This window comes from Molothrus aeneus, chromosome 11 (assembly GCF_037042795.1).
Source record: "Molothrus aeneus isolate 106 chromosome 11, BPBGC_Maene_1.0, whole genome shotgun sequence".
Lineage (NCBI taxonomy): Eukaryota > Metazoa > Chordata > Aves > Passeriformes > Icteridae > Molothrus > Molothrus aeneus.
The window spans coordinates 18,980,469-19,048,953 of record NC_089656.1 but is presented as its reverse complement, the minus strand read 5'-3'; the positions used below and the strand labels follow the sequence as shown (position 1 = coordinate 19,048,953).

General features: G+C 50.5%; 4 protein-coding genes across 4 annotated transcripts in view; 3 read left to right on the top strand and 1 right to left on the bottom strand.

Moving 5' to 3' along the window:
* The window catches only part of EMC8 (ER membrane protein complex subunit 8), a 7,921-nt gene extending 1,956 nt beyond the window's left edge, over positions 1–5,965 (bottom strand). Inside the window, exons 1-3 of the mRNA XM_066557663.1 lie at positions 5,700–5,965; positions 1,828–1,904; positions 349–418 (exon numbers count right to left, since the gene is read on the bottom strand). Coding sequence (XP_066413760.1) covers positions 349–418; positions 1,828–1,904; positions 5,700–5,897 — 345 coding nt within the window. The 5' untranslated portion in view covers positions 5,898–5,965. The remainder of the gene's footprint in view (positions 1–348; positions 419–1,827; positions 1,905–5,699) is intronic.
* A 2,158-nt stretch (positions 5,966–8,123) lies between these two features.
* COX4I1 (cytochrome c oxidase subunit 4I1) lies at positions 8,124–13,169 on the top strand. The gene is made up of 5 exons (XM_066557235.1): positions 8,124–8,183; positions 8,899–8,978; positions 10,136–10,300; positions 11,941–12,072; positions 12,904–13,169. Exons 2-5 carry the CDS (start codon positions 8,900–8,902, stop codon positions 13,038–13,040), a joined length of 513 nt encoding a protein of 170 aa, XP_066413332.1. The 5' UTR covers positions 8,124–8,183; position 8,899; the 3' UTR covers positions 13,041–13,169.
* Positions 13,170–14,257: 1,088 nt separating this feature from the next.
* On the top strand, positions 14,258–30,870 carry LOC136561339 (dual specificity protein phosphatase 22-A-like). Its single transcript, XM_066557608.1, has 7 exons — positions 14,258–14,278; positions 15,594–15,627; positions 16,493–16,575; positions 19,558–19,607; positions 22,878–22,952; positions 24,011–24,182; positions 30,676–30,870. The coding sequence occupies exons 1-7, from the start codon at positions 14,258–14,260 to the stop codon at positions 30,868–30,870; spliced, it is 630 nt and encodes a 209-aa protein (XP_066413705.1).
* A 6,668-nt stretch (positions 30,871–37,538) lies between these two features.
* Positions 37,539–44,226, top strand: IRF8 (interferon regulatory factor 8). The gene is made up of 8 exons (XM_066557606.1): positions 37,539–37,712; positions 39,409–39,592; positions 40,543–40,631; positions 41,018–41,129; positions 41,402–41,449; positions 42,087–42,473; positions 43,039–43,154; positions 44,056–44,226. Exons 1-8 carry the CDS (start codon positions 37,539–37,541, stop codon positions 44,224–44,226), a joined length of 1,281 nt encoding a protein of 426 aa, XP_066413703.1.
* The last annotated feature ends 24,259 nt before the right edge of the window (positions 44,227–68,485 follow it).

Below are 68,485 nucleotides of genomic sequence, written 5' to 3'. Positions count from 1 at the left end.
CAACTGCCAAATGTAAGCTGCCAATGTCCTTTGTCACAGCAGTGAGGAGGCAAAGCTTGGTTTGTGACATTAAATATAAGAATTTAAGTTGCAGGAGGTGGGCTGGAGCCAGAAATTGCTGCCTGAACATGTAGAGAAAGCCTCCAGTTCTTCTGAGGTGACAGAGAGCTCACCACAGTCTCTCTGTGGATTTACACTGAACTTCACTGCTCATTGCATCTCCTCCCCAGAGCATTTTGGAGAGGAAGAGAAACTGAATTCCTCATGAAAGCAGCCAGAGAACAGCATTTCCCTGGTCCAGCAGCAGGGTCAGAACACACAGGGGGTGAGGGGGAGGAAGCTCTTTACCATGATGAGCGCAGTGTCTGTGAAACCCTCGGCAATCCGGGAGGCCACTTTCTCTGCAACCTGGTTTGGGCTGGAGCAGAAAGGAAAAGGAACTGAGTGATGGGAGCCACCAGTTTCAGCTGAAAGCAGCAGGAAATGAGCTCAGAGAGATGTGAGAGTGACTCTGGGTGCTTGCAAACAAGAACAAGATAAAGGAGCTGATGCCCAGCTGATAGAAGGCAGCTCAGCTGGGGTTAGGGACGGCTTTGGAATGACATGGAATCAACATTTGGTGGCCTCCTGTCTTCTTCCCCCTGATCAATGACTGCCCTGGCAGGCATTTAAAAAAGAAACTGAGTTTTCTCCCCAGTCTGCACTGAAAACTTGTCCAAAATCAGATAACCTGTGACAACCTTTACCACGTTTCAAAGGTGACAATCTCTGTGTGGTGCTACTTAATGTGGTGCCATCGACAATCTCTGTGTGGTGCCAGTTACCTCCAGAAATCAAACTGAACTCTCAAAAAACCATCAAACCTGTGACATTCAAACCTCAAAGAGAAAAAACTGTAACTTCTTAAAAATGTGTGCATCAGATTTATAAGGAAAGGACAAATAATACTTTTATCCCTGATAGACACCTTAGAAGTCACAGGTGTTCCTTCAAAACCATAACTGAGTCTGAATATACATTAACAAATAACTGGAATCAGAGCATCATGGAATGGTTGGGAGAGACCTTAAAGATCCTCTGATCCCATCCCCTGCCATGGGTGGGACACTCTCCACTATCCCAGGTTGCTCCAAGCCTCATCCAACCTTGGACACTTCCAGGGATGGGGCATAATACTTTAAACAAGTTGCTCTTATTCTAGCTGATCAGTCCCAATCCTGGATTTGTCCAACAGATAGAGGGGAAAATATGGAATGCACAGATCTAAAATTAAACTGTGGCTCCACAGGAAGGTTCCTTATTGTTTAGTGAGTAATCTGAGTCAGCCAGCAGGGAAAAAAATGACTAATCCTGAGGAAAAGAAGTGATAAATAAGAGCTATCACTGACATCATTTTCCACTTCTTTACCATGTAAAAAACTGCTCTGAAAAAACTCAGCGACGATGAAGAAATTTAGAAAGAATCAGGTCACACCTGACTTTCCATAAGAACCTGGGAGTTGTCAGACTTTCCAAGATCCATACTGCACGAGCAAACACTCTGCAGATTTTGGCTTTTTCCCTGACAACTGCAATTCAAGAAGCTGGCACTGGTTCAAAGAGTGGCCTTTTATAGCAGCCATGGGAGGAGAGCAGGGATTCTGCAAAGCCAGGACTTTCTGCACCTGACCAAAGGCCACATCCCGCAGCCCCACGGAGACAATGTGGAAGCAGCTGACAGTTGTCAGAGTGAATCACACACGCCTGATTTATGGGGATGATTGCTGCTGGCAGAGTCCAAGGTACGAGCTAAAAGAGCAAACAGAAGGAAATATTGGCCCAACACACCTGGCATCTTTCACGCGTTCGTTCGCCTGGTAATATCCAGCTATCACGTAGCTGTTCTCCTTGCACCAGGAATCAATCTGGAAAAGCAATGGCAACAATGAATCCTAGGGAAAAAAAAACCTTCAGGATCAAGGAAAAAAAAAATAAAACAACCCAGGATGAAGAAAATCTCATGGCTGTCCTGTAAATAAAGCAGTGTTGCTCCATCTCTGCCACGGGGTTCTTGAAATAAATCCATATTTCTGTCTGCTTGTGGGAGTGCTCACAGTTGGGCTGATTGAGCTGGGATGGAGAAACCCAACAGAGCATTTGGAGGATGATGGGAAGCATTAACCAAATGGAGCAAAAGAGCAAGGAGCTGTCTCAGTCAAAGCCTGGCCTAAATCCCAGTGACAGGACAATTAAACTCAGCCTGGAGAGGCTTTGGGGCTCACCCACCAAGGGCTGGGACAATTTTCTGTCAGTGCTCACCTGCCAAGGCACTTCAGGGAATGCTGCCCTGTCCTTGCAGAAAGGTTTTATTTCTAATGTCCCATTTCTGGGGGATAATGCCACCATTTGGGGCCTTTATTAGAAAATCAAAGCTGGATGTGAAAGGTGAATGTGAGGCAGAAATTTGTCCCATTTAGCAGCTTTTCAAATGAAATAAAATTGTTTTCTGTTGAGAGTTCTCCCTTATTTACCATTTCTATGTAAATGCTTAACCAGATGTGCTTCTGGCATATAATTTAGACAAATTTTGATTTGTACTTAGGTAGTTTTGTTGGTTCTTGCTATTTAATTAAATGGGTTTAAACACTGCTGTTCTTGCTGCTTTAAACTGGAGCTGAATTCCTCCCGCTGAGTCTGACTTTGAAAATATCTATCTATATATATATACATGGTATCTATATATATATATGATGCTTTTTATTAGAATGGAGGGTATCAAGTCAGCAAAATACAAAGACAGAAGGGGAGGAAGCAGCTCGAATTTTCCTTTGCAGTCCCTAGAGAGCACGGCCTCAAAAAACCCTCCCCAGCTCTATTAAAAAGGCCTCCAAAAATACATCTGGTGCTGACCTGTGGCATCCTGGGAGTCAAATCAATCTCATTTTCAGCAATAATTATTGTATTAGACTGCAGAACCAACCAAACAAAGCAGCCATGTGAATAATCCAAGGGATGACACGGATTTAAGTGATAAAAAAAAAAAAGCTTTGCAGCCCCGCAAGAGCTGCTGTTTCAATTCCAAACCCATTTTGAGGGCTTAGGACTCTGGTTTTAATTGTTAGTGGTTTGAAAGCTTGGCATTAGAGCCAGCAGACCAGGCAGTAAAATTAATAATAATTATTAAAAAAAAACCCCCAACTCCATCTATTTAAAAATTAAAAACTGCAGTCCTAAATCCATTTTTGCTCCCTACCAAAAATTGTCTTAAAAAGAAAGAAGAGAATGATTTTAAGTTCTCACTTTCCTAACTGGTAATTAAAAATTGCTTCTGCATAAAACAAAGGGGGCAGAAAAAAAATCTCATTTTGGAATGAAAGCTGTTTCCAGCTGTAATTTCCAAACCCAGCACTGTTCCCACAGGTATCCTACAGCAATTAGCTCCTGTTAGAAAAATTAGAAATATTTTTAGTGTTAAAAATATTTTTAATGGTAGAAATATTTTCAATGTTAGAAATATTTTTAGTACTAGGAATATTTTCAATGTTGGAAATATTTTTAATGTTATAAATATTTTAATGGTAGAAATATTTTTAACGGTAGAGATATTTTTAATGGCAGAAATATTTTCAATATTAGAAATATTTTTGGTCACATCCAGTCTTGCCAAGGAAAAATCCAAAGTGGCTTTGGTTTGCTGCAGCCACCAGGGCTGGAAAACGCTGGGAGGAGGAGGAGGAGGAGGAAAAGGAGGAGGAAGATGAGGAGGAGGAGCTGAGTGCCGTTCCAGGAGAGGGAAGTGCTCCTCAGTTTCTCCTTTTTGGAGCTGTGGTTGTAAAACCGCATCAATTAGCAGAGAAATTCAGAGGCTCGAGTGCAACTTAATTCACTTTTTCTTCACGCCCCTGGCTTGGGAAAGGATCTCAGAGTGCAAATGAAACACAGGAGCTGCTGCTCTGCCCTCTGGAGCTCCCAGTCTCGGGGAAATCAGAGGATCCTGGAATGTGCTGGGAGGACCCTTAAGGATCATCAATCCAACACCCCAGAATCCCTCCCCGTGCCTGGCAGCGCTGTCCCAACACTCCCGGAGCTCTGGGACCTCGGGAATGAGAACATTCCCTGGGGAATTCAGTGCCCAAGCACCCTCTGGAGGTGCCGTTTGGGGTTTTTGCATTCCTTGGACCCCCTGAAAGTTTTAGGAGGCAAAGCCTTGAAGTTTGGAAGTCCCTCCTCTATTTTCTGTATTTTTGCTCCCATCCCATTCTGGGATGACTCAGGGCAGGGAAGAGGAGGTGGAACTTGTGGGGTTGGTTGTAAAACCCCTCCCACAGGGCCACCCTACACCAAGAATCAGCAATAATTGAGGCTGGAAAGAAGCAGATCCCACTAAATACTGCCACAGCTCTGAAATCCTTTAGAAGTGAAGCTGCTTTGCTACAAAAATGGAGTTTAAGCACCCTGATCTCCCTGATTTATTCTGGATCCAAAGGCAAGCTCATACAGAAGATGTAGAATCACCTCCTTCCAACCTTTTCCATGAGAAAATCCAATTTTCACAGCTGCTCTGACAGAATTACTGACACCTTTGCCTTTGTTTAAACCCAGAACAGCAGCAAAAGGCCCTGGGCTCTTGTAAAATTCTGTTTTTTAAAGGATCACAGCAGTGGCTGTGAACCACATAGAGCCCTAATTATTGTGGGAAACACCAGGAGTTTCCAACCTTTACCCTTCTGTACCAAAAACTGGGAGTAAATAAGTCAAATCCTGCCATTGCTTTGGCTCTGGGATAATTTTCTTCCTGCAGATGTTGCAAGAAACAGGATTTATTTCCTAATAATCTGATCCTGCTGCAAGATCTACACTAAAAAGCTGCACTGAAAGCCTAAAGTTTACCAAATTCAGTGCCACAAACCCTGTGGAAAGACATTTAATCCTGATTTTATGAAAACACACAGTGCTCTGCTACTCCCACACTGATGTAAATATATTTAAAATGATAATTTTGGGTGTTTAATGGTAAAACTAACTGGTCAGGGCTCAGGCTCAGCTCCTGTCCTGTGCCTCTGGCTGCATTTCATCATTTCCAGGCTCCACAAAGATGTCAACATTGCCACGGCATCATCTCAGCTGGAGGGACAGGAGTTACTGGAATTTGTTTCCAAATGAAATCTTTACTGGGATGAAAAACACTGAGTGAAACATTAAAGATGACTCTGGAGGAGCCAGAAATTTCTTCTTTTTAATGGCATAAAGAAGGGATGGATCTTTTTTTGCTCACAATCATGGGACAGTTTGGGTTGGAGGGGCTCATCCTATTCCACCTTCCACCATCCCAGGGTGCTCCAAACCCTGTCCAGCCTGGCCTTGGGCACTGCCAGGGATCCAGGGGCAGCCCCAGCTGCTCTGGGCACCTGTGCCAGGGCCTGCCCACCCTCACAGGGAACAATTCCTGCCCAAAATCCCACCTAAACCCACTCTCTGGCAGTGGGAGCCATTCCCTGTGTCCTGTCCCTCCATCCCTTGTCCCCAGTCCCTCTCCAGCTCTCCTGGAGCCCCTTTAGGGGGGGACCCTTCTCCTCTCCACGACAGCACCCCCAGCTCTCCCACCACAATTCCCCCAATTTTTGCACCATTCCCCCCCTCCCTGCCCTGCACCCCCAGCACCCCCCAACCCCCTTCCAGCACCCCATCCCTCACCCCACACCCCTGCAGGATCACCTCACCAGGGTCAGGGCCACCTCCAGCATGGGGGCGAGGGCCAGCGTGCCGTGGAAGAGCGGGATGCAATCCACGAACAGCGCGGGCTGCGCCGGCCGCGGCGCCGGCGGCCGCTCGGCCACCAGCAGCCCGTTGACGGCGCAGTGCGGGTACTTGGCGCCGTGCAGCACCATCTTGCAGTAAGCCTGGGTGGTCAGCTTCATGGTGCCGAGCCCCGGCCCCGGTGCGGCCCGGTGCGGCCCGGTGCGGCCCCGCTCCCCGCCCTGCGTCGCGCCCCGTCCGCCGCACAGCGCCGCCGGCTGTCGGCAAGCGCCGCCAAGCGCGGCCGGCTTTGCGACAGCGATTTGGGGGGATTTGGGGGGGATTTAGGGGAATTTGGGGTGTGGGGAGGATGCTGAATATGCGGGAGGGTCCCAAAAGTTTGTGGGATGGGGGGTGTGGGGTGAACGGAGTGAGGGGCGGCGGAGAGCGGGGAGGGATGGGGGAAAAGCTCTGGGATCCTCGTGGGGTGGAAATGATCTCTGGGATCATCGTGTGGGAAAAGATCTCTGGGAAATGATCTCTGGGATCATCGGGTGGGAACAACCTCTGGGAAAAGATCTTTGGGATCATCGTGTGGGAAAAGATCTCTGGGAAAAGATCTCTCGGATCATCGGATTGGAAAAGATCTTCAGGATCATCGTGTGGGAAAAACCTCTGGGAAAAGATGTCTGGGATCATTGGATGGTGGGAAAAGATCTCTGGGATGATCAGGTTGGAAAAGATCTCTGGGAAAAACCCGTGACATCATCATGTGGGAAAAGATCTCTGGGACTGTTGGGTTGGAAAGGATCTCCAGGATGATCCAGTCTAGCCTGTGGCCCATCACCATGAATCACAGATGGTTTGGGTTGGAAGGGCCTTAAAGATCCTCCATTCCCACCCCTGACACCTTTCCCTGTCCCAGGCTGCTCCAAGCCTGGCCTTGGGCACTTCAGGGATGGGGTATCCCAAATAATAAAGGAAAAGGGGTTTCTATATAAAAGATTACTTTAGTGATGCCTTGGCCATGTTTGTCCCTGGCTGGCACACGAATCCCCCTCAGGGCTTTTCCATCCTGGGCTCCAAACCTTGAACCCTGTGCCAAATTCTGGGCTCTTCACAGGACCTTGAGGGGCTGGAGCATGTCCAGGGTAGGGAACGGAGCTGGGAAAGGGCTGGAGAATCCTGAGGGAGCTGGGAAAGGGAATGGAGAATCCTGAGGGACCTGGGAAGGGAATGGAGAATCCTGAGGGAGCTGGGAAGGGGCTCAGGAGAATCCTGAGGGAGCTGGGAAGGGGCTGGAGAATCCTGAGGGAGCTGGGAAGGGGCTCAGGAGGATCCTGAAGGAGCTGAGGAGGCTCAGCCTGGAGCAAAGGAGGCTCAGGGGGGCCCTCCTGGCTCTGCACAGCTCCTGCCAGGAGGGAACAGGGAACAGGAACAGGGACAGGAGCAGAGGGAACGGCCTCAGGCTGGGCCAGGGCAAACTCAGGTCGGACATCAGCAGGAATTTCCCCATGGAAAGGGGGGTCAGGGATTGGAACTGCCCAGGCAGGGTTGCAGTGCCCATCCCTGGAGGTGTCCCAGCAATTCCTGAGGTGGCACTCGGTGCTCTGGGCTGGGGACAAGGTGGGGATGGGGCACAGCTGGGCTCGATGCCGGATGTGAAAAATGCGTATTCTATGATTGGCTTTTCACAAATATTAAACTGAATATTATATGTGTTGTGTTAGAAAGTAATGCTGTATTAATTCACTTAAGTAGTGTGTTAAATATAGTTTTATGTTATAAAAAAATGTTAAAATAGAAACTGTGCTATGTAGGATACTTTTTTTAAAGAAAGGACTCCCAGCGAGATAGCAGCCACAGGACACCTGAATCTTTCAGAGAAAAAAGATTTATTGCCCTCTTATCAGAAGAAACGAACTTCTTCCTGCCTCGAAGGTGCTGTTAGGATTCAGAGGAAGAAGTTGACGATGACCAGACAGAATCCTGTGTTTGAATGGAATTTATGAATCATGTATGAGATGTATGAATATGCAACAGGCTATTGCTTTTAAGGGTTAATCCTTTGTTAACGGGTGTCCTTATTCGGGCTTGTGCTGCACAGAAAAAAGTACCCGGACTGTCCATAACTCTTTGTATTTATTGTCTCATATTGTCCTAATTCAATTTGTCCAAATTATTATTACTCTGACTATATTACTATTTTTATAACCATTTTATTACTATTAAACTTTTAAAAATTTAAAAACAAGTGATTGGCGTGTTTCACACCCATCCTCAGACATCCTCCCGCTGGGATTTTGGGAATCCGGGCTAAACCTCCAGCGGCGGTCCGCCCGCATCCCATCAGCCCCCGCGCGGGGCCGCTCCGGCCCGGCCCGCTCGCTGCCCCGCGCTCCCGGCGTGCCCCGCGCTTCCGGCCGCGGCTCCTTCCGGTCCCGCCAGCCGTAGAGGACGGTCGCCAGGTCGTGGGGCCGGGCCGGGCCGGGCGGAGCGCGGGGACGGGCGGGGAGCGGGCTGGGAGCGAGAACGGAGCTCTCCCCGCCATCCCTATCCACGGCCGGGCTGGCGGGGCAGCGCGGGTTGGGGGTTGCGGGGAGGGCTGTGAGGGGGCAGCGCTGCGGCCCCTCCCGCCGGGTCCGTGAGGGGTTCTGACTCCGGTGTCGCGACGTGTCGGGCGGGGCTGAGGTGACGGGCAGGGAGGGCAAGGTCAGGGCAGACAGCGGCTCCGGGTGGGAGCTTGGGCGGCTTTGGGCTGGGCTGGGGTCAGCGGAGGATCCAGAATCCCGTGTGGGTGCGAATCCCTTGTGGGGATCCCGCCCTTCCCTGGGACGCTCCCTGCGCAGGGGTCTCTGCAGTGGTTCTGGGATGTGCTTGAGGCGCCAGGAATGGTTTAGTTTGGAATTACAGCGTCCTAGAAGGGTGGTTTAAATATGGCAATGTCCTTTGCTTCCAGTGCAGGAGGCTCGGGTTAAAAACAGGGAGAGAAAGGCTCATCCAGATCGGTTTAGTGGGAGAATATCCCACTAAATCTCCTCTCTAGCATGGAGTGGTGTGCTGCCCTCTGGAGAAGGAGCAGGAAATCTTTAGACTATAAATATTTATATATATATATGTATAAACTCGTGGGAAATGTTCTATGTCACCGTGGGCACTGACTGTTGCTGCCTGCCCCTGCAGGATGTTGGCTTCCAGAGTGTTCAGCCTGGTCGGGAGAAGATCCATCTCCACCTCCCTGTGCCTCAGGGCACATGGACACGGTGGGTCAGGGGGGAATAAAGCTGAGGGGGGGAGCACAAATCTGCCCTGGGTGAGGGGAGGGTGGGGATGGAGGGAGCCTGGGGAGGTGGCAGGAGTGACAATCATGGCATCATCCAGGTGGGAGAAAGCTGCAAGGTCACTGAGTCCCAGCTGTGCTCCATCCCCACCTTGTCCCCAGCCCAGAGCACCGAGTGCCACCTCAGGAATTGCTGGGACACCTCCAGGGATGGGCACTGCAACCCTGCCTGGGCAGTTCCAATCCCTGACCCCCCTTTCCATGGGGAAATTCCTGCTGATGTCCGACCCGAGCCTGCCCTGGCCCAGCCTGAGGCCGTTCCCTCTGCTCCTGTCTCTGTTCCCTGGCAGGAGCTGTGCAGAGCCAGGAGGGCCCCCTGAGCCTCCTTTCCTTCCCTCAGCTGCCCCAGGATCCCTGGCAGTGCCCAAGGCCAGGCTTGGAGTCCCGGGACAGTGGGAGCTGTCCCTGCCTATGGCAGGGCCTGCAGTGGGATGGGCTTTAGGACCCTTCCCAGTCCATCCTAGACCCTCCTGTAATTCCATGTTTGTGCTGGTAGAACATAAAAGTTCTCAGGTTCAGCATTGCTCCTGAGCCCTTGCACCTCCTCCCTGCACTGCTGCACTTGTGCACTGCTGGGCTGTGACCTGGGACCAGTCAGAGCTGCTTGTGACCAATGGCCCTGTGTGTGTCCCTGTGTCCCCCTGGGTGTCCTCGTGTGTGTCCCTGTGTTCCTCTGTGTGTGTGTGTGTGTCCCTGTGTGTCAACCATGTCCCTGTGTGTGTCCCCCTGTGTTTCCCTGTGTCCCCATGTCTCTGTGTGTCCCTGTGTGTGTTACCCATGTGTGTCCCTGTGTGTGTCCCTTGTGTCCCCCTGTGTGTGTCCCTGTGTGTGTCCTTATGTTCCCATGTCCCTGTGTGTGTCCCTGTGTGTGTCACCCATGTCCCCATGTGTGTCACCCATGTGTGTCCCTGTGTGTGTCACCCATGTGTGTCCCTGTGTGTGTCCTTGTGTGTGTCACCCATGACCCCTGTGTGTCCCTGTGTGTGTCCCCCATGACCCATGTGTGTCACCCGTGTATGTCACCCGTGTGTGTCACCCATGTCCCCGTGCGTGTCCCCGTGCGTGTCCCTGTCCCCGCAGGCGTGGTCAAGGCAGAGGATTACACCCTTCCCGTGTACGTGGACCGCCGGGACGTGCCCCTGCCCGAGGTGGCCTTTGTGCGGGACCTGTCAGCGCAGCAGCGCGCGCTCAAGGAGAAGGAGAAGGCGTCCTGGAGCGCCCTGTCTGCCGAGGAGAAGGTGGAATGTAGGTGTGGGGGCTCTGAGGGACCTCCAGGCAGCCACGGCACAGCTCCCATCTCTGAGCATGCCGTGGGTTGGGTGGGGAGGGAGCTTGAGGATCACCTCCTTCCAGCACCGGAGAAGCTGAAGAAATGGGCCAGTGGGGATCTCCTGGAGTTCAGGAAAGGAAAATGCCAAAATGCTTGGAGCAGAAAGGAGTAACTCCATGTGCCAGTACGGACTGGGGATTGCTGGGAAAGCAGCTTGGAGGGAAAACACAGGGGGATCCTGGTGATTCTATCAAACTTGCAGATGATGATTCTTTAATTTTACCTTGACCACTTTTTAACCAAAATCTGAACAGAATTTTGAATAGAAATTTGTTATTCTATGTATTATGAATATTACTATTCTATTATTAATATATTCTATTCTTATGCTCCAAGCCCTGTCCAGCCTGGCCTTGGGCACTGCCAGGGATCCAGGGATCTCTTGGCATCTGTGCCAGGGCCTGCCCACCCTCACAGGGAGGAATTCCTTCCCAAAATCCCACCTAAACACGCTCAGCTCAAAGCCATTCCCCTTGTCCTGGCACTCCAGGCCCTTGTCAAGTCTTTTGACAGCTTTTTGTTCCATGCCATGCTTGGAACAGCTCTTAATCCTTGTTTTTCCCTGTGTCTGTGAGCAGAGCTGATCCCTGAAGAAATTTTCTGAATTTTGTGTGCTCCATGGTTTTTATTCCCAAGATCTTTGGTGCTGTTACAGAACATGCAATGCCCCTGCTGTGGCTTCTGTTCCAAATCTGAGGTCACATTCAGCCCTTCCTTCCTCTTCCAGAAACAAACAAAAAAACACCAAAAAAATCACAATAACAACAACAACAACAACAACAACAACAACAACAACAACAACAATAATAATAATAATAATAATAATAATAATAATAATAATAATAATAATAATAATAATAATAATAATAATAATAATAATTTATTTCTTTATTCCCATCTGCTTTCAACCAGCCAGGAAAAAAATCTCTTCAGTACAACACCATGCCATTGTTAGTCCAGCTGGGTGAAGTGAGCCCCAAACACAAACAAGGATTTGAATGTTAATAACCACTGACCTTGGCATGAACCAAATTCCAGCTAATGAAGGCTCCCCCTGGGTGTTTTGACTTGCAAATAAAATTCCTTCATCTTTTCTAACTGCTCTCGTGGTGTGAAGGGAGAACCTGGTCTGGGAAAGGTTTAAAACTTTGAGGAATTGCTCCAAATTTTCTGTTGCTTTGGATTTTAAATTCCTGTGGATTTCAGTGGCAGCTGAGCTTGAAACATTCCTGTTGGCATTATTTGTGCTGGGAAGCTTTGGGGTCAATAACCACACTTTGGGGTCAATAACCACACACTGGGGAATTGGAGGGGAGGAAGGAGAACTCCCAGTTTTCCTTCTTTCAGGTCTACACTGTAACTTGTGCCCAACTTTAGGATAATCTGTAAAATGGAGACTAAAATTGATGTGGGGGTGAAAGAACTGATTGGCCTTGGTGTGTGCCAAACCTGATTTAACATCCTCAGGCTTCGTTCACCTCCCTCTGCAGACTTCTGCTCACCTTCAGACCCAGGAAAAGTTAAAAGAGAGGATTTGATGCTTTTTTCCCCCCAGTGTATCGGATAAAATTCAACGAGACCTACGCAGAGATGAAGAAAGGGACAAACGAGTGGAAAACCGTCCTGGGGGGAGTTCTGTTCTTCCTTGGTCTCACTGGAATCATCCTCATCTGGCAGAAGCACTTCAGTAAGTGACTCTTCCATGGAGGGTAGGATCAGGAGATGCCTGATGGGAATTCTGTGGGGCCAGGATGGTTTGTGGAACAGCCAGAACAGGGACTTGCAGCAGGATCTGTCTGTTAGTCCCTGAAAACTCCATCCTGGAGCTGCCTCTTGTGGGGATGTAGCAGAAATAATCAGGAAGCTGACTCAGAGAAATCTGGGAGGACAGGAAATGGAAGGGAATGAGTGGTGAGATTCCTGATCCCAGAGCTTCCCCTCTTTTGCTGCCTTGGGTAGTGAACATTTGGGTTTCTGCCACGTTTGGCTGCCTTCCCAGCTAAGGATTCAGCCTTCAGGGAGCCTCCAGCTGCCAGGAGGCAGAGCAGCAGTTAAAGGAGCTGCTCCCTGCCTTGAGGCTCCCAAAAATAGGAGAGCAGCAAGCTGTTATCTTGGTGAGGGAGGAAACCACTGGAGAATCCATGTGGGAGTGTGGTTTGAGCTGGATGCTGCAGATGCTGCATGCAGGGAGTGGGGGTTTGAACAGATCATAGAATCACAGGTTTGGCTTGGCAGGGATCCTGAAGATGATCCCATTTCACCTCCATCCATGGCCAGGGACACTTCCCACTGTCCCAGGTTTCCCCAAACCCCATCCAACCTGGCCTTGGACACTTCCAGGGCTGGGGCCGCCACAGCTTCTCTGGGCAACCTGCTCCAGTGGGATGACTCCAGGGGGAAAAAAAACCCCTTTTATTAGCAAAATTTAGCCCAAAATTCCCAACTTGCTGACATGGCATGAGGACATAGCTCCATAACTCCACAATTCCATAATTCCATGATTCCCTCTGTCCTGCAGTGTACGGCCCTGTCCCTCACACCTTCTCTGACGAGTGGCTGTCAGCTCAGACCAAGAGGATGTTGGACATGAGGGTTAACCCCGTGCAGGGCATCACAGCCCAGTGGGATTTTGACAAGAACGAATGGAAGAAATAAAGCAACTCAGTGGAACCTGCTCTGCTTGAATATGAAATGATTCCATCACCCGTGTGTGACCTCGTTGCTTGTTGTACTGGAACACCCTCTCCACCTCCAGAAATGCTAATAAATGTCTGGTTAACTTGACAGCTGCCTCTTGATGGTCTCTGGATGGGTTTCTTGGGGTGGGACATTGGGTTCCTGAACAAGATTTCCTGCCTGGCTTAATGTTTTCAGGGCTAAGAAAGCTGCTGCCAAATTTCTCTCTTAGCTGAGCTGGTGTCTCCTAGACCCTGCAGGTTTTTAACAGCTCTTAATCCCTGTTTTTCCCAGTGTCTCTGTGAGCAGAGCTGATCCATGAAGAAAGTTTCTGAATTATGATGGAGCTCCTTGTGTGCCCACACATGGGCATCCATGGTTTATATTCCCAAGATCTTTGGTCCCTCTGATCCCTGCCCCTCTGAAACCTAAACCAAGCTTGGACTTAAGTTTGCTCTTTTCCTGGTGGGACAGGAAACCATCAGGAAATTGATGTTGTGCTTTAGGAGCTGTGCTGAGCTGTTGCTGGCCCCTCTTTCCCTTCCACTCAGAAATTTGGGAAGGTTTTTAAGGTGAGGTAACCTGGTGGGAATGAAGCGGTGAGTTCCCATTCCTACAGCTGAAAAATCCCTTAAGTGATAAATTTATCTCTGGGATGCTGAGAAGGATGAGGGTGACAATCCCAGGCTGGTGATGGCTGGAATTCTGCTTTTCCCTGCTTTTTGCACAGCCCCTGCTGTGGTACTGACCTGGGTGAGGGACATGGAGCTGCCAGGGTTTTGTGCCTGTAAAATTGATTAATTTTGGAGCAAATACTGGAGTTTCAGTGCTGCTGGGATAAGGCAGTTGTTCCTCCTGGCTCTGTCCTTCCCAAAAAGCTGTAGAACCCCAGGGAGGCCAGGAGAGAAACCTGAGCCTTGCCATGATCCCAGATCCTTATTTCATCCTCCTCTGCCTGGCCCCAGCCACTCTCTGCTCCCTTCCCTCCAGAGCAGCAGCAGGACCCGCTGGAGCAGCCTCAGGTGAGCTGAGTTTGCCAGGGCTCTGCTTGCTCCCTTCCTGGTGTGTTTCCCTTCCTCCTGCTCTGGGAGGGGGTCACACCTCACCATCCTCCCTGGGAATTTGGGGTGTTTCTTTGCAGGTAGCCTTGGAGACTGAGAAACCACCCAAATCCTGATCCTGGGGAGAGAAAACCCATGGGGACTGGAATGAGCAAGGTACAGGGGACAGTGGGATGGTGGCCAGGACATTCTCTGCTTCTGCAGCCCATGGATGCACTTCCCAGGTCCCTAAATACAGCTCTCTGCACCTTCCCCTTTCCCAGAGCCCTTTGGAATTCCAAGCACTTCAAGAGAATTAAGAAAACAAACAGGGATTTAAATCCAAGGTTTATATCGGGGTGAAGAGCTCGGTGTCTGCAGGTGTCAGAAAAGTGACAGCTGGCATTAAATGCTCATCCCTGGGGTGCTAAAACCTTGGCATTTTCATCCTCAGGGATAACAGGGGTCCCTGCAGGGAAATTCCCTCCTTCCCACCCTCGGGGTGTGCCCCAGCAATGGGGGAAATGTGGTTTCAGTGCTGCTTTTTCCTCCAGGGCTGGAGGAGGGGATCAATTTCTGTTGCTGTCCTTAAATAACCACTTGGAATGTGAATCCTTCAGTTTAAAATTAGACTCTGGGACAACAACAGAGAGGTCAGATCGGGCAAACTCCCTCTGCATGGCTCTGATGTGGTTTAACACCGGGGATTCACCCCTGTGAACTCAGCCTGACAGGCAAAGTGCCTTTTACAGCCCCCAAAGTGCCTTTTATGGTGCACTTTTGGGGAGCCCAGGCTGTTGTTGCCAAGGGCTGGATTGGTGCAGAGCCTTTTGTAGGATCCAATTTTGGACTCCCATGACATGCAGGGCTCTGCATTCCCCTTCACACTTTGAGCTGTGCTCAATCCAGGTGTTTGCACAGGGATGGGCTGGGGTTCAGCTGGATGTGACCCAGTGCTGCTGAAAACCCTAAAACTCCTCAAACCAGGGCTCTTCTGCCAGATGGGCACCCAGCAAGTCCAGCTGATAATCAGCTCTGTCTTTCTGTGCCTCTGGAAACGCTCTGGCAGGTTCTCACACCCCTTAAACACCCTCAGCTGTCCCTCTTCTCCTTCATAACCCTGCAGCAGCGAGTTGGAGACCAAATTTGCAGCATTGACATCTCTTAACTGCAATAAATAGAAATCCTGCTGTAAATAGCATCCATCCATCCCCAGGTGGCAGATGCAACATTTGGAACTCCAGAGGATCACATCCAAACTCCTCCCATTCCTGTGCTGGGTTGTTCCTGAGCTCTGCTCTCCTGAGGGGTTTGGGCTCAGCCTCTCCTGGTTGTTTATGGATATGATCCATGGATTTGGGTGCTTGGCTTGGCATGGCCTGGGGAGTTTGGTGCCAGGTGTCCTGGTCCTGCTGGAGCTCATTCCCACCACATCAGATGTACCTTGTTCCTGGTGCCATCTGAATTCTCTCTCCTTTTTGTCACCTCCCAGATTGTCACCGGCCTCTACCTGGGGAATATTCGTGGTGAGTGAATTCCCTGCCCCTCCCTGGTGCTGTGGGGTCCTTGGGCAGCTGGCAGGGCTGGAGGATTCCTCTCCTTGGCAACTCCATGTGCTGGGAATCTCAGCATCTTCCAGAGCTGCCCCAAATCCCCAATTTCCAGTGATCCCAGTCCAGCCCAGGAGGGGGATGTCCCCTGGGAGCTGTGTGTGACCGCGTTCACAGGGGTCTGAGGGTGAGGGAAGAGATGAGGATCTGACTCCATGTTTCAGAAGGCTTGATTTATTATTTTATGATATCTATTACATTAAAACTATACTAAAAGAATAGAAGAAAAGCTTTCATCAGAAAGCTGGCTAAGAATAGAATAAGAAAGAATGAATAAAAAAAGTTTGTGGCTCGGGCTCTGTGTCCGAGCCAGCTGACTGTGATTGGCCATTAATTACAAATATCTAACATGGACCAATCCCAGATGCACCTGTTGCATTCCACAGCAGCAGATAATCCATGTTTACATTTTGTTCCTGAGGCCTCTCAGCTTCTCAGGAGGAAAAATCCTAAAGGAAAGGCTTTTCCATAAAAGATGTGTGCACCAGCTGCGCTCACCAGCCATGCTGGAACCCCAGGAAATTCATGGCATATCTGGAAACCTCCCCAACAGCAAGGACACAGCAGCCTTGTCTCAGTTCTCAGGGTAATTCCTGACTTTAGGGACGGCTTTAGGAACCTGCTGAGCACCCAGTGCATCCCAGGGAGATTTTGCCTGGATGGGGGTGTCCAACCTCCTCCCTGCACCGCGTGGGACGAGAGGCAGGGCTGGAATGGGGGTCAGGGGCTGGGGGGGGGGTCGCAGCAGGGCAGGAAATTCCCACGTGGCTCCCGTTTCCAGACTCTGAGGACCACGAGAAGCTGCTGAGCAAGGGGGTGACCCACATCCTGTCCGTGCACAGCGGCGCCAAGCCCGTGCTGGAGGTGAGTGCCTGGCTGGGGGGGCTGGGGACAGCCGGGGCAGCAGCAGGAGCTGGGAAGGGACAGCCAGGGAAGGGACAGCCAGGGAAGGGCACTCAGGGAAGGGACACCCAGGCAAGGGACAGCCAGGGAAGGGACAGCCAGGGAAGGGACACCCAGGGAAGGGACACTCAGGGAAGGGACAGCCAGGGAAGGGACACCCTGGGAAGGGACACCCAGGGAAGGGACACTCAGGGAAGGGACACCCTGGGAAGGGACAGCCAGGGAAAGGACAGCCAGGGAAAGGACACCCAGGGAAAGGACACCCAGGGAAGGGACACTCAGGGAAGGCACAGCCTGGGAAGCGACACCCAGGGAAGGGACACCCAGGGAAGGGACAGCCAGGGAAAGGACACCCTGGGAAGGGACACTCAGGGAAGGGACACTCAGGGAAGGGACACCCAGGGAAGGGACACTCAGGGAAGGGACAGCCAGGGAAGGGACACCCTGGGAAGGGACACCCTGGGAAGGGACACTCAGGGAAGGGACAGCCTGGGAAGGGACAGCCAGGGAAGGGACACTCAGGGAAGGGACACCCAGGGAAGGGACACCCAGGGAAGGGCACTCAGGGAAGGGACACCCAGGCAAGGGACACCCAGGGAAGGGACAGCCAGGAAAGGGACAGCCAGGGAAGGGACACTCAGGGAAGGGACAGCCAGGGAAGGGACACCCTGGGAAGGGACACCCTGGGAAGGGACAGCCAGGGAAGGGACACCCTGGGCCTTCTCCTGGCCTGGGGAGAAACAATGCTGGGTTTGCAACGATTTACACTGATTTACACCAATTTATACTGGTTTGCAATGATTTACAGTGATTTACACCGATTTACAGAGATTTACACCAATTTATACTGATTTACACCGATTTACACCAATTTATAGTGATTTACACTGATTTTCACCAATTTAAACTGATTTACACTGATTTACACCGATTTACAGTGATTTACACTGATTTATACTGATTTACACCAATTTACACCGATTCACACCGATTTACACAGATTTACACTGATGTACACTGTTTTACACCATTTTACACTGATTTACACTGAGTTGCACCAGGAGATGCTGCCCAAAGGGGCTCAGTGATGGATTTGGGGAAGGGGCAGCGGGGTGCTAGGGTGGTTTTTGGGGGGCTGTGGGGTGTTTGGGTGGGTTTTGGGGAGCATTGGGGTTTTTGGGGGGCTGTGGGGTGTTTGGGTGGTTTTTGGGGAGCAGCGGGGTGTTTGGGTGGGTTTTGGGGAGCATTGGGGTTTTTGGGGGGCTGTGGGGTGTTTGGGTGGATTTTGGGGTGCAGCGGGGTGTTTGGGTGGTTTTTGGGGGGCAGTTGGGACCCGCAGCGCTGCGGGGCCGTGCCCGGAGGGTGCCCGGCGCTGCCGGGGGGTCCCCACGAGAGGGCGGCGGCGCCCCGCGAACGGAGCCCCGGCGGGGAGGGGTGCTTACACCAGGGAGCAGAGAGCACACAGCCCTTACACCAGGGAGCAGAGAGCACACAGCCCTTACACCAGGGAGCAGGGCATACACAGCCCTTACACCAGGGAGCAGAGCACACACAGCCCTTACACCAGGGAGCAGAGAGCACACAGCCCTTACACCATGGAGCAGAGAGCACACAGCCCTTACACCAGGGAGCAGAGTGCACAGCCCTTACACCAGGGAGCAGCCCTTAACACCATGGAGCAAAGTGCACACAGCCCTTACACCAGGGAGCAGAGCACACACAGCCCTTACACCAGGGAGCAGAGCGCACACAGCCCTTACACCAGGGAGCAGAGAGCACACAGCCCTTACACCAGGGAGCAGAGAGCACAGCCCTTACACCATGGAGCAGAGCGCACACAGCCCTTACACCATGGAGCAGAGCGCACACAGCCCTTACACCAGGGAGCAGAGAGCACACAGCCCTTACACCAGGGAGCAGAGCCCGCGGAGGGGAAGCGGAAGGCCCGGGGGGTTTTGCAATGTGTCAATCACGGCCCCAGCGGTGACCACAAACCCCAGCGCCGCTGCCATGGTGGGATGGGGACAGGGACACCCGGGGCAGGGACAGGGACACCCGGGGCAGGGACAGGGACACCCAGCCCCAGCACAGGAACACCCGGCCCTGTGAGCAGCCCTGGGGTTCATCCCGGCCTGGGGGGTGTGGGTTGAGCTTTGGGGTGGGTCAAAGACCTTTTGGCTTCTCCAGGGTGGATTTGGTGCCTCTTGCCAGCCTGGGGACACGTTGGGATGCACCAGGCGTGGAGCTGTGGGGTGAGGTGATGTGTGGAAAGCCTGTGGGTCGCCCCAGCACAGAATTAACCCAGTGCCCATCCTGCTCTGCCCCTTCCTTCCTTAAATAATCCAATTTTTCAGCCTCCCGGGCTGGAGGGTGGTCCAGGGGCTTGGGCTGCCTGAACCTGATGGAGATGGGGCAATCCCTGGCGCTCTGGCTGCAGGATTTCCCCCCATATTTTGCTAAGAAAGGATTAAAAAAAAAAAAAACAAACCCCAACCCCCTGATAAAAAGGATCTAAATTTAGCTCTGAGCAGGGAGGATCGAGGAAGCGATGTTTTAAGGAGAGGAAAGTAATCTGACCTAGGCCAGCAGGCAGCAGATGATTTATGGGGTATTAAAAGGACAGGGAGGAAATAACTCATTGATGACAGTGGCTTTGTCAGTGCACGTCTTCCTGGTGGAGTCTGGGGCTCCCTGGCTCTGTTTTGGGGGGCTCCTGAATGTTTGAGTTGCCCCCACAGCCTGGCCCGTCCTGTGGGATTGAGGGGAAATCAGTGGGGAGGGATGGATGCACTCATCCATTGCAGTGGAGCAAACCCCACTGGTTTGGTGGTTTTCAGATTTCTTCTCCCCTCAAGGTCAACTGAGGAAGGAAAAAAAGAGAGAGAAATGGAGGATTTTGTGATTCTTGGAGGTATTTAGTGACTGTTTTATTCTGTGTTGCAGGACATGACCTATCTGTGTATCTCAGCCTCGGATTCATCCAGTCAAAACCTGTAAGTGATTTCCCATCCTTTTTTCCTGTCAGCAGTTGGTCAATAAAAGATCAGGTTGTGCAGGATGAAGGTTCAGTCCATCCATGCTGTGAAATTTCACGTAACCCCTGAGCTTCCCAGAAGCTGGGGTTCATTTTTATGCGGTAAATAAGATTTTAGGGCTTAAAATCTATTTTTAATATGTGTTTGCAGTCAGGAAATGTGATTTTTTTGTCAAGTTTCAGAGTTATTCCACTGGGCAGGACTGAAAACTGGAGTGTTAGAAAGATGATTTGTGTCAGTCCTCAAGGCATTTTTTTTTAAGAGAAATTTATTAAAATATGAATTATTTTTGCCATATAAAGCAATGACCCATGCTCATAACTCTTGGAATGCTGTTTTGGAGATGAAGCTGCTGAGAGGAGCTGGGAGGAATTCCCAGGATTTTGTGGGATGCTGCTGCTTTGGGTGACGAGCACCAATAAATCATCAATTTGCACCAATAAATCATCAATTTGCACCAATAAATCATCAATTTGCACCAGCAAATTGGCAAATCCAGGGGATTTTTCCCTCCAATCAAACCCTAAAAAGCATCAAAACTTAATTTCCAAGCCCCTGCCTGTGGAGGTGCTGTTTTTTCCAGCATCCTTGGCAGCAGCCATGCCTGGGGGTGGAATCCTGCTTGCTCATGCTCTGGGCTGAGCGGAAAGAGAAGCTTTACAAGAAAACCCTGCCTCAGCAAGAACTGGGTTTTTTTGGTTGTTATTTTTTCCCCCTTCGCTCATTTCTTTGCGCTCATGGCGTGTCTACGAAAGGGAAAAAAAAATAAAAAAAAGGGGAAAAAAAAACCCCAAAAAAAGAAGATAAGGCTGCCTGCAGGAAGGAAGAGTTATTCAAGAAACTATTTTCTGCTTGTCAGTTTATGCCTTGGATTTCACAATCCTGGTGAACTTTGTGTCCTGCTTGTGATTCGGGAGCTCAGCACTAATTCCACTGCCTGATCCCACGCTTGGAAAAGCACAGGCAGAGCTTTCCCTGTGGGAAAAACACCCGTGGAGTGGGTGAGGATGGATGGGGGAGCCAAATTCCTTTGGGATGTTGGGACAGGGATGGAGGCTGGAGGCATGAGCATCGTGTCCTTGCAAGCAGAGAAGATTCCTGCTGGTCCTGCCGAGGGGCTGAAGGGGAGCACTGGGATCTGGAGAGTTTGGAGCTCAGTGGGCAGCACCTGCAGGCCCTGGGGGATGTTGTGTGCTCTGTGAACATCAGCAGGACAAGCAGGGAAATCCCCTGGGATGAGATTTTGATGCCTTGGGAAGGCTGAGCTAGAGCAGAGGCTGGGCAGAGCTACAGAATAAAGCAGGGATTTATTAAAAGGATCTCTTCAATGGATGTACCTTGGACAGCACAAGAGCCCAGCAGGGCTGCACCAAAGATGGACCAAAATGGTCCCAAAATGAACCCAGGATGGACAAAAATGGTTCCAAGATGAACCCAGGATGGACCATTTTGGTCCCAAGATGAACCCAAGATGGACCAAAATGGTCCCAAAATGAACCCAAGATGGATCAAAATGGTCCCAAAATGAACCCAAGATGAACCAAAATGGTCCCAAAATGAACCCAAGATGAACCAAAATGGCCCCAAAATGCCCAAGCGCTCCCGGGGTCTCTCCCTGGGATCAGTTCTGCTCCATTTGCATCTTGCAGTTCATTGTCCCATTCCAGCTTTAGCCCCTGCAGTCCCATCCTTGTTTTTCTCTCTCTCCAGCCCACGGGGTTTGTGCTCCTGGGCTGAGATTTGGATCATTTGTCCTTGGTGCCCAGCTGGAGCAGGAATTGTTTTGTCTCCCTGCTCTGTGCACAGAGCTCAGCATCCCCTGATGTGAACCCAGACCCACACACTAAAGCAGCACAGGACCTGAAAATCATAAAAGTTTAACCCTGAGGCATCACTTTGGGCAGGGAAAACCCTCCCAGATGGTGATGCTCCATTTGCTGGAGGACCCTTGGATTGACATCTCCTTGCAGGAATGGGAGGCTCAGTATTTTTAGCCTGCTCACCATGCCAGACACTCCCTCACCTCTCCTGCTGTTCCTGGGGAGCAGAACCCCCTGCGATTCCTGCATTAATTCATTCTGGCTCCTCAGACAGCGCCGAGCCCAGCGCCCCAGGGCAGGGTGAAGAACAAACACCCTCCTCCATGGGCCAGCAGGGATGGAGGAGCTCCTGGAGAGTTCCCAGAGGGAAAGCAGCTCCCTTGGCAGTGGGAATGACTGCAGGAGGTCAAGCTTTGGCTTCTGAGAAATCAGGAAGGCAGCGAGGGCTCCCTCCCACCCCATCACGCGCAGCAGAGGAAGTCCGGCGCCGCAGCACAGGGGCTGCCAAAGGGACCCTCTTCTCTGTGGATTTTTTGGGTTTTTTGGGTTTTTTTTTTTTTTGGTTAAGGTTGGGATGAAATGTGTGAGATGGTATTTTTTTGTTTGGGTTTAGCTGTTTATTGGTTTTTGTTTGTATTACAGATTATTTTATTTATATTATTTATACTACAGGTTATTTTATGTATATTACAGATATTTCACAGATTGTGAGTTTTATAGTGCTTTAATAAGTTAAAAAATGGAGTTGTATCTCTTTTTTTGTAAGATATTTTTAGGGATAAACTGTTCAATTAAGAAATGATACCTAAATTATTTTTATTTTTAATTTAATCACTATTTTATAAGTAATTTTTAACTTAATCACTGTTTTTTAACTTAATAACTAATTTTTAACTTGATAGCTTAATACTTAATAAGCATTTTTTAACTTAATAACTAATTTTTAACTTAATAACTTAATACTTACTTAATAACTATTTTTTAACCGAATAACTAATTTTTAACTTAATAACTAATTTTTAACTTGATAGCTTAATACTTAATAACCATTTTTTAACTTAATAACTAATTTTTAACTTAATAACTTAATACTTACTTAATAACTATTTTTTAACCGAATAACTAATTTTTAACTTAATAACTTAACAACTTTGTGCAGAGAGCTCACCATCCCCATGTATGAAGCTCAGACCCACCCACTAAAGCCGCACAGAATGTGAAAGATATAAAAGCTCAAACCTGAGGCATCACCTTCGCCTGGCAGAGGAAGGATCTCTGCTCCCACCCCACGCTGGTGGCCCTGGGGTGGTGGAAAACCCTTGGGAGTGACAGTGCTGGTGTTTGCAGGGTGCCCTGCAGGGACAGGCAGCCCTTCCTTCCCTCCTCACCTCTGCCTCTCTCCCTGCAGGCTGCAGCACTTCAAGGAGTGCATCCAGTTCATCCACGAGTGCCGGCTCGCAGGGGGAGGCTGCCTGGTGCACTGGTGAGAGCTGCTGGGACCCCTCAGAGCCCAGCCATCCTCTGGGAGCTGGGGATGGAGCCCTGGGAAGGCTGAGCTGGAGCAGAGGCTGGGCAGAGCTACAGAATAAAGCAGGGATTTATTAAAAGGATCTCCTCAATGGATCCACCTTGGGCAGCACAAGAGCCCAGCAGGGCTGCACCCAAGGTGAACCAAAATGGTCCCAGAATGAACCCAAGGTGAACCAAAATGGTCCCAAAATGAACCCAAGATGAACCAAAATGGTCCCAAAATGAACCCAAGGTGAACCAAAATGGTCCCAAAATGGTCCCAACATGGACCAAAATGGTCCCAAGATGCCCGAGCGCTCCCGGGGTCTCTCCCTGGGATCAGTTCTGCTCCATTTGCATCTTGCAGTTCATTGTCCCATTCCAGCTTTAGCCCCTGCAGTCCCCCCCTTGTTTTTCTCTCTCCAGCCCACGGTGTTTGTGCTCCTGGGCTGAGATTTGGATCATTTGTCCTTGGTGCCCAGCTGGAGCAGGAATTGTTTTGTCTCCCTGCTCTGCGCCCAGAGCTCAGCATCCCCTGATGTGAACCCAGACCCACACACTAAAGCAGCACAGGACCTGAAAATCATAAAAGCCAAAACCTGAGGCACCACTTTGGAAAACCCTCCCAGATGGTGATGCTCCATTTGCTGGAGGACCCTTGGATTGACATCTCCTTGCAGGAATGGGAGGCTCAGTATTTTTAGCCTGCTCACGATGTCAGACACTCCCTCACCTAATCCGAATCTCAGACCCGCACACTAAAGCAGCACAGAATGTGAAAAATAGAACAGCCAAAACCTGAGGTGTCAGGCATGGGCTCCTAAAAGTGTCCTTGGTGTTGAACATCACTGACCACCTGAGCACCCAAGATGTGGCTTGAGGAAGGGACAGGGAGGTGACAGCAGCAGTGAGAGTGTGAGAGGGGAGCTCCTTGTCCCCTCCAGCTCACGCTGCTCACAGCCCAGCCAGGCACCCGCATCCCAGGGCTGGTTCCTGCAGGATCCCATCCCTGACTGGCTCCTCCTGGCCCAGCCTGGCCGGGGTGTCCCGCAGCAGCACCCTGCTGGTGGCATACCTGATGACAGTGACGGAGCTGGGCTGGCAGAGCTGCCTGGCTGCCACCAGGGCCGTCCGCTCCTACGCCAGCCCCAACCCTGGCTTCCAGCAGCAGCTGCAGGAGTACGAGAGCACCCTGCTGCACGAGGTGAGGCCCCCGGGGGCGCTTTTGGAGGGCTTTGCAACCAGGCATGGCTCCTTTGTATGCTGTTTGCCCCAGCTGGATTTGGGAATGTCGTTTATCACCTGGGGATTTGGGGGTTTGTGTGCAAAAACAAAAAGAAATCTTAAAAAATTGCCTTGGTATTGTGTGAGTGCACTTAAAAAAGCTCTTAAAAACCCCAAACCTAAAAACCCCAAACTTGAAAACCCCAAACTTGGGGTGCTTTGGGTGCACCAAAGGCCCTTTTGGATGCTTTTGGAAGTGTTTGCAACCAGGCATGGCTCCTTTGCATGCAGCTGTTTGGCCCCAGCTGGATTTGGGAATGTTGTTTATCGCCTGAGGATTTGGGGGTTTGCGTGCAAAAACAAAAAGAAATCTTAAAAAATTGCCTTGGTATTGTGTGAGTGCACTTAAAAAAGCTCTTAAAAACCCCAGACTTAAAAACCCCAAACTTAAAAACCCTTGGGTACATTTTGGAGGGGTTTGCAACCAGGCATGGCTCCTTTGCATGCAGCTGTTTGTCCCAGCTGGATTTGGGAATGTCATTTATCGCCTGAGGATTTGGGGGGTTTGTGTGCAAAAACAAAAAGAAATTTTAAAAAATAAGGCCCTTGATACTGTGTGAGTGCACTCTAAAAAGCTCTTAAAAACCCCGAACTTGTTTTCTGGAGTTGGGATGCAGCAGGAAGGATGGGAGAGCAGTTTGTCCCTTGGGAACCTCAGGAAGGAGCTGGGCCAGCTCCCGGGGATGCAGCAGGGAGAGGGGGAGTGGAGAGGGAGGAAGGCTCTTGTGAGGAGTTTTGGGATGTCTGGGCACCAAGGGCCCCGCTCTCAGGGGCAGGTGGCAGGCAGGAGGGCAGAAATCTCCTATTTCCTCCCCAAAACGAGGTTTTGGGAGAGCAGGGGCTGAGGCTGGCTGGTTCCCAGCAGGGAAGGGAGGATGGAGCAGAGCCCAGCTGCATTCCAGGGAGAGCACCCAGTGCAGGGGTCAGAGCTGCACGTTTGACCTGGAAAGCCTCCGAAAGCAAAGGGAAAGACCTTAAAAAGCAAGGGGAAAAACCTTAAAAAGAAAAAACCTTAAAAAGCAAAGGGAAAAACCTTAAAAAGCAAAGACCTTAAAAAGCAAAGGGAAAGACCTTAAAAAGCAAAGGGAAAAAACCTTAAAAAGCAAAGGGAAAAACCTTAAAAAGAAAAGATGTTAAAAAGCAAAGGGAAAAACCTTAAAAAGCAAAGACCTTAAAAAGCAAAGGGAAAGACCTTAAAAAGCAAAGGGAAAGACCTTAAAAAGCAAAGGAAAAAACCTTAAAAAGCAAAGGAAAAAAACTTTAAAAAACAAAGGCCTTAAAAAGCAAAGAAAAAAACCTTAAAAAGCAAAGACCTTAAAAAGCAAAGGAAAAAACCTTAAAAAGCAAAGACCTTAAAAAGCCAAGGGAAAAACTTTAAAAAGCAAAGGAAAAAACCTTAAAAAGAAAAAACCTTGAAAAGCAAAGGGAAAGACCTTAAAAAGCAAAGGGAAAAACCTTAAAAAGCAAAGGAAAAGACCTTAAAAAGAAAAAACCTTAAAAAGCAAATGGAAAAACCTTAAAAAGCAAAGGAAAAAACCTTATAAAGCAAAGACCTTAAAAAGCAAATGGAAAAACCTTAAAAAGCAAAGGGAAAAACCTTAAAATAAAAGACCTTAAAAAGCAAAGGGAAAAACCTTAAAAAGCAAAGGAAAAAAAACCTTAAAAAGCAAAGGGAAAAACCTTAAAATAAAAGACCTTAAAAAGCAAAGGGAAAAACTTTATAAAGCAAAGGGAAAGACCTTAAAAAGCAAAGGGAAAAACCTTAAAAAGCAAAGGGAAAAACCTTAAAAAGCAAAGGGAAAAACCTTAAAAAGCAAAGGGAAAAACCTTAAAATAAAAGACCTTAAAAAGCAAAGGGAAAAACTTTATAAAGCAAAGGGAAAGCCCTTAAAAAGCAAAGGGAAAAACCTTAAAAACCAAAGACCTTAAAAAGCGAAGGAAAAAAAAACCTTAAAAAGCAAAGGGAAAGCCCTTAAAAAGCAAAAGGAAAGCCCTTAAAAAGCAAAGGGAAAAACCTTAAAAACTAAAGACCTTAAAAAGCAAAGGAAAAAAAAAAACCCTTAAAAAGCAAAGGAAAAAAACCACCTTAAAAAGCAAAGGAAAAAAAAACCTTAAAAAGCAAAGGGAAAGCCCTTAAAAAGCAAAAGGAAAGCCCTTAAAAAGCAAAGGGAAAGCCCTTAAAAAGCAAAGGGAAAGGCTTTTAAAAGCAAAGGGAAAGCCCTTAAAAAGCAAAGGGAAAAACCTTAAAAAGCAAAGGGAAAGCCCTTAAGAAGCAAAGGGAAAGGCTTTTAAAAGCAGCGCTCCCACCTGGCTCTGTGGCTGCCTCCAGCCTCCCACTCTGGACTCTGCCCCTTCCCCCTTCCCAAACTTCCCATGGGACACAGACGCCCTGCAAGGGAAGGGGAACCCTGGAAATGATGTGTGCAAAGGGTGTCACAGCTCCTGTCACCCCTAAACCCCGTGCCAGCCCTGGAGACAGAGCCCCCCGTGCGCTGCAGCCGCCGTGCAAGGGAAAAACAGGGGGATCTGGGGGGTTCCCATGGCAAACAGGGGGTCCTGGGGGGTTCCCATGGCAAACAGGGGGATCTGGGGGGTTCCCATGGCAAACAGGGGGTCCTGGGGGGGTTCCCATGGCAAACAGGGGGTCCTGGGGGGTTCCCATGGCAAACAGGGGGTCCTGGGGGGTGCCCATGGCAAACAGGGGTCCCTGTGGCAAACAGGGGGTCCCTGTGCTCCCCTTGAGCCCCTGGGGGGGCTCCCATGGCAAACAGGGGGTCCCTGTGCTCCCCTTGAGCCCTTGGGGGGTTCCCATGGCAAACAGGGGGTCCTGGGGGGTTCCCATGGCAAACAGGGGGATCTGGGGGGTTCCCATGGCAAACAGGGGGTCCTGGGGGGGTTCCCATGGCAAACAGGGGGTCCTGGGGGGATTCCCATGGCAAACAGGGGGTCCTGGGGGGGTTCCCATGGCAAACAGGGGGTCCTGGGGGGTTCCCATGGCAAACAGGGGGTCCTGGGGGGTGCCCATGGCAAACAGGGGTCCCTGTGGCAAACAGGGGGTCCCTGTGCTCCCCTTGAGCCCTTGGGGGGTTCCCATGGCAAACAGGGGGTCCTGGGGGGTTCCCATGGCAAACAGGGGGATCTGGGGGGTTCCCATGGCAAACAGGGGGACCTGGGGGGGTTCCCATGGCAAACAGGGGGACCTGGGGGGTTCCCATGCAAACAGGGGGTCCTGGGGGGTTCCCATGGCAAACAGGGGGTCCCTGGGGGGATTCCCATGGCAAACAGGGGGTCCTGGGGGGATTCCCATGGCAAACAGGGGGTCCTGGGGGGTTCCCATGGCAAACAGGGGGATCTGGGGGGTTCCCATGGCAAACAGGGGGTCCTGGGGGGATTCCCATGGCAAACAGGGGGTCCTGGGGGGATTCCCATGCAAACAGGGGGTCCTGGGGGGTTCCCATGGCAAACAGGGGGACCTGGGGGGTTCCCATGGCAAACAGGGGGATCTGGGGGGTTCCCATGGCAAACAGGGGGATCTGGGGGGTTCCCATGGCAAACAGGGGGATCTGGGGGGTTCCCATGGCAAACAGGGGGACCTGGGGGGTTCCCATGGCAAACAGGGGGATCTGGGGGGTTCCCATGGCAAACAGGGGGATCTGGGGGGTTCCCATGGCAAACAGGGGGTCCTGGGGGGTTCCCATGGCAAACAGGGGGATCTGGGGGGGGCTCCCATGGCAAACAGGGGGTCCTGGGGGGATTCCCATGGCAAACAGGGGTCCCTGTGGCAAACAGGGGGTCCCTGAGGGGATTCCCATGGCAAACAGGGGGTCCCTGTGCTCCCCTTGAGCCCCTGGGGGGGTTCCCATGGCAAACAGGGGGTCCCTGTGCTCCTCATGAGCCCCTGGAGGGGATTCCTGTCCTGGCAGGAGGGAGCAGGGACAGCCTGTGACACTGTCCCCAAGGCCAAGTTCCTGTGACACTGTCCCCAAGGCCAAGTTCCCTTCCCCGGTGCTGTCACACGGGGGGATGTGGCCCTGCCCCTTTGTCACCAGCTGCCAGAAACGTCCCTGGAGGAGGCTGGCAGATGCTCCTGGGGATTACAAACCACCCTGGGTGCTGGAGATTCCCTGCAGGGCTTCCCCTGGCAGGGCAGCTCTCCCCAGCCCTTCCCACACACCCTGGGCTGCGCTTTGCCGTCCCTCCCTCCACCCCAGCCATTCCTCCTGCTCCCCAAATCCACCCTGGACACCACAATTTCCTCCTTTTCCCTCCCAAGCTGCTTTTCCCATCCCCTCACAGCTTTGCCAGTGGCTTTGCAGCCCTTTCCCTGAGGCAGCCCAGGGTGGAGGTGCTGGGATGTGTTTTCCTGTCTGTGGGATTTAGCAAGAGCTGCCTTTTCCTTGAAACTCCCACTCGTGTGTGATGTCAGCCCTGGAATGGCCCTGGTGTGTGGGAAACCTCAATCCTTGCTGGTTTAAACCCATGAGGAACATCCTGGACCTCCTGGGGCTCTGGTGCCTCAGTTTCCTTCACCTCAGGGGGCTCAGATGGGAGGAGGGAATGGGGAAGGTGCTCCAGCCTCACTGCTGTGGTTTCAAGCTGGCAAATGGGGCTTCTCCAGGCTGCAGGGATGAAGAAGGAAGGAAGGAAGGGAGCAAGAGCAGCAGCAGGATGATGGGGAGGCTCAGAAAAGGAAGCCAGAGAGGGCACAGATGGGCATTCTGGGGACACAGCTGACCCTGTGGCGCTGGCACGCGTGGCCAGGCTGCCTTCTTACCCCAGATGGGCTGAGGAGGAGGAGGAAGAGGAGGAGGAGGAGGAGTGTGACCATGTTCACAGGGGTCTGAGGGTGAGGGGAGAGATGAGGATCTGACTCCATGTTTCAGAAGGCTGATTTATTATTTTATGATATATATTACTTTAAAATTATACTAAAAGAATAGAAGAAAATGTTTCATCAGAAGGCTGGCTAAGCTGAGAATAGAATCAGAAAGAATGAAAACAAAGGTTTGTGGCTCAGGCTCCATGTCCAAGCCAGCTGGACTGTGATTGACCATTAATTAGAAACAACCACACGAGCCCAATCCCAGATGCACCTGTTGCATTCCACAGCAGCAGATAACCATTGCCCACACTCTGTTCCTGAGGCCTCTCAGCTTCCCAGGAGGAAAAAATCCTAAGGAAAGGATTTTCCATGAAAAGATGTCTGTGACAAGTGGGGTGAGAAGTTCCCCACAACCTCCCGAGGTGCTCTGACATCAAACCTGCCCCACCTTGCAAGGACCAACTGCTTCTGGGGGAAAAAAAAAAGCCTTGGGAATCTTTCCTTACAGGAATTCAGGCACATTAGGAGCAGCAGCAGCAGCTTCTTGGCAAGGAGGAATAAATAAAGCTGCTGTCCCAGCTGCAGGCAGTGTGGGAAGCTGAGGGTGCTGCCAGCTCTGGACTGGGGATGTGGGGAGTGCTGGGATGGGGGTTCCACTGCATCTCTGGGGACATCCATCCACACTGGCTTCCTTTTCTAGCCCTACCCATCATCCTGGGATGATGATACCCATTACTGGAATCATCTACCCAGGGAGGTGGTGGAGTCACCATCCCTGGATGTGTTTAAAAAAAGACTGGATGTGGCACTTGGTGCCATCATCTAGCTGAGGTGTTAGAACATGGGTTGGACTCGATGATCTTGAAGGTCTCTTCCATCCTAGAAATTCTGTGATTCTGTGATCCTGCTGCTGCTCTTGATCCCTTCCTGTCTTCCTTCCTCATCCCTCCAGCCTGAGTGTGAGCTCCTGTGGGATGGGACCCTCCTGCATGCTGGGTGTGCTGGGATCAGGGATCCACTGCATCTGTGGGGACATCCATCCACACTGACCTCCTTTTCTAACCCTCCCCATCATCCTGCTGCTGCTCTTGGTCCCTTCATTCCTTCTTTTTAACCCTCCCATCCTGCTGTTGCTCTTGGTCCCTTCATTCCTTCTTCATCCCTTCATTCTGTGGGATGGGACCCTCCTGCACGCTGTGTGTGCTTGGGGATGTGGGGAGTGCTGGGATGGGGGATCCACTGCATCTGTGGGGTGCTGGGTGTGAGCTCCTGTGGGGTGGGACCCTCCTGCACGCTGGCTGTGCTGGGATCAGGGATCCACTGCATCTGTGTGGTGCTGGGTGTGAGCTCCTGTGGGGTGGGACCCTCCTGCACGCTGGCTGTGCTGGGATGGGGGATCCACTGCATCTGTGGGGTGCTGAGTGTGAGCTCCTGTGGGGTGGGACCCTCCTGCACGCTGGCTGTGCTGGGGATGCTGCAGGAATTGCTCTGCTCGCTGCTTTCCCCCGGAGCTGCCCTGCTCCATCTCTCTCTGGGGTTTCTGAGCTTTCCAGCTCCCCCTGAGAGCCTCTCCTGCCTCTTCTCCCGGCAGTACCGCGCCTGGATCCGCCGGGAATACGGCAGGAACCCCTTCCAGGACCAGGAGGAGCTGCAGCGTCTGCTGGGGCAGCAGCAGCAGCAGCCCGGGGGCAGGGATTGCTCCCGGCTCCCTTGCCCGGCTCCCACCTTGTCCCCTCCGTGCCGCGCAGGTGACACCGCTGGTGGCAGCGGGTGGATGAGCAGATAAAGCAGCCAGGCTGTTCCCGGGCAGGAATTGGCCCTGGGGCTTGGAAAATTCAGTTTTCCCTTTGCCAAGCACCTGCAGGGATTGGTGTGTAGGGCACAAAGATGCCAGCAGCAGCCTGGGCTCCAGGCTGGAGCAGGGGGACAGGAGCCACAGAGCTGCCAGCTCTTGGAGCCTCTGCTGCTCACAGTGACCCCGAGATGGGTCACAAAGTCTCTTTTCCCAGCCTGGCGGTTGAAGAAGGAGCCAGAGCCCTTCAGTTCTCATTCTCAAGGTTGTTCATTGCTCCTTATCTATAAAACTCTCCTGTCCAGCCATGGTCCTCTCAGCAGGACGGTCCAAGGCACTCTGCCTGCCCCTGGTGTTATCTTTCTATACTTAAAACTACATGTACAATATTTACCATAACTTCCCAATACCCATCACCTATGTTAGACACTGAGCTTCTACTCTAAACCAATCCAAAAGTGCCAACATCACAGCAGAAGATGGAGGCCAAGAAGAAGAAGAAGAAGGACAGGACACACCCAGGTTCCTCCATCTTACCTCCTGAACCCCCATTCTAAAAACCCCAAAAATCTATTTTTCACCCCATGATAAATTCACTATCATTCTACTTAAACTTTCGTGGCTTGTAATTCTTCATATAAGGTTGGTAATTGGTTTTTTTTTCCAAAGGTTAGATCAAAGGCACGGGGGTCTTGGGCTCTGGGGTCTGGGGCTTTCCTTATCCCAGCCCCAGGGATAAGGGGAAAGGTAAACCCAAATTTGGGTTTTATCTGGCATTGTCTTTATCCCAACCCCAGGGATAAGGGGAAAGGTAAATCCAAATTTACCTTTTATCTGGGATTTTCCTTATCCCAACTCCAGGGATAAGGGGAAAGGTAAACCCAAATTTAGGTTTTATCTGGCATTTTCTTTATCCCAACCCCAGGGATAAGGGGAAAGGTAAACCCAAATTTAGGTTTTATCTGGCATTTTCTTTATCCCAGCCCCAGGGATAAGGGGAAAGGTAAACCCAAATTTAGGTTTTATCTGGGATTTTCCTTATCCCAGCCCCAGGGAGGGGGGAAATCCAGCAGTGCCTGTCCCACTGCCTCCATCCCTGGAGCCAGAGTGGGTGTGGGATTTCCCTGAGCCCCATCTGAATGTCCCTGCTTGCCAAAGAAACCAAAAGCTTGGTTGGATTCACTCAACCCATGGACCAATTTAACTCTGTCCTTCTCCAAAAGCCTTTTTGATACCTGAACCCTGTGGCCATGTCCAGTTTTTCATCCCAAACTCGGATTGTGTTTTTCCAGAGCTTTTTTTTTTTGGCAGGAATTCCCCCCATCTGCCTTTCAACCCATCCCATCCCATAGATTCAGCCCTTCCATATGGAAACCTTCAACCCTTCCGTGCCATCCTGCCCTTTTTACTGTAATTACCCTGTTTGTCCACTCAAAAAAAAAAAAAAAAAAAAAGTCTGTTCTGCAATTCCTTCTAAGAAAAAAGGGATTCAAAACATTTCTAGGAATTTCTCTGGATGAAGATTTTTGGGTACACGTCGTGTGACAGCACCAGGGGTGACTCACCCAGCTCCTAATAAAGAAAAAAGTGATTAAATCCTGAGGGTGCCTGGACTTGATTTGTGGTGTTCCTGGTGGGAATACAGACATGGACTGAAATGACTTCCCAGCTTCCCATTTTCTTGATGAGAACCACCAGCAAAATGAAAAGTTTTAAATATTCCGTGTTTGGCCATGATGTATAGGATTCTAGGGGAAAAAAATGTTTTTTTTTTCCCATTTATTTAGATGGAGAAAAGGGCCCCTGTGGCTGTTATTCCACATGGAAATAATGGGAAAGCAATTAATGAGGTTGATGGAGTGGGCTGAGGGGAGGCTGAGCAATCAGCTCAGGGATCAATATTGGATTTAAAGCCTCTGTTTTCGTTTTAGGAAGCAGAAAAATGGAACTTGCAGGCAGGAAGAGAAAAGAGAAGAAAGTGGGAGTTAATAGGAAGTCATTGGAGATGGGTGATAAGCAGAGATTAGATGTGCAGGAGGTGTGATAAGCTCCACAGCCCGGGCTTCAAACATTCCCTGGGAACCACAGCACCAAAGCAAAACCTGGGAAAACCCCCCAGGTTTGGGGAATCACAGGGAATGCAGCAGCAGCACCCTCCATGCCTGACATCACAGCCACAACCATGCCCCAAAACCTCCTCCCAGCCCAGATTTCCCTGGATTTGGGGGCTATCAAATATCTATCTATTTTTCATATGAATATATCTATTTTTATATGAATATATCTATTTTTATATGAATATATCTATTTTTTGTATGAATATATCTATTTTTATAAGAATATATCTATTTTTCCACTCTGTCCTCCATCAGGGAGACCTGAGGTGGCTTTAGGAATTCTGGCAGCTGGGAGGCAAACCCCAAACAGGTAAAACTGGGCTGATTTCCACTTTTTGGACATTGCCAAGAGCACCTCAGGCTGAGCTGCCCATGGTGCTGCAGACAGGGAAAATTGTTCCCAGCACATTCCTGGCCCTGCTCATCTTCCCTTCCCAGCCTGTTTCAAGTGTCTGAAACCCAATTTTATTTGGGTTAATTTTTTTATCCTCCCCACAGGGATCCTCCTCACCCCAGGGAATTTGGATTTTCCTTTCCACCTTTACCTTTACCTTGCCTAGGAAGCTGCAGAGCCAGAGTGAAGGTGGGAATGATGAAGTCACCTCGCCCCACTGTGACGAATTTCCAGGTTTTTGGTCCCCAGAGGGGATGGAGAGTTTGGTTGTGTGCAGACCCTTTAAATTATCACAAGTTTCCCAGAATTTTAACAAAAGAAAGAGGTTTTTACAGGAGGGTCTCTATCTAGCAGGAGGATGCAATACCCCTGCAAAGCTTAAAATTGTATTTTTGGTCAAAAAAGAAAATGAATCCTCCTGACTGTATCTGATTGCAGAAGATGGTTCTTGGCTCACCCCAAATCTCCTGGGGGGGATCCAATGAGGATCAGTGGGGTTTTTAAAAACAGGGGCCATTCCAGCCATCCTTTATTAGAAATGACAGGAAAGGTTGTGCACCTCAGAGTGTTATTTTTATTAAACCATCTGTGCAGCTCCATACATTTCCCATTTCTCTGTATTACCCACGTGGGAGTAATTATGGTTTTCTTCCAAGAAATGTGCGTGTAATCTGGTAATCCCAAAAAAATCCCCCTCTGAAGTCAGGCTGCAGATGGTCCTTTATGCTCTGGTGGGTCTGGCTGGGTTTGGCCAGGCTGGGGCACAGCCAGGACACCAAATCCAGACTGGGAACAGTGGGAGCTGCTGGGGCAGGCAGGGGGGGATGATCCAGGACTGGGGATGATCCAGAAAAGAACTGGGAACTGCCTGGACTAAACTGGGACTGGGGGTGCACCAGTGTGGGACTGGGGAAAGTGGCTTGGGAGTGGGAATGGACTGGGCTGGGACTGGGGACACTGGTTTGGGACTGGGGACACTGGTCTGGGACTGGGGATGGACCAGTCTGGGACTGGAGAACGTGGCCTGGGAATGGGAATGGACTGGGCTGGGACTGGGGACACTGGTCTGGGACTGGGGACACTGGTCTGGGACTGGGAAGGCTGATTTGGGATTGGGGATAGAATCACCTGGGACTGGAGAGTGACCAGTGTGGGACTGGGGAAATTGATCTGGGACTGGGGAAACTGGTCCGGGAATGGGGAAATTGATCTGGGAATGGGGACACTGGTATGGGACTAGATTGATTTGGAACTGGGGAGACTGGTCTAGAATTGGGGAGGTTTATTTGGGGATATACTGATCATGGGCTGGGGATGGATTGGTTTTGGACTGGGATGTTGGTCCGAGACTGGGAATGGATTGGGCTGGGACTGGGATGTTGGTCCGAGACTGGGAATGGACTGGTCTGGGACTGGTACCAGACCAGTCTGGCTCTGGGCAGGCTGCTCTGGGACTGGGGAAGCTGGGTTGGAACTGGGAACGGATTAATTTGGGATTGGGAACGACGGGACCGAACCGGCCTGGGATAGACCCGGGACAGACCCGGGACAGGGGCGGGATAACCACGCCCCCTCCCGCCCAGGCCCCACCCCCTCCCGCTCAGGCCCCGCCCCCTCGGTCAGCTGATTTCGGGGAAAGCCGCGCTTTAAGAGAAACTGCGGCGCGCGCCCCGCCGGGATGCTCCTCATTGGTCAGCCCCTCACGGCCCCGCCTCCTCATTGGGTAGGGCAGGAGCGGCGAGGAGTCGGTGATTGGTGAAGCGTGGAGTGGGCGTGGCGGTGGGCGTGGCCGCATAATTTTTGCTGGTATATATAATGAGCACGGCGAAACCGCGGGCGCGGCACTGGGAGCGCGGAAAGGGGGACGGCGCCGGGACTGACCGGGGGAACAGGTACCGGCATCCCGATAGCAGCATCCCCCGTGGGAGGGCAGGGGCCGGCCGGGGGAACGGGTACCGGCATCCCGATACCGGCATCCCCATACCAGCATCCCCCGTGGGAGGGCAGGGACCGACCAGGGAACAGGGACCGGCACCGACATCCCCGTGGGAGGGCAGGGACCTGCCGCAGGACCGCGTCCTGTACCGGCATCCTCTGTGAGAGGACACCGGGGAGGGCACCGGCACCGCGCGGGGAAAGGCTGGGGAGCTCCCGAGCCCTACCCCGGTTTCCCGCACGCTGCCGAGGAGCGCAGGGGGTGTCGCGGGATGTCCCCCGTGTCGCGGGATGTCCCCATGTCGCGGGATGTCCCCCGTGTCGCGGGATGTCCCCATGTCGCGGTGCCCTGCGGGTGGAGGCGGCTGCCAGCCCGGTGGAGGCGGCTCCTTGGCGCTATCCCGAGCCTGTGACTCCCTCTCGGGGACGCAGATGGAGCCCCGGGCCTCCGGCAGTGATGCGAAGAAGCTTTCTAGAAAAAGTGTCCCATTTCTGCGGGATTTCTCGGGTTCTTCCCTTTTGGCATCACTCGGAGTGGGCGCTGGAGCCCCCAGAGAGGCTGCGTGTGCCCCATTCCTCCAGGGATGAGCTGTGCCGTGTCCTTTGGGACATCCAGAGCTGTGCCCTCTGTGATGTTTTGGCTGGTGGTGTTGGTGCTCACCATCCCAAAACCAGGGGCTGTGCTCTGAGTAGCCAGGGCCATCAGGAAGGGATGGAATTTGGTGGCACTGAGCTGGTGGCAGCCCATGGCAAAGCACGCACCACTGGCTCTCAGGCTGTGCTGGGAGCATCCTTGTTTTCTGCCCAAAAATCTTCCAGTGGGGCAGTAAATAACAAATAAACGAGGGAGAGGCAGTCCTGTGAAACGTAGAGCCCAAAATGCCTGGCACGTTGATTTAGGGGCTGCTGATCACTTGTGCCAGGCCACCAGCTCCTGACATGACAGGGAGGGTTGAGCCTGGCACTTTGCTTCCAGCAGTTGTGTGTCCCTTATCCCTGCGAGGATTTGGGTTGCAGTTTGGAGCTCCCCAAGTAGTGCTTGGTGAGAGGAGCTGCTGCCCCCTCCGGGACAAATCCTTGTGCCAGGGACGGCTCTGGCACCCCAGCATGGCCTGCCCAGTGTCACCTGCTCAGGTGACAGCACAGCTGGGGGCTTTAATCCCCATCCAGCTGCTTCCTCTGTCATTTATCCTGCAGCAAAATAGGAATCAGCAGAGCACTGAGTCAGCCACTCTGGGAGCGGAACTTTGGTAGAGCTGGAGGAAGAATTTGTAGCAACTCAGAAGGAAATTGCCTTCATTTTTCTTTTTCTTTTTTTTTTTTTTAATTTTAAAAGAAGCAGAGGATTGGGTGGGGGTGCGGGCTGGGGGTGTTTTAATCTTAGAATTACAGAGTTGTGGGATCCCAGAAGGGTTTGGGTTGGAAGGGACTTGAAAGTGGGCAGACATTGGCATGGGGGCTTCCAAAAGCTGCAGGTGGTGCTGCTGCCAGCCAAGCGTGGGGCCAAGGGACAAAGCAGCCCAGTCCCTGTGCTGGGATGGAGCTGGCAGAGCTGAGAGGGCTCGCTGGGTGTCCCTACGCGTGAAAAACGCCAGTCACTTGTTTTTAAAATATTAAAAGTTTAATAGTAATAAAATGGTTATAAAAATAGTGATATAATTAGAGTAATAATAATTTGGGCAATTTGGATTAGGACAATATGAGACAATAGAAACAAAGAGTTAAGGACATCCGGGTATCTTTTTCTGGGCAGCATAAGCCTGAAAAAGGACCCACATTAACAGAGGATTAACCCTTAAAAACAATAACCTGTTGCATATTCATGCACCTCATACATGATGCATAAATTCCATTCAAACACAGGATTCTGTCTGGTCAGTGTCAACTTCTCCCTCTGAATGCTGACGGCCTCTTCAGGGCTGAGCCAGGTGGGAAGAAGCTCGATTCTTCTGATAAGAGAGAATTCTGATAAATTGTCTTTCTCTGAAAGATTCAGGTGTCCTGTGGCTGCTATCTCGCTGCGATTCCTTTCTTTAGGACAAAAAGCCTCCTACATAGCACGGTTTCCATTTTAACATTTTGTTATAACCTCAAACTACATTTAACGCGCTATTCAAGAAAACCGACACAGCATAACTTCCTAACACAGCACACATAACATTCACTTTAACATTTGCCAAAAGCCCGTGGTAAAAGGTGGATTTTGCCCGTGCAGGATGTGTGACAGGAACGGCGGGCGGCGGCTGCGGCAGTGGCTGATCGAGCAGATCGACAGCGAGCTCTACGCGGGGCTCATCTGGGAGAACGAGGACAAGTCCATGTTCCGCATCCCCTGGAAGCACGCTGGCAAGCAGGACTACAACCAGGAGGTGGATGCTTCCATTTTCAAGGTAGGGAATGTCTTTTTCTTGGTGGTTCCTTGTTGGAGCCCAGGATGCTCCTCTGGCTGCCCTGGAGGGCTTGAGACCCTGCCCAGGGGGCTCAGAGACCCTGGCACAGAGCCGAGACCCCTGAGCCTTTGATCTTGACCCATGGAGAAACAATTACCAACCTTTATATGAAGGATTACAAGGCAAGAGGGTTTAAGTAGAATGATGGTGAATTTATCATGGGGTGAAAAATAGATTTTTGAGGTTTTTAGAATGGGGGTTCAGGAGGCAAGATGGAGGAACCTGGGTGTGTCCTGTCCTTCTTCTTCTTGGCCTCCATCTTCTGCTGTGGAGACACCTTTGGATTGGTTTAAGGTAGAAGCTCACTGTCTAACATAGATGATAGGTATTGGGAAGTTATGGTGAATAATGTACAGGTTGTTTTTAGTATAAAAGATAACACCAGTGTGCCTCAACCCGACCTGCCAGACAGACCTCAGCAGGTCAGAGAAAGAATGTCATAGATAAGAAATAATAAACAACCCTGAGAACGAGAACAGAAAAATCCTGACTCCTTCTTTGACAGCTGGGCTGGGAAAAAGAAGCCTGTACATATCTCAGAGTCACTCTGAGCAGCAGAGATTCTGAGAGTTCCTGGGCTCTGTGCTGCTGGTTTTGTCCCTTTGTGGGACATGGCCACGCTGTCTCTGGGTTTTACATCTTTAACCCTTGCAGGAGATGCTGGAGTTGGTCTCCTGGCTTTTTTTTTTTTTTTTTCATGATTTATTCCTTTTCATCAAAATTTAGGACCAGTTTTAAGTTTGCTTTCAGTGTGTTTGAATCCAGGTGTGATGTGAGAAGCAGCTTTTGACCTGCTCTAAACTTCTCATCAGCTTCTCTTGGTAAAATGCTGATGAGCTTGATGATAAAATGCATGATAAAATGCTGGGTTTATTAAAAAAAAACAAACTCAAAGGACTTTGTAGGTGGGAAGGAAAAATTTCACGGAAGCGGGGGTTTCCAGTTTTGGAAAAAATGGGAAAATTCCATCCTGAAGCAAAAAGTTCAGGTCTTCCCCAGGAATCTCCTTCCCTCTGACCCCACTTGCATGTATCTGTCCTTTAATTTCAGTAAGAACTGGTTTGGGAGCACTGAGCTATGAGGACAGCCTTGAGCTCAGCCCTCTGAAAATATAGAAATATCTATAAAAGAAATCAAAATGTATATTTTAAAAAATATGTAATGTTTTTATTCAATGGTAAAATATGTTCTTCTACTAAAAACACAGATTATATTCTGATCTTGGGGAAACCAGTTTATTTATTTATTAACTTATTAGTCAGGAGCTGGGCAATGAGGTTTATTTTGATTTTTGAGCAGCGATTCCTCACGCTCCTGACCATTAGGTGCAGAAGTGAACCCCCAAGTGATGATTTTGATCTCTGCTCTTTGCAAACCTGGCTTTTAGAAGCCTTTCCTGCATTTCTGAGGCAGGTAGTGCTGCTCTGCACCCCAAACCCTGCCCAGGTGTGGTGGCCGTGCAGGTGGCTGCAGTCTAGGAGTGAAACAGCAAATCCCCAAGGGATGCTCGAGAGGGTGCAAGATGCAAAATGCTCTCTGCAACCCCAGCTCTTCCTCCCTGAGAGGCTTTGTAGGGCTCACAGGGAGGATTTTCTTAGGTTTTTTTTTTTTTTTTTTTTCTCATTGTTTGCTTCAGGCCTGGGCTGTTTTCAAGGGCAAGTTCAAGGAGGGTGACAAAGCTGAGCCGGCCACGTGGAAGACGCGGCTCCGCTGTGCCCTGAACAAGAGCCCTGACTTTGAGGAGGTGACAGACAGGTCCCAGCTGGACATCTCCGAGCCCTACAAGGTCTACAGGATCGTGCCAGAGGAGGAGCAGAAGTGTGAGTTCCCCAGGAAGGGACTGAGGGTCCATCCCGAGAGCACAGCCCTGCACCTCAGCACGGCTCCCTGTGCTCTGTGCTTGTCCTGCTCTGCAGGTGTCCCTTGGGGTGGCAGGGAGGGGAGGACAAAGGCCAGGCTTGGGTTGTTTAACCCCTTAAACCCCTAGGAAATAGGGGACAGCTGCAGCTTCGTGGGAGCTCCCATCCCCTGAGGATGTTGTAGGGGCAAATTCCACCTTCCCTGCCTGGAGGAGGGACATGAGCCTCAACCTTTTCTTTTCCTCCCAACCCCTGCCCTGCGAGGATGGTGGGGAGCTGCAATAAATCCCTTTTCTTGCTGGAGGAGCAATTTTGCAGAGAGCTGCTCTGATGTCTGGTGTGGCTCAGCTCACACTAACTATAACTATTTGTGGTTAGGGGAGCCTGTGTGCTTTGTCCTTTAAGTTAAAAACTTGCAAAAAAAAAAAAAGCATGATTTTGCAGTCAGGAAATCTGCCTTTAGCATCTCTGTCCCCCCCAGCCTGTTCACACAGGGGCTGTGCTGCCACTATGCAAATGGCACTGCAGGTTCCCACCAGCAGCACCACTGCCCTGGGGTGGCTGGTGGAAAAAAGAGAAGCAGCAGCCCTAGCCCCAGTCTCTGGGGTGCTCAAAAAAACCCCCAAACCCTCTCCCCTGCTCCAGCTCTGTCTCTGTCACCAGCCAGGCTTTTGATTTTTCTTGCTGCTGGTCCCTGTGCAGGGGGGAGATGAGTTGTAAAGTGATTTTTGGCCCCAAAAAAGCAGCTCTGGAGGGGCTGTGAGCCTCTCCAAGGTGCTGTCACATGGCTCTGCTGTGGTTCCTGCTTTCACCACTTTCACTGGGTGAGAGGTGTCCAAAACCCTTCAGGATGAGCTGGGCTTGGCCAGTGTGGGTGTTCTGACTGCAGCCCCTCCTCTCCCTCCCTCCAGGCAAAGCAGGGGTGGCCAACGGGAGCAGCCTGAACGATGTCACCGACATGGACTGCAGCTCCTCTGCCATCGAGGACCTCATCAAAGAGGTGAGGCCTCACCCTGGCTGCAGGGGCAGGGCTTGGCTCAAGCTGTCAGCTTTGGGAAAGCGCTGCCTTCCCCAAATTGCCTCTGCAGAGCTGCAGGGTTGGGCTTGCAGCTCCTTCAGGTGAGGCAGCGCCAGCTCCTGCTTTCCTTGTGCATCCAGCTGGGAGAGGCCTTCACTGGGGATGGGTGTGTCACAGCTCTGAGCCCCTGCTTAGCCTTGTCACACCTGCCTGCTAGCCCTCTGTAGCTCTTGAGGGTCTTATTCAGATGTACAACCAGACTTGGTCTTTCCAAGCCCACAATTGCCATTTGGGCCCTCCCTGAGTGCTCCAAGGGCCTCGCTGGAGGCACCAAACCTGCTCTGATCCCGGTGTCTGCTGTCCCACAGCCCTCCTGTGTGGATGAGTACCTGGGCATCATCAAGAGGAGCCCCTCACCCCCCCAGGAGACCTGCAGGAACCCCCCAATACCCGACTGGTGGGTGCAGCAGCCCAGCCCTGGTAAGCAGCCAACAGCTTGTGTGGTGTTTGGGAGGGTTTTGGGGCAGGAAAAATCTTCCCGTGTGGGAATGAACTGCTCCCCATTGTGTGTTTTATCTTCCTTATTAAGAATGTTTGAAGTACTCATGAAGAAATCCAGCTGGGAGCTTTTTGCTGGCATTTCCCATGTGGGAGCTGGGAAAACTGGGGCAGAAAATGAGGGGGGGTGGTGGGGGGAACTGGGGGATTGGGATTTGGGAATGCAGGCTCAGCTTGGCTTTCTGTGCCCACAGCATTGCCCCTGATGAATGGGTACTCCAGCTACGAGCAGTATCACTCAGGTAAGGCTCCTCACCTGGCCAGCAGGTGCCCCTCTCTGTGGTGGCAGGAGGTGGCTCTGACTCTGTCCCCCACCTTCAGGGAGGCTTTGCTTTGGGTTTAGGAGGTGCTGCACCCTCCTGATTGTCCACATTGCCATGCTGGGGTGAATCCTGCCTGGTGGCATGGGGGAGGAGAGCAGCTGCTTGGCATGGGGGGATCAGGCAGCCTTTGGGATGGGGGAATCTGCTCATGGCGTGGGGGGAGTGTGGAGCAAAGGCAGGAGGGAGAGAGGTTCAATGGGTTTGAAACTAAACCACCAGAAGTTCCGCCTCAACATGAGGAAAAGCTTCCCATGGAGGGTGTCAGAGGGGACTTGTGGAATTTCCCTCCCTGGAGACATTCAGAGAGGAATTCATGGAACAAACCCCACCTGGATTTGCTCCTGTGTCACCTGCTCCAGGTGACTCTACCTGGGCAGGGGGTTTGGACTGGGTGGTTTCCAGAGATCCCTTCCAGCACCAATCCTGTAATATTGGGAGCTCTCACTTGCTGGCCAGCCCTGGAGATGTCCTTCCACCAAGAGGGAGCCATCCCAGGAGATTTGGGATTTGGACACGTCCCTTCCCTGATGAGACCCCCACGTCCCTCACCTCCCAGGTTATTCCCAGATGGTGATCAGCTTCTACTACAGCGGGAGGCTGGTGGGCCACGTCAGCACCTCGTGCTCTGAGGGCTGCAGGATCTCCCTGGGGCAGCCCTCGGGCCATGGGGAGAAGCTCTACGCCCCCGATGCCCTGGAGCACGTGCGGTTCCCCTCGGCCGACGCCATCCAGAACGAGCGCCAGAAGCAGATCACCAGGAAGCTCTTTGGCCACCTGGAGAGGGGTGTCCTCCTGCACAGCAACAAGCAGGGCATCTTCATCAAGAGGCTCTGCCAGGGCAGGGTCTTCTGGAGCGGCAACACCATGGCCTACAAGGACAGGCCCAACAAGCTGGACCGGGAGGACGTGGTGAAGATCTTTGACACCAATTTGTTCTTCCGAGGTTTGTAGGAGCCTGCTGATTTTTTAATTTTTTTTTTTTTTTTTTTTGATGTTGGGATTTTCTGCTCTTTCCTGTGGGAAGTAAATCCCTGCGTTGGGGGGTGGTTGAGGATGGTCAGCCAGCAGATGTGGTGGACAGTCCTGCGTGGCAGCAGTTTTGGGGTGGGGAGACCTTGAGGAGGGGATGGGAGAACAGGGATACGACTCTGGCCAGAAGCTCCCTGGAAAAGCTGAGGTAATTCTGGGATCCCAAAGCTTTGGGACAATGCACAAAGGGTTTCTGGAGCTTAAACCCAGTGTGAGACCCCCTTGAGCCCCGTGGTGGGGTTGAAAGGGTGGAACCCTTTTTCCTTGCACACTTTGAATCCCTCCCTGCTGGGTTCCCAAGGGTGAGCAGATGACACTACCAGACCTAGGAAAGCATAATGGGGTGTTTGGGGTCATGTGGCAAATTCCAGACTGAGGGCTTTGCTTGAACCCCCAGCTTCCTTGCAGGGTGTTTGATCCCAGGGATGTGTCACGAAGCCCCTGGAGGGCAAATTCCCAGTTTTCCTGTGTCCTTGCAGAGCTGCAGCAGTACTACAACAACCAGGGCCGCTTCCCTGACAGCAGGGTCATGCTGTGCTTCGGGGAGGAGTTCCCAGATGCGGTGCCCCTGAGGTGTAAACTCATCCTTGTCCAGGTACGGGGGGCTGGGAGGAAAAGGGGACCAGGCAGGGAGGGAATTCTGCCGGCAGAGCCCCACCCCTGCAGCCACGGGGCATTTGGGTGCCTGGATTGGCGTGGAAGTGCTGTGGTGCTTTTCCACAGCCTCCTGAGAGGTGCTTGGGCTGCTGATTATCAAATTCCCAGAGCTGGGTTTGCAAATGAAGCTCCCTAAGGGCACGAGTTTTGTGAACTGCAGGGAAATCTTTCCTCTTCCTCCTGATCCTGCATTGGCACTGGGACTTCTGCCTTTTCCTGTGGGAAATGGGGAAGTAAATCCCTGGAGTGGTGGATTTTAGATCAGTCAGTGATGTGGTCAACAGCTGTGATTGAGAGCAGTGGGGTTGGGAGATCTTGGAAGGGGGTGGGATGTGGGGTCAGTCCTCATGGCTCTGGTCAGAAGCTTCTCCTTGGAGAAGCTGCAGCAGTTGTAGGCTTGAAAAGGCTCAGGACAGGGTTTCTGGAGCCTCTGGCAGCAGGGATGTGACACGGAGGGCACAGGGAGGGTGTGGCATCCCCTCTTGAGCAAGCAGAGACCCAGCAGTCTGTGAGCTCCTGTGGGGATTTTATGAGATCAGAGGCTGGTCCTGTGCCTCCTGCACAGCTCCTGACCTCGTCAGCTCTTGATGTCCTGGATGTCTGCCCCGGTGGATCACTCTGGACGCGCTGGGACACCCCCAGCCTGTCCTTGCACCTCAATATCCCTGCTGGCAGGAGCTCCTGGGGCTGCTCCTTTATTCCTGGGGCTGCTTGTGGAGAGCCAGACCTGCTCTCCTGGCAGGACCTGGCCCCCTGTGCTCTGCTGCGTGGCTGGAGCAGCAGAGATGCCCCAAGAGTTCACTCCTCACTCAATCCCTGCCCTTTGTGCTTTGTCCCAGGTGGAGCAGCTGCACCTGAGGCAGGCGGTGGATGAGGCTGGCAAGAGCTGCAGCTCCAGCCCCATGCTGCCCATGGCTGAGGAGCCCCAGCACGAGCAGGGCTACCGCATCTTCCAGGACATCTGCACACCCCGGCCCCTCTTCAGGGAGAGCCAGCAGATTGCAGTGTGAGCCTGCTGGGCTGGCCTGGCCACACCCAGACTGCTCCCACCAGGGCCTAAATGTCCTAAAAAGTGACACTAACAAGTGTCCTTATTTTCTTCTTATTTTTTTATTTTCTTCTTATTTTTTTAATTCTTATTTTTTTATTTTCTTCTTATTTTATTTTTTTATTTTCTTCTTATTTTTTTAATTCTTATTTTTTATTTTCTTCTTATTTTATTTTTTTATTTTCTTCTTATTTTTTTATTTTCTTCTTATTTTATTTTTTAATTTTCTTATTTTTCTTATTTTATTTTTTTTCTTATTTTATTTTTTTATTTTCTTCTTATTTTATTTTTTAATTTTCTTATTTTTCTTATTTTATTTTTTTCTTATTTTATTTTTTTATTTTCTTCTTATTTTATTTTTTATTTTCTTCTCATTTTATTTTTTTCTTCTCATTTTATTTTTTTATCTTATTTTATTTTTTATTTTCTTCTTATTTTATTGTTTTTTATTTTCTTCTTATTTTATTGTTTTTTATTTTCTTATTTTATTTTTTATTCTTTTTAAAAATTTTCTTATTATTTTAATTTTTTAATTTTCTTCTTATTATTTTAATTTTTTTATTTTCCTCTGATTTTTTCCTTTCTTTTTTCTTTTTTTTTTTTTTTCCTATTTTTTTTCTTTATTTTCTGGAAAGTTGGGTTTTGTTCTTTGCTGTTTCCAGCGCGGAGTCTGTATAAATCCAGTGGTGAAAATTGCCATGAGCAAACAGGTTGGATGTTCAGTGTTTGTCCTGTAAAGAATTTAGGATAAAAGTGACTTTTCCCAGGACTGTCTGTAGCTCATGGCTGGGGAACATCCAAGCTGTGCAGGAAGGTCAGGGCTGGCTTTGCTTTGTGTTGCCTTTGTTAATGGCCAGTCAGGCAGAACCAAAAACCAGCAGCTGTAACCACCTGCCCCAACAATCTGCAGCTCAGACCTTGCTGAGAGCAGCAATTCGATAGGAGGTGACTCTTGGAAAAGCCTTAGAATGCTCAAATTTAGGAAATTATATCCAGGAATCAGCTTTCCCCCTTCAAAGAGTCCTGCTGGTGGAAGGCAGGGTGTACCTCCCAAAGAGAACTCCTGAAATTCCTCTTTCTTTTTTTTTTTTTTTTTTTTGCTGTGAGATTTATGTGTTTCTCTTTCACACCAAAGTGGATTGAAATTTGGGAACCCATGCAGAGATTCTATATGTAAATACTGAAGATGAAAACTTGGGAATCTTAATTTTTCCTGACCAGAGCCAGAGTTTATATATAAATACACAGAACTTTAATTTTTCAAGGTTGCGGCGTAGTGTGAATAGCTTGGCTTCGCCCTCCCAAACACACGTGTGGGGCTCTCCCAGGCGTGTCCAGGCAGCGTCATCCATGTGTAAATCCTCATTTTCACAGCCTCTGTGTGTGCCCCCAGCTCTGGGGAGCTGCTGGTGCCTCCCAGAGCAGGGCTGCACATGTGTGCGTGCCACCAAAGCTGCCTATTTATTGTATGCCTGAGGTTTGTTAATTTGTTGGGTAAATTTTTATATCTCCCTGCAATTAAAGTGCTATATTTTGTATTTCTCTTGCAATGTGGTTTTTGGGTGGAATGGGTGGTGGCTCAGAGCTGCTTGGGGGGAGTCCGGGACCTCTGACTTGCCCCTAATTTGGTTTTTACCTGTGGTGGGGTCTGTGTTAAGCCTCTGTCACCTCCTTCCTTTTCCTGGATTCATCTCCAGGCAGAATGAAATGAGTCAAAATGCTGTAATGCAATGGAGGCAGGGAAATGGGATCACTTGGAGAGCCTTCATTCCAGGGAGGAGGAGGAAGAGGATGTGTCCCTGCTCATCTGCCACGGCACTGAGCTGGGTGTGATGCTTTGAGGTCATGGGGTGGGGACGATTTTTTATGCTTGTGTCCAAAAACTTCCTCTTTTCCTTTTCCCATGAGAAATGGGAGCATTTCCCCACTGTCCTCTTGTGGTGTAATCCCAGGTGTAATCCCTCACTCCCTGGTGCCCTTTCAGAGGGAGGGGAGTTGGAAAGAAAAGCCCTGTGGACTGAGAACAGTTTAATATCTGGAAGAAATTCTTTACTTGGGGAAGGAATTCTTCCCTATGAGGGTGGGCAGGCCCTGGCACAGGGTGCCCAGAGAATCTGTGGCTGCCCCTGGATCCCTGGAAATACTCAAGGCAAGGTTTGATGGTGCTTGGAGCAGTCTGGGGCAGTGGAAGGTGTCCCTGCCCATGGCAGGGGGTGGAATGAGTTGAACTTTAAGGTCCCTTCCAGCACAAACCGTTCAGGGATTCTAATTATAAAAATATCAAGTATAGTAATTGTAATGAAAGGGAGAGAGGAGTAAAAGTGAAGGAGAGCAGCTGATGCACAGTACAATTGAATGGCAATTCCTGAGAAGAAAATGTCACTGAATGACAATACTGAGAATAAAATGAGCTCCATCCCAGCAGAATCCAGGACACTGCTCCATCCACATTTCTCAGGGTTCTGGGATGGGAGAACCAGCTGGAACTTTGTGATCAAGCGTGAAGATTGAGGGAATTCCTCCATGCTGGCCGCAGCCCTGGTGGTGGGATGCTCATGGTCCTGCCTGTGCCCTTGTGCCTCTGCAGGCATTGCAGCACCTGGATTTGGGGCTTGTGAGGAGAACTGGCTGCACACCGAGAGTTTTTGGGATGCACCAGGATCCTAAAGGCCAAGGGGACCCCAACTCCTGTAAGCTCCTGTGGGATGCTGTGCCACTGGGGTGGGGATGGCACCTGCAGGGGCACTGTGAGCACTGCTCAGCCTTTCTCTGCTCCTCCTGAGCATCCCACGGGCTTTAATCCTGCTCCAGCCCTGGTTGCTCCCTCAGGGGGTGGAGGAAGCCTCACCTCCTGTGATGCCTTGGGAAGGCTGACCTGGAACAGAGGCTGGGCAGAGCTAAAGAATAAAGCAGGGATTTATTAAAAGCATCTCCTCAATGGATCCACCTTGGGCAGCACAAGAGCCCAGCAGGGCTGCACCCAAGGTGAACCAAAATGGTCCCAAAATGAACCCAAGATGGACCAAAATGGTCCCAAAATGAACCCAAGATGAACCAAAATAGTCCCAAAATGCACGAGCGCTCCCAGGGTCTCTCCCTTGGATCAGTTCTGCTCCATTTGCATCTTGCAGTTCATTGTCCCATTCCAGCTTTAGCCCCTGCAGTCCCATCCTTGTTTTTCTCTCTCAGCCCACGGTGTTTGTGTTCCTGGGCTGAGATTTGGATCATTTGTCCTTGGTGCCCAGCTGGAGCAGGAATTGTTTTGTCTCCCTGCTCTGTGCACAGAGCTCAGCATCCCCTGATGTGAACCCAGACCCACACACTAAAGCAGCACAGAATTTGAAAAATAGAAAAGCCAAAACCTGAGGCATCACCTGTGGGCCTGGCAGGGTGGAGCTGGGTCCAAGGCACCCTCTGTGGGCTGTGCTGGAACAACTCATGAGGGGCTGGAGCCTGGGACACCAGAAACCCGCTCGTGGTTTCCCCAGATGTGCAGGGCCAAGTCCTTCCTCAGAAACCAGCACTGGTGCCCGCCTGGAGCCACCTGCTCCTGCCCAGGGCTCTTTCAATTCCCACCCCGTGGGGAGCTGAGGTGCCTTGTGCTGCTCTGGTTATTTTTGGTGCTGTCTCAGAGCCCACAGCTCAGTTTTGGACCTTAACCAGCACCATGGCCTCCATCCCACAGAGGTTACCAAGAGGAAATACCTGGTGGTTAAGGAGGGACTGGGAAGGAGCCAGTGGGATGCAGGAAGGGTAATGAGGTGGGCATGTGATTTTTAGTGGAATTTTAATGGATTTTTAATGGGTTTTTTTGTTTAAATTTTTTATGGAATTTAATGGATTTTTTCTGGGTTTTTATGGGACTTTTTGGGAATTTTTCAGGGCTTTTAATTTTTATTTTTAATTTTTATTGAATTGTTTAGCATTATTAAACTGAATTTATTGAGGATTTTTTGTTCCATTTTTAATGAATTTTTTTATTTTTTACTTTTCAATAAATTTTAATGGAATTTTAAAATAATTTTTAATATTTTAATGGAATTTATTTTGGATTTTAATGGAAATTTTTTTTTTAAATTATTTCGGAATTTTAATGGAATTTTTTGGAAATTTTTTGTGGAATTTTTTTAGAATTTTTAATGGAAACTTAAATGGAAATTTAAATGGAAATTTAAATGGATTGTTATGGATTTTATGGGGAATTTCTTGGGTTTTTTAATGGAATTTTTGGGTTTTTTATGGAATTTTTAGGCCTGAGCTGGGTTTCCCCATCCTGCAATCCATCATGAGGAAGCCTCCAGGGCTGATGTTCCAGCACAGATTTCCAGGTAAGTGCAGTGATCTCACACAGGGGTGCTCTGGCCCAGAGTCACCGTGGCCTTTGTGGGATTCCAGAAGGAATTTCCTGCACGTCTCTCACCTTTTCCTGCAAGCCAGGCAGGAAGGGGCACTGCCATCCCCAGCTGCTGGGCTCTGGAAGAGCCCCAATCCAGAGGCAGTGCCTGCATCCTGGGCACCCATCCCTGCACCTTGCCTGGCTCTGGGCAGCCCCAGGGCGCTGCTGCTGCAGCTGGGCCCTGCCTTGGTGGTTTTGGGTGACTCAAATACTTTCGTTGGTTTCTGTTCATTTGGGTTCCTCTCTGTCACCTCCCCGAAGTGAAACCTCAGTGCCACTGTGGGCTCCTCTCTGCCAGTGGCTTTTCTGCTGCCAGGTCCCAAGAGTGGCCCAAGATTTTGGCTGAGGACCCCGTCCCCAAACCCTGGGGGTGGTTTATCCCCTGCATCCCCTCCATTGAGTCATCCTCCTGGTGTAGCAGGATAGTGGAGCACAAATGAGATGCTCGGACTGCCCTCCCCAAAATCCTTGCTGCTTTTTTTTTGGTGCTTTTCCACACTTGGAGTCAGAGCAGCGGCACCATCAAACTCCTGCTTGATGTCAGGATATCTCCTTGTGTCCCAGCAGGGCCTGTGGGAATGGGAAGGGAGTTTCTGGGAGCTGCCCAGGCTGAACTCCTGCCTTCAGGAGCAAAAGGTTCCACATGGGAAGGAGAGTGGAGCTTGGTTTCCACGAAGGAAACCTTAACTTGCAGGACGTACTGGGTTCCCTCAAGAATATTTGGGCAGGAGCCATGTGCTTACCAAATCCTCCTGACATCTGGCAGGAAAGGGTGGACCAGGGCAGGAAATTTGGGGGAATTTTCTAAGATTTTCCAGCCTAAAGATGTCTACTCCATGGCAGAGGAACATTTTGATTTCTGGGTGCTGCAAAGGATGCAATCAACACTGCAGCCCCTTGATGTTTTCCTTACTGACTGACTCAGGGATGTAATTTGGGTCCAAAGCCAACCTTACTCCTGAGATTTGTGGCTGGAAGGCAGCTGGGCCTCTGGGAAGCATTTTCCTTGGGAGAAAACAGGCTGGGTTATATCCTGGGTTGTATTAATCTTGTTCATTATGTATTTCTGGAGTTTGGTGAGGGGCATGCAGGACATGCTCCTCACCAAATGATGCCCCTCACCAAATGCCAAAAACACCACAGACGGTGGCTTCAAGAGAAGAAATCAGCATCCATGAGGACAAGAAGTGCCTACCCACCCCTCCCACATGCCTGAAACCCATCGTGAGGAGTTACCTAGCGCCAAATTTGTGTGAAGAACAAGTTTGGTGGGCTGGCGAGGAGGAAGGCGAGGTTTGTCCCAGCTAAATCCTGAGATTTACCCCATCTCGACCTGGAGAAAGAGGAAAAGCTCTGCAGGCATCTCCATCCAGTGCTCTGCAACCACAAGGCAGTGGCAGGTCCCAGCTCACAGTTGAACTGCTCGGGAATCCAAGAGCCACCAGCTCCAGCTGCTTCCTCCAACCGGCCCCCCCAGGCGCCTCTGCAGGCGTTAGAAAACAAACAGTCACTTTTTATTTCTAGACACCAGCCTCTCCAACTGGTCTGATTGCTCAATGCCCCCCGTTCGGCGCAGCAGCCTGTCCAGAGCCGCTTCTCTGGGCTCTTCCTGCAGTGTGTTGTAACCTGGGAGCAGCCCCCTCCTCATGGGCAGCAGCAGGATGAGATGCTCCATGGAGGCTCCCACCTTGCTTTTCCAAAGGGATTTATACCCCCTTGGCTGTTTTCATGGCCAAGGATGATGATTTGTGACAGAAACCTGCTGTAACCTGGGAGCAGCCCCCTCCTCATGGGCAGCAGGGTGTCACCTTGGGAAGGCAGGAGAGCTCCATGGAGGCTCCCACCTCCTTTTCCAAAGAAAAGAAATCCTGCTTATACCCCCTTGGGTGGGTTTATGGCCAAGGATGATGATTTGTGGTGCAAACTTGTTGTAACCTGGGAGCAGCTCCCTGCTCATGGGCAGCAGGGTGTCTCCTTGGGAAGGCAGGAAAGCTCCACCTCCTCTTCCAAAGGGATTTATACCCCCTTGGGTGGTTTCATGGCCAAGGATGATGATTTGTGATGGAATCCTCTTGTAATCTGGGACCAGCCACCTCCTCATGGGTTCTGGCAGCAGATTTCTCTTCAGGAAGGCAGGAAAGCTGCATGGAGGCTCCCACCTCCTCTTCCAAAGGGATTTATACCCCCTTGGCTGTTTTTATGGCCAAGGATGATGATTTGTGATGGAAACCTGTCAGGAAAACCCATCCAGAGTTGACTTTGGTGGATCTCAAGGGTTTTGCCCCATTTTGTGTCTGGTTTTTTGACACGGTTTCATGTGACACTTTTCAGTTGTCTTTTGGTTTGGGTGCATGGTGGGACTTGGTTCAAGGGCCAAACCATGAGGTCAGAGCTGTGGGGGCAGCACAAGGATTGGCCAAAGGCACCTCCTCAGCTCCATCAAAAGAAGGAAGAGGAGGTGGTGGGGAGAGCTGAGGGTGAGGAGGCTGAAGCTGCAGGGATTCCTCAAGCAGGACTTGGCTGCAGGAAGGTCTCGTGCAGAGGAAAGGAGGTCCCAAACCCCAGAAAACGTGACAGCCACTCAGTTTTCAGAATCATCTTCTGACAGGTGCCCTGTCCCTCTGCAGGTGCCTGAACAGCAGACACCAGGTGCTGAGAACAGGCTCCACCAGCAGCAGAGGCAACACAGGGACGGGGAGAAACACGGTGATGTTTGTGCAGAACTTTGGGTTTGTTATGAGACCGAGCCTGAAACCACGTCCAGGCTGAAATCCCCTCCCTTCCCCCTCAGTCTGCATGTGCTCAGGGGCTGTGTCCTGCTCTGACATGTTTTTATTTGGGGTGATTTGTTTGTAATAACGAAACACCCGGATGCACTGAGCAGCCATAAAAATCAGCCTGAGATTTTTGGTGTGGGTCTTTGGGGTGACCCAGAGCCACCAGGTAACCTGGGCCTCTGCTGCTCTTCCTTAGAAGGATTTGGTCTCAGCCCTAAAAATGGAAATGGGAAGAAGCAAAAGGGCATTTCAGGCCATTGCACAAGGAGGTCTTTGCAATGTGGTGGTTAAAAAAAAAAAATACTCCAAGCTGGAGAAATATTCCTTTTCCTTCTTTTTCACCCCAATGTGTGAATGTAGTTGGGTGTTCAGAAGAGTTGCTCCAGCTCTCGCTGAGAGAATAATTCACATGGGTTATGTAAAACCTCCTTACTCCGTGCTGGGTGTTTTTCAGAGAAATGCAAATCATAGAAACATGGAAGGATTTGGGTTGGAAGGGACCTCAAAGCTCATCTCATTCCAACCTCTCCCTAGAGGCTGGAATAACTTCCACTGAACTAGGCGGCTCAAAACCCCAAAAGAATAACAAGATTTTTAGGTTTTTGGAGGAATTAGTTTCAATAATATCAATTTCCAGCATCCCATGGTTTCTGCTTTTTCTTCTATTGGGTGTCAGAGGGAGGACTGAGGGATGTGGAAGCAACAGTGGTTTGAAACAAGCGATTCCCTGCCTGTGTCTTTCTGTTCTGTATTTGAGGAGTAACCACTTCTCCCTGAGGTAAATCTGGCTCATGGACAGGTCTGCAGGGTGCAGAAAGCAGGTTGTTCTTCTGAGGGATCACAGCCAGAAAATAGCAAGAGAGATAATTTTGGGGAATGTTTTTACACCTCTGCACCAGAAACACAGTCTGGTTTTGATTTGGAGGAGGGTCTGGACACCTCTTTTGTGAAAACACCAAATATTTCAAATTTGCTGATTTGCTTTGCTGCTCCAACCCAGGTTTTCTCTGTTTGCTCCTAAATGCTCATGACCATTGTGACCTCCTGTCCTTCCTAGGGCAGATGGTGAGGTCTGGAGGAGACCTGCTCCAAGGAGAGATGGGAAGAGCCCCCTTTTTCAGGTGGAGAAGGGAAGGGACCACTTGCTTTCATGAGAGGCAAGGAAGGGAAAAATCAGTGGGAAACTTTCACTTGTGGTGTCAGCAGCAAGGGCAAGGAGAGCCTGCAGGAAGGAGGCTCGTGGTGGGGAAGGTGGGGAAGGTGGTCTGTGGGGTTCACCACCGAGCAGGAGGTGGAAAAGGTGGGGGAAAGTGAGAGAAGGGTGGTGGTTGGAGGGAGGTTCATCGCTGATGCAGCTCAGGAGAAGGGTGAGCACCTGCCCTGCCCAATGCCCAGCTCTGGTCCTGCACAACACCATCCAACAGATCCCTGGGAGGGGAAGGAGCAATTGTGGCTGAGCTGAACCCAAAAGCAGGGCTGAGGGAAGCCTGGACTGTGGGTTGTGTCTGCAGCATGGAGGGTCAGAGCCCCCAGCACAGCCCTGCTCCATGGACACCTTCATTCCCTCAACCTGCCCATGGCTGTGGGGACCAACCCCTGTGGAATGATGGCCAAGAAAGAGCTGGATTATGTGGGGATGGGATCAGAAAGGAGAGAGGGGCTCCACCCTACTGGGCAGGACACAGCCCCATTCTCTCCTGGGTTCCTCCTGAGGAGCATCTCTGCTGTCTGCTCGATTCCTCTTTCCTGCCCACAGCCACTGGCAGGGCTGGGTCTCCTTTTCGTGGGGCTGGGATCAGGCAGGAGACCAAGATGAGGCTGAATGGTGGGGGAAACAAACCCTCCGTGCCCACCCTCGGGGTGGATGTGGGGAACTCTCAGTCTCGACAAGAGGCTGGAAATTCTGGGGTAATTTTAACCTTGCTGTGGGTTGTGAGAAACTGAGGGGGTTTTACAGCTTTGCTGTGCCGGGCACTCAAAGTCACAGGGTGCAACTCCCCCAGGAGAAACAGCAGAGTCCCAGCTGGAGCAGGGCAGGATCATGTGAGCCCTCAGGCCTGGGATCCCCTGGGACGTCCTTTCCCACCTTCTCAGGCTGAGGGCTGTGCCTCTGATGAAATACAGAGCAGTGATGGCTCAGGGGAATTGCTGCTCAAGGAGGGCTTAGAAAAAGCACAATTTCTTCATTTTCCCCCATCAGATTTTTCTGGGTGAAGATGTAAGGGTGAGTCATGAAGCCAAGAGGTGTCAGGAGGGTTTTTGAGTACCAGGGAGGATTTTGTGTGGCAGGCAGATGTCTGGCCAGGCTGGCTGGCCAGCACCCATCCCATTTGGATGCCCTTTGGGCCATCTAGCTTGGACTAGATGACCTTTAATAATCCCTTCTGTCCCAGATTATTTTACTTGGCCTGGAACTCTTCCTGCTGTGAGTTTGCAACTGCAGAGGTCTCGATGTGAAAGCAAAACCTGGCCTTGGGTTTTGCCCTGATGAGAAATTATTCCGTGTTTCTGGTAAAGTGACATCATCTTCTTGAGCTGCTGCAGGAAAAGGTGCCACTGTGTAATTTCTGGTCCTGTCTCCTGATTTTGGTTCTTACTCACAGAATCCCAGACAGGTGTGGGTTGGAAGCCATTTTAAAGCTCATCCCACCTCCTGCCATGGCCAGGGACACCTTCCAGCATCCCAGGGTGCTCCAAGCCCTGTCCAGCCTGGCCTTGGACATTTCCAGGGATGGGACAGACACATTTTGAAGAGTTTAAACACTTTGAAGAGTTTAAACACTTTTTGAAGAGTTTACACATTTATGCACAACAGTGGAAAACTGGGGATTTCGCTGTAATTTTTATGAAACTGGTGGAGTTTGTAGCAGCCTCTTTCTAAAGTCAGTAATGAAAGGAAGGCAATAAACGATGCCTGGAGTCTCTGGAGCATTTTTGCACAGAAACTCCAACCCCAGGAGCAGGAAAATCTTTGCCTGCCCATGAAGGTTCGCTTTCCAGAGGCTGAATACCCTGAGGCTGGTTCTCACTTTGCCCCATGGTGAATTTGTTCATCTCCAAACAACCAGGAGCTGTTCAGGAGGAGCTGATTCATCACAGCCCAGTCCGTGAGACATCCTGCTCCTTATCAGCCCTGCAGGGCCATCAGGAGAGGTGAGGCTGGAAAGGAGCCCAGAGAATTTAATAATTCACTCTTGATTTGTGTGTCACCGATGGACGCTGAGGTGCTGCCAGAGATGGGATCTGATTCCAGGGCAGGGCCAGATCTTAAAATAGGAGGATGGGAATGAATGGTAACGTTTGTTTTCCCTTTTATTGGCCTGCTGTAAAGGTTCACCTCCAGCCTGAGCTGTCAGTTGGGCACGATGTGGTAACCCCAGAGTTCCAGGAATCGTGCCTGAGGTGGCCCGTGGACCTGTGACCCCAATCTGAGCTGATTTAGCGCACCTCTGTTTTTTATTGAGATAAGAAATAGTGGTGAGTTGATCGTAGCTCTCCTGTTCCTTACTTTTCTGCTGTTTTAGCTATTTTATTAGGGTGGTTTTTTTTGGTCACAAGTGGAGGCTGGCAGAGCCAGAGCTGCTGTCCTGTGCATTCAATCAGCTTTTCTCAGGCTGGATTTGGGACAGAGCCAATTCTCCCCAAAACCAGAATCTTTCCACCACATGCTTCAGCCTCGGAGTCTGCAGGTGTGATCATCTCATCTGGTTCTGAGGTAGCTCCACTGCCTACAAAAGGCAAGTGCTTGAGCTTTGAGAATTCACAGAGCTGCAAAAAAAAGTTCCCCAGCTCCTTTCCCCCAACACCAAGAGCTGCTCTCAGTTTTGTACAGGCGAAACCTGGAGTTTCACTGAAACCAGATGAAAAAAGTCCTCCCCATCCTGTAACCCCTCTCCTTTTCCAGACATTTATTATGTGCTTGTGTTACAGCCTCCTCCTGAGTCTGGAATTTAATAGGAATTCTGGCTTGAGACCAAATTTTCAAAAGCAAGTAGAAAAAAAAAATTAAACCAATGAGCTGCAGTGCACAAAACCCATGTGCAGAGAAGAACAAAATTCACAACATAAATATTTATTTTATTCTACTGAAGCTTCCTGAATAGTTAAGTAGGACCTTTCCTGCTGGGATGAGCCTGGATGAGATCCATTCCCTGTGACAAAACAAGCCTTGAGTTCAGACTTTGGCCTCTGCCGAGAACTAATAATCTGCTCTTAGCGAGATCTCAGCTCCTGAGATGCTGAGCCCAGGGGTGCCCCTGCTTTAAAAAATCGGAATTTCCTTGCAGAAATTCTGGCAGAAGAAGTGATGAGTGCCAGAGTGGGTGCAGGAGTGGTCTCGGGGCTCATTTACATTTACGGGTGAGAAGTGGGGCGTGAGCTGCTTTCCTGTCAGCGCCAGGCTTGGCCCTAAAACCCCCTGTTAGTTTGGTGTCCCTCAGGGCTGGAGCAAGGTCTTGAAGGGGGAAAAGCCCTGAGAGCTCCCAAACCTCTTTTCCTTGTGGGTGGATTGGCTGGTGTCCTGTAATGGGGTTCAGCCTCTCCTTTGTCACCTTTATTTGTGGCTGCCTTGGCTCGTTAAACGTCTGGGCTTGATGATCTTAGAGATCTTATCTGACCTAAATGATTTTATTGTCATGTTTCCTCCTCCCAGGAGGTTTTGCTCCATTCTTGGAAGGGGCTTGGAGCAAAGCAAATTCTCAAAGAAAAATTCCCCAAGGTATTTTGTCCAAGTCTTTGGAGCTGAAGGAAATAGAAGTGTTTTATGGAGGGGAGCTCCACAAAACACTTTTGGTGGTGTTCCAACCATGGTGGGATATGGATTGCCCTGGGCTGACCCTGGAATGCTGCAGGATCCCATGTCCCTGAAGCCCCAGCTTGCTGGGCATGGGTGCAGGAGCTGAGCTTGTGGACATTCCTGCGGAAAGGGACACATTTAATAGAGTCCTTAATGAAGGAGCTTTTTTTGGCATCCCAAACTTCCCTTAACCAATAAATGCTGTGTCAGACAAGCTGCAGGGCTGGGGAGGAGTGGTTATTCTGCCACATTGAGCATGCCAGGGAATGAGGAAAAGCTATTTTTCCTGCTTTATTTCCTTTTTCCTGCTCTTTTGATGGACTCCTTGTCCCTTTCATTCCCCACTGGTTTTGGTGCAGGAGGTTGCAGGGTGGAATGGGACATTAATCCTTGTACTCCTTCCACATCCTTGTATCTACACCGAGGTAGAAGACAGAACTGAGCATCCCTTCAGGGCAAAAGGGTGTTTTATAGGAATAAACAACAAAAAAAGAGCGAGCAAACCAGGTCAGAGATGAATCCAGGCCTCAGGGGGGCTTGCAAAAGAGCTGGAAATCTCACAAAAGGCCTCATGAGATTTCTGATACTTCCCTCTTCTGGCTGGGCCAGAAATACCACAAGAACAACGCTGCATCATCATTCTCAGCTCTGGCTCTGCTCTTCCCAGAGCAGGGATCAGCCTCCCAAACCTGCTCCAGGCCGAGTATCCACCAGCACCGTCAGGCACAGACTCCATCCGGCTTTTCCTTTCAGCCCCAAGCCTTGAGCAGGGAGATATTTTTGGTCCAGAAACCAAATGAGTCATTTTGTGGATCCCAAGGACTATTTTTGGGTTGGGGTGTGCGCCTCCCCCTGCTGATGCTGCCAGGGCATCTTCAGCCACGCGGGGCAGGTGGGCACCGCACCCTCAGCCTCAAATCCAGCTGGATGGCAGAGCCTGGACGCTGCCCCTGGCCCAGGGCTGTTGTGCAATCCCTCTGTTCACGTTTCAGAGCTCAGTCCTTACCCTTTCCGCCCTCCAGGCCGGGTTTGTTATGCAGAGGAAGCTTCTAAGGAGCCTCGACAAACAGACAGGAAACCGAGTCTTTCACCGCGCGGACACATTGTCTGCCGGGGGCTAAATTTGAACATAAAAAAGACCTTATTTATTTCTTTTATTTATAAATCCTCAGCCGTGTGCTTTGAAGACGAGCCCCGGGTGGGAAGGGTGAGGGGAAGGGTGAGGGGAAGGGCAGCCGGCATGGTGTGGGCCAAAGTTCAGCTCTGCTTTGTGGGGTGGGATCAGGGCAGGCTTGGACGCTCCGTGCCGCGGCCTGGAGTGATGTCCAGGTGGGAATGGCCAGCTGAGATTGTGGGGCTTGAATGGGACAGCTCTGGTGACCAGTTTTGGGGTGGAGGCTTCACTCAGGAGCTCATGGGCCTCCCCTGTGTGGGTGATGGTGAAGGTGGTGCTGGGATCCAAGCTACATTGCCTGGCTGAGGGTGAAATCCTGGCTGGCTCAATGTCCCCACAGAGGCGGGGTGATGAGGTATTCACATCCAGGATTGGATTCCTGGAAGCGTTTAAAGCCAGGTTGGATGGGGCTTGGAGCCATCTTGGATAGTGGGAGCTGTCCCTGCTCATGGCAGGGGTTGGAATGAGATGATCTTTAAGGTCCCTTCCAACCCAAACCATTCCAAGGTTAGGTGGCCACTCCATGTCCACACCTGGAGTCGCCACCACCTTGGCCACCACCTCTGGAGAAGCTGCTCATGTCCCCAGCAGCATCAGAGCTGCCTCCTACCGACCCACGGCCTCCTGCTCCCACCATTGACCCTGATGAGACCATCAGAGGAACCAGAGGCTCCTTTGGAGATGTTTTTTTTTTTATTTTCCATGTCTCAGAGGGTATTTCCAGGCAAAGGTAGTGTGGGAGAGGCAGGCAGATCTCAGCCACCACAGCAGGCTTTAAAAAGTGAAAACATGAAGTCGAAAGCTGCCAAACCTGCAGCAACTTCCCAAATCCCACCTGAAATTTAGCAAAAGGCACAGGGAAAGTAAAAGTTCCAGCATTGCCTTTTTTGGGGCCGTGGTTTCTTTTTTAGCGTTGTTGTTGCTCTTGGAGAAGCATCTCCCTTTATTCTGAGAAAAGGGAAGCGCTGGGGCCGTGGCTTCTGGGGAGTTGTGGATCTGCCCCTCAGGAGAGCAAAATTGGAGTCAACTCCAGCACCCAGGGTTGCACCAGGGCTTGGACAATCCAACAGCGATGCTGAGGTCCCTGTGGCATGGCCAGGAGCTGCAGGAGGAGATACAGGGGTGACACAGAAGAGGAGAAACCTCTTGTCCTCTCTCTCTGCCCCATCAGGAGCACGGGTGGGTTTGGGCACGGAGCTGCTCCATCTCCCCCCTCCTGAGGATGAGGCTGGGCTCAGCTGCACCAAAACCCACCGGTCCCAGCGACCATTTTCTTTATTTAACCCTCCCCGAGCCCAGGATTGAGGAGCCACTTCCACATTTGCTGCTGGCCACGGCCAAAAAGCCCTTGGAGCCGTTTCTGCTCCTCCTGCCTGGCCTGCCTCGCTCGCAGATGCTCAAACCACACGTTCCTTCACCCAGCCTGGCCCAGCACAGCTGGACACGGCTCAAAACACCCCAAAATAACGCCTGGCCTGGCCACAGCAGTCCTGCGAGGGTCTCCCAGCCAGAGCAGCTGGGGCTGAGGGGACAGGGTAAAAATAGGGGTGTGCTGAAAGTTTCTGAAGATGCCAAAGCGTGAGGCGAAACTCAGTCTGGGTTAACTGAAAAGCTGAGGGTGTCTTTGGGGTTATTTCTGCTTGGGGGGCTCAGCTGGAGGAATGGGGGAGCCCTCCTGGGCATGGGTTTAGTGGGGGTCTCCCCATCACCTCCGGGCATTGCCTGTGTTTGCTTTGTGGGGTCACCACCCCCGCAGGCAGCTGCATTCTGGGGCCCAAAGGTGCTAAAAGCTGTGCTGTACCCACAGGTTTTGGGTTTTTTTGGGAGAAATCTGCAGGTTTGGCACCTTTGCCTCATACAGAGGGTCCAGCCCAGCATCCCAGTGTCGCTGCACACTCCAGCTGAGCCCCATCCTGCCCATGAGGACACCCAAAACCTCCATCCCTGCACAAGGACAGCATGAAAATCTCTCTCTGATATTTCCACCCATGACCCACGAGCTGAGGACACGCCTGGAATTTGGTGTGGGACCCCCCTGAGCACACCAGAAGCTTGGAATGTTGGATGCAAAGAGCTCAAATGCTGAGAAAATTGAGAAATTTGTCAGGTTTAGCGACTCTCCAGGGTTTGAAATTTCACAAGATGATGTGCATCTCACTGATGTTTAGCAAAAAAATCAGCTTCCAGGTCCATTCAAAAGTGGGGGGGAATAGGATTGAAAGCCTTAAATAAAGTGTCAAACCAGATCTAAACGAGGAAAAAGTGAAACAACAAAGATGAAAGCGCTGTTCCTTCACATCCATCTGTTTGGGACCCCCTGTATTCCCCACCAAGGCCAGGGGAATCCATCCCATCCCCGTCCCCCCACCTTGCACAACCCCCCTGGCTCCTTCTCCTTCTCCTTCCTCACCCTGGGTGAAATCAGAGCTGTTATTTCAAAGAGAAGCTTGTGATTTATCGCTGTAATCTCAACCACAAGTTGAGCTGGCAGGAGTTAGGGGAGCCACGAGGAATAACAGAGGGGTTGGCCATTCATTTCAGCATCCTCTGCTCTCTGGTGGTTTTTATTTCTTCACTACAACAGCAGGGAAATATGAGTTTCTCACAGAAAGGGGAGAAAATGAAAAGGGGGGAAAAAAAGGATTGCCCGGGATTTGTGCTGAAGTAGCTCAAAATGGGGCTGTTTCTCTGCATCCTGGTTTTAAAAAAATCAGCTTTTTGAGCTTAAAAACCTGAGATCGTTGCAGCAGCCAGAGGAACCTGCCCTGCCTGGCAAAGGGGGACACCCTGGGATGGTGCTGCTGGTCCAAGGGCAGAGCTGAGGGAGGGTTTCTCCATATTTTTCCCATTTTTCCTTTCTCCGTAAGTCACTTTTAGAGCTCCCAGCAGCCAGCCTGGCAAGCACAGCTTTGCAGGGATGTTAATGAGTCTTTAAATCAAAGGTTTGTGGTGGCCAAAGCAAACCTGATGTCTCCTTCCAGAAAGGGGCTGCACAGAGAGCTCCCAAACACCGCCTGGCTGTGAAGGAACAGCACTGTCATCTTTGTTATTTCACTTTTTCCTCGTTTAGATCTGGTTTGACACTTTATTTAAGGCTTTCAATCCTATTCCCCCCCACTTTTGAATGGACCTGGAAGCTGATTTTTTTGCTAAACATCAGTGAGATGCACATCATCTTGTGAAATTTCAAACCCTGGAGAGTCACTAAACCTGACAAATTTCCCAATTTTCTCAACACTTGAGCTCTTTGCATCCAATATTCCAAGCTTCTGGTGTGTTCAGGAGGAATCCATCAATTTTTTATGCCTTTTTCTTGTTTTACAGAAGAAAAGGCTGTTTTTCCAGGCTGGCTGCAGACTGTGGGGGAGTCAGACAGATTTTAACCCACTCTGAGGAAATTATAAAGCATTAACTCCCCTGCAAGGCACTGAAATAATTTTCATTAAAGCCAATCTTTGCAAGGAGTTATTTTCCAAGCCAAAAAAAAAAATAAAAAAGAAAAAAAAAGAGAAAGAAAAAAAAATTTTGCTCTTCCTTGGCCTTTCTGCTTTGCTAATCCACTTTGACATTTATTAGCAATTATTTATTTCCTTCCCTGTTGGCTGTTTATGGTGCAATTTTTCACCCAAATAGGCATTACTCAATAATAACCCCTGCAGAAAGGCAATTAGGAAACATGAAGGGGGTGGTTACAGAGATTGTGGGGCTTTTCCCAATCCCAGAATCTCATTTTGTATGGCCCAAACAGAGCTGGAGATGCCTCTCAGGGCAGCAGAACCCTGCCAGGACCTGGGATTGGAGCATCCCATCCTCATCCCATCCTCACCCAGGGGTTTTGTCCCTGCTCTTTGCAGCTCTTGCAGGGAGCCACGAGCTGCAGAGCCCAGATTTAGGAAGGCTCCACTTTCGTTGTCTCCTGGGTAATAATCTTCTTTCTTCCCTTTGCGTTTGGCTGATGAGGAAGGGCTGTAAAAAAACAGGATTCTTGTTCCTTAATGAAAATGCTCAGTGCCCAAAGAGGAGCTCCCATGAAGCCGCAAGGTAGTGCAAAACTGAAGAGAAAATTCAAAAATCTCTCCAAAACTGGCTCAGCCTTTGGGTGCAGCATCTCAGGAGCGTTTCCCCATTCCACCCCTCTGTGGGGACAGCTCAGCACGGGTCACCCACCCTCCAAAATCCCCCCTGAGCCACGGCTTTCTCAAGAAAAGACTCCTTGCGTGAGAGAAGCCACAGTGGAGGGGGGAAAAAACCTGAGATTTGAGTTGAAATGATGGGGCTTATAAGGAAATAAAGACTTTTTCAGGCCGTGCCTGGTGCTTGATCTTCCTGGGGGTGCTGGGGGCAGTCAGGGCACGGTGCTGGTGGGGTTTGGGGCTGGGGCTGAGCGGCAAAAGCCCCCCCAGGCAGGGCGGGCAGGAACCACGCTAGAGAGGGGTGAGAGCACAGTGGGTGCTGCTCGAAGGTGGGGACAGCCCAGGCCTGGTTCTGCTTGGCTGCAGCTGCCACCCAAAATAATCAAACCTCACCCCAGAGTTTCTGCTGCTGCTGCTGCTGAGGGAAAGTTCATTTTCATTTTCCGACCGCTTTCCTGGCCAGGACTCGTGAGGGCTGCTGGGGTGGGGGATGCGGGGCGCCAAGGGGCACTGAGATGCCACTCGGGATGGCTCTGGGGTGGCTTTTGGCCAGGGAGGGGGGTCTGAGGGTGAGGTGGGTGGGGATACAGCCAGAGCAGCACTGGGAGCGGGATCATGAACCGTGGGTTGGTTTGGGATGGGAGGGATCTTAAATATCACCTCAATCCAGCCCTGCCGTGGCAGGGACAGCTCCCACTGTCCCAGGTGCTCCAAACCACATCCAGCCTGGCCTTGGGCACTGCCAGGGATCCAGGGGCAGCCACAGCTGCTCTGGGCACCTGTGCCAGGGCCTCAGCACCATCCCAGGGAAGAATTCCTGCCCAAAATCCCACCTAACCCTGCCCCCTCAGTGTGAGGCCATTCCCCCTCTCCTGTCACTGCAGCTCTTGCCCAAAGTCCCTCTTATTTCTGTCTCCCTCTCCTCTTTCCTGTGGGTTCTCTTCAGGCCCCAATGAAACCATCCTGAATCTTCCCTTTCCCAGGCTGAGCTCTCCCATCTTTTCCTCAGGGCAGGGCTGCTCCATCCCTCTGATCACCCTGGTGCCTCTGGACCCTCTCCAGCAGCTTGGGTGGGACATTGTGCTGCTCCCAGCAAACCTGTGGGGTCTCAGATTCACTGGGAAGGTGTCCTTGCCTGTCACTGTGATATTTTTATATGAAAAATCACTTTGCCAGGATTTTTCTCCTCAGAAACCTCAGAAACTAAATGGAAACAATAATTATCTGATTGCTTGAAATGTGGCTTGAAGGTTGCTCACCAACAGGTGCATCTTTGATTGGTTCCACGTGAATTGTTTTTACTTAATGACCAATCCCAGTCCAGCTGTGTCAGGATTCTGGTCACTCACGGGTTTTTTATCACCATTCTTTTCTGGCCTTCTGATGTCCCCTTTCTTTCTTTAGTATAGTTTTAGTATATAATGTAATGTAATGTAATGTAATACAACATAATATAACATAACATAACATAATATAACATAACACCATAATATCATATGATAATATAATAAATCAGCCCTCTAAGAACTTGGAGTCAATTCTCATCTCTCACCTCGTCCTAGAGACCCCAACAACACCACAACAATTAATAACCACACTTGCCCATTTCCAACCCAAATTATTCCATGAATGATACACTACCCTCCTTCCAGGCTGTGATAATCCTTAAATCATCCCCCCTCTAACCCATAAACCCTCCACAGGCACCTCCAGACAGGATTAAGCTCAGCAATAACAAATCCAGAGGGTTTTCCCTCTGTTTATGTGGATCATTGTGGACAGCCCCTGGTGCATTCCTTGATGTCTGCCGTGAATCCCACATTCCCTGCTGCACTTCCCCAGCCAAACCCCTCCCTCCACGTGTATTAAATATTTCCTTGGTGCTTCCAGGGGCTAAAAACGTTTCTCTGTGTGGATTCCTTTAAATTCCACCCTCTGGATCATTGGAAGTGGGAATGTTTGTACTGAGGGTTTTACAGGGAGCCTGGGAATTATTTTGCTGCTAACAAACTTTGCTCGCGCCTTTACAAAATGCAAATATCTCAATTCCAGTGTTGCTAAAACACAGAGCTGAGATCACAGGGACTTGTTCAGGGTGTTGATTTCTTTTTTAGCAGCTTATTCTTGGTATTTGCTTGGAAAAAAATGTGGTTTTCTGTTTGTAATAAATAGAGCAGCGTGAAAAACATGACTTCTAAGCAAATCTCTGAAATTAGGAGCTTCAAATCCTTCTGGATTTCCCCCTTCATGGGGGAAAAGATCTGGCTGGAAACAACAAGCACAGCCTGGGAAGTGAACAGTGGGAATATTCTGTCTGAACAGGAAGAACGCACAGAACCATTAGAGTCAGTGTTAATTAGGGCTGATTGACTGAGAGCAGAGTCTGGCACGAGCCTGGCAGAGCTGCTGAGAGCCTGTGTTGAGTCACTGGGAAAACCACAGGTCGTTGTTAGAGGGAAAAAAAATTGACAAAAAAAATAAATACACGAGCAGGTGTGACTTTCCATGGTCCTGAGGGATGGAGGAACCTGGAACTGGGGACCAACCCCAGTTACTGGAGGTGGTGCCCCTGTTCTGCAGATCCAGCCCCCTCAGAGGGTGATGGGGAATCCTCTCCTGGGAGATCCCTGTCTCTGCCAGGGATGTGAAGGCAGCAAAGTGGCTCCAGGTCCTCAAAAGGTGGGAATTTAAATCCCCAGGACTTGAAATCAAGAATTCAATCCTCCATCCCTCCACAGGCAGAGCTCCTGGCTGGATCCAGCCCTGCCTTGGAGAGCTCCCCTCTCCAGAGAAAGATTTAGGGCTGTGGAAAATCACTCCCCCAAATCCTCACTGCTCTTTCCCTGCTGGAAGGTCCTGCAAAAACCAGATGGGCAAAATGTGTGTTATTGAGAGAAAATGCGGGGAAAGCAGAGAAAATCCCATTGGGGGAAGGTTCTGGCAGCCTGGAGGCAGCTCCACAGGGCCTTTGGAATGTGCTTTCTGCAGCTCAGAGCATGGAAAACCTCAGGGGCTCAGTGGAGAGGCCATTCCACTGGGAACCATCTCCCCGCCCCTTCCTCCAAACCCTGAAACTTCTGATTTCACGAGTTTTCCGTGTTTTTGCTGCCATAAATTCCCACAGCTGTGACATCAGTGACAATCCCAGCTGGGCCTTCTGGTGCCTTCTGCAACACCAGGAGCAGATCTCCATCAGCACCTCCCATAGCTCAGTTAGGGGCTGGTGATGCCTCGGGTTTTGGCTTTTCTATTTCTCACATTCTGTGCTGCTTTAGTGTGTAATTCTGAGCTTCATATTATGGGATGGTGAGCTCTGTGCACAGAGCAGGGAGACAAAACAATTCCTGCTCCAGCTGGGCACCAAGGACAAATGATCCAAATCTCAGCCCAGGAACACAAACACCGTGGGCTGAGAGAGAAAAACAAGGATGGGACTGCAGGGGCTAAAGCTGGAATGGGACAATGAACTGCAAGATGCAAATGGAGCAGAACTGATCCCAGGGAGAGACCCCGGGAGCGCTCGGGCATTTTGGGACCATTTTGGTTCATCTTGGGTTCATTTTGGGACCATTTTGGTTCATCCTGGGTTCATTTTGGGACCATTTTGGTTCACCTTGGGTGCAGCCCTGCTGGGCTCTTGTGCTGCCCAAGGTGCATCCATTGAGGAGATCCTTTTAATAAATCCCTGCTTTATTCTGTAACTCTGCCCAGTCTCAGCCTTCTCAAGGCATCACTGGGAGATGGCAAAAAACCCCTCCACCACCCCTTTGCTGTGGCTTTTTTGCACGATTTGGAGCTGTTTTGGCTCTGTTCCTCCTCCCTTGATCCCCTTGCCCACGTGCTGCAGCCATAAATGCAACGGGCACGGTCAGAGTCTCACCATTATTATTCATCCTGTTTTATATAATAACCAAGTTTGCTCTTTTGACTCGCCGACTGCTCCCTGGGGCAGGAATTGTGCTGAAAATTGATCCAGTTAATGCAGGAAGTGGTCACTGGCATGGAAAATTTCAAATATTAGATAGGATGGGCTGGTTTGCACCTGCTTGTTTGCAGGGCATGGATTTGGGTGGGCTGCTCCGTTGTCTGCTCTCCTCTTTGGGGGTTTTTCCCCTATAAAAATAGATTTTTGTGCTAAAGTCCACTCGGTGCTCCTTGGAGCTGGTGGGAGGCAAAAGGAATGGGATTCATCGCTGGCCACCAGCACTGGAAACCTTGGAAAAGACCCCTGAGTGCCCATCCAAGCCCAGCAGCTCCAAATGAAGCAGTGGGGGGAATTGCTGTCCCAGAGCCATCCCAAGGACCTGCCTCATCAATCACCGCTTCCTAATCACCTGTTAATCACCTGTTCCTCAGCAAAGCTCTGACTGTGCTTGCTCTGGGTGTTAAAGCTCTCCCTGCCTGCCCTGGGAGCAGGGACGTGGGTTTGCAAAACGCTCTCAAGAGCCTGAAGTGACTCCTGGGGCTGCCCAGAGCAGAGTCAGGAGCGCTGACCCTGGTGGGTCCCTTTGAGCTCGGTTCTTCCCATGGGTGCTGTCCCTTCTGCCCCCAGCTCGGTGTCCCTGCGGTCCCTGGGACCGAGAGGGGTGGCCGTGCCCAGGTGTGCACCAAAGCAGGGCTGCAGCTCAGTTTCCTGGCTGAGCCCTCCAGCAAACCCAATCCCACAAATAAATCAGGGTTTATTGCACCAAAACCACCGGGAATTTGAACCCAGGCAGGACGCAGCAGATAAAATCTGGAAGATACCCAGCAGCAGGAGGGAGAGCTTCACCTTTAACCGTGACCCTGCCCTTCCTGCCAAGCGTGTTCAAGGGATGCTCCCCAAAAATGAAACCCCTTCTCTCTGCTTGGGCACAGCTTTTTGGGGCGCTGGAAGCCAGAGGTTCTCCCTGGCACAGCTGCCAAGGTAGAGGTGGTAGAGGAACAGAGAGAGTTTTGTATTTAGGAAGTTAAAGCAGGAGCGAGTTCCCTAAAGGGATGGACTCTCAGTCGTGCTCAAAAGATTTCTACAGTTTTAATAAATGTTGATTGGGATCTTTAAATTATTCTTGAACAGATTAGCCTGGATATTGTAATAAATTGGAATCCTATTTGTCTCCAAGTTTTCATTCTGTCTAATCCTTGTTTTTTGACTTTTGAACGAGAAGATGACAGAGAGTTGAAAGAAAAAACAACAAACCGAGTAAACATGGATTATTTGCCATGATCTTTTACAGCCCACAGACTCAAAGCCAAGATCTATCTCTCTTTTATAATCTTAGTACACTGTGAATTTTGCATGCAATACCCAGCTGTGATGGCTGGGAAAATCACTGCACCTCTGAAACGATCAAGAGCTCCACAGCATTCAGCCACAGGTACGCGGCAAGTTAGCTAAAAGTGAAATGAGGAGATGGTGAGGAGGCAAAAAGCACGGGGCTGTGGAGCCACAGGGACCTCTGTCTGTGTCCCCAGTGTCCCCAGTGTCCCCAGTGTCCCCAGCACAGGCACCAGGAGCTCCCAGCAGCGGCTCGGCTGCGCCCAGGTCACCCCGAGGAGCCACATGATCTGCGAGGTCGGAGCAGCGACAACAACAGGAACAATCTGTGGGAGAGGAACTTAGGGATGAACCCAACTTCTCTAAAGTATAAAAAGAGCCTGGGGGGGGGGCCACAGAAGGCTTTGCACGTCCTCCCCTCCCGCCGCCGCTGCCGCCTCCGAGCGCTGACGGTTGGGAGCCGGCGCTGGCCTGGTGTTGTGCAACTCCAGTTGTGAGCTCTTGGCATTGCCTCCACTGCCCTCCCAGGAAAGGAAACACAACCCAGCCAGGCTGATGGGCCTTTGCAAGGGCTCAAACGGCTCTGCTCGGCCTCCGCCTGGCTTTGCCTGGATGGGGGAGCAAAGCCCTTTGTCAAACCCTGCTAAAGAGCAGCAGGGTGGGAAGCGTAAGGAGTGGCTGTGTTTCCTGTGAAAGGATGCTCATGCACCTCAAAAAATTCAATTCAAAGTCAAGCAGGCTTCTAGCATCTTGCATGCACAGCTGCACCAGGGGGAATGAGAGTTTTTTTGGGCTATTCCCAAAAATTGCCATGAATTTTTCCTTTTTCCTTTGATTTATTGGTGTTTCCACTTGCTGGCCCAAATCGGTGGGGGAAGGATGTGTCCCTGGCGCACCATGGTTTTCACAGCAGCTCTCTCTCTCTCTCTACAGGCACCCTGAAAATAATTACACATTTGAAAGCCTATTTTTGGCTTGGGGAAACACTATTTCTGCCTGAAACCTTCCAAAGAGCAGAAAAACCCCACAGAAGATGAAGGCAAAACTTGTGAGGTGGCCCCGCTCCAGACCAGGCACATGCCACAAAGTGCCAATCTCCAAGGCAGACCTGCTGGCACTTCCAGGAGATGGGGCAGAGGCTGGGATATCATCAGGCACATCTACAGATGTTTGGGATTTTTTACCATGGGTTATGAGTTTAAAAAATGTCACACCATGTAAAAAAACCTGTTTCAGGTGTCCTTTGGCCCCCAGGATGTGATAGAAGCCTTGCATGGTGTGACATTTTCTCCTCATCTGAAGGAAAATGTTTTGCTGATTGGAGAGAGGGGAATAACAGAGGAGAAAATGAGATCCTAAATTCCAGGTACTTGTGGTTGCTGGAAAATTGGCCTTTAGTATTAAAGCAAACTGATGGGACCAGAAGGAGAAAAATCAAAACGTGATGGGATTCTAAAACTGTAGCTGAACAAGGAGCTGAGATTCCAGGAATCTGGGTTTTATTTAACTTATAGCAAAGGAGGAAGAAGCAGATGGAGCCGCTGCTCCTGAACTAAAAATACTGTTTAGAGAAGGACATCCGCAATGCAGCTTTGAATGTCAAGGTCCTCAATGTTTGGGTTGCTCCCCTTCAAATATCACCTCCTGATGTTTGGAGAGGTGGAGAGGCTGGAAATGCAGGGATTGCAG

Bases quoted from the DNA above. Each gene is read 5' to 3' on its own strand.
- COX4I1 (XM_066557235.1), top strand. From the start codon at position 8,900: ATGTTGGCTTCCAGAGTGTTCAGCCTGGTCGGGAGAAGATCCATCTCC. The intron at 8,979-10,135 runs GTGGGTCAGGGG...CTGTCCCCGCAG, and splicing joins CCTCAGGGCACATGGACACG to GCGTGGTCAAGGCAGAGGAT. The intron at 12,073-12,903 runs GTAAGTGACTCT...TCTGTCCTGCAG, and splicing joins CATCTGGCAGAAGCACTTCA to TGTACGGCCCTGTCCCTCAC.
- IRF8 (XM_066557606.1), top strand. From the start codon at position 37,539: ATGTGTGACAGGAACGGCGGGCGGCGGCTGCGGCAGTGGCTGATCGAG. The intron at 41,450-42,086 runs GTAAGGCTCCTC...CTCACCTCCCAG, and splicing joins CTACGAGCAGTATCACTCAG to GTTATTCCCAGATGGTGATC. The intron at 43,155-44,055 runs GTACGGGGGGCT...GCTTTGTCCCAG, and splicing joins GTAAACTCATCCTTGTCCAG to GTGGAGCAGCTGCACCTGAG.
- LOC136561339 (XM_066557608.1), top strand. From the start codon at position 14,258: ATGGGGACTGGAATGAGCAAG. The intron at 14,279-15,593 runs GTACAGGGGACA...GTCACCTCCCAG, and splicing joins TGGGGACTGGAATGAGCAAG to ATTGTCACCGGCCTCTACCT. The intron at 19,608-22,877 runs GTAAGTGATTTC...CTCTCCCTGCAG, and splicing joins GATTCATCCAGTCAAAACCT to GCTGCAGCACTTCAAGGAGT.